Source organism: Natator depressus, chromosome 23 (genome assembly GCF_965152275.1).
Source record: "Natator depressus isolate rNatDep1 chromosome 23, rNatDep2.hap1, whole genome shotgun sequence".
Classification (NCBI taxonomy): Eukaryota; Metazoa; Chordata; order Testudines; family Cheloniidae; genus Natator; species Natator depressus.
In genome coordinates, this window is record NC_134256.1 from 6,093,019 (window position 1) to 6,162,227 (window position 69,209).

The following is a 69,209-nucleotide window of genomic DNA, read 5'->3' on the forward strand; positions in this document are numbered from 1 at the left end:
GAGATTTTATATACACAGAGAACATGAAACAATGGGTGATACCCTACACACTGTAACGAGAGTGATCAGGTAAGGTGAGCTATTACCAGCAGGAGAGCGGGCGGGGGCGGGGGGACCTTTTGTAGTGATAATCAAGATGGGCCATTTTCAGCAGTCTCTCGTTGGAGTCTGCTCACTCGATTATAGACCTAAAAGTGGCCATATTACAAAAAAACTTCAAAAACAGACTCCAACGAGAGACTGCTGAATTGGAATTAATTTGCAAACTGGACACCATTAACTTAGGCTTGAATAAAGACTGGGAGTGGATGGGTCATTACACAAAGTAAAACTATTTCCCCATGTTTATTCCCCCCCCCCCCTCCATTGTTCCCACTGGGAAAAACCAAAGTCAGCACCTGTGATTCTGGGGCATCCAGCCGAGGCGCCCCTCCCCCGGCTCATGCAGCCATCTCTGGACCGCAGCCAGGCAAGACGGGGCTGTTCTCCGAGCCGGCGCGGGCTGAGCCTGGCACACGCCTTCGGCACATGGAAAGGGCACCGGAGCAGCCTCCTGACTTGGCTGGATCTTGGCGAGCCCGAGGTCTCCGTGACGCGGGACAAGCAAAAGCCTTTTGAACAGTCGTGCAGCGGGGCCATATCCCGGCCGAGGGAGGCAGAAGAAGCCATGCCGGGGCTGGGGTGCTGCTAATTGGGGTCACGTCCTGCGCTTGGTTTGTCTAGGATGTGACCCGGGTTAGTCTGGCGGGAGGGGGGCATGGATCTGGGGGTGTCCCCTGCCCGGTTTGTAAAACACAGCAAATAAATCCCAACCCCGCCTTCACCGTGCAGCCAGAAACAAGGAAAGAACATCTCCAAACCCCTTTCCATGTTGTGGGGCAAAGTGCCGGGGGGCCCAGCTGCCTGGCTGGCGGGGCCGGGTGCCTGGAGCTGAGCCACTGTCCTGGGTGCCCACGGGGGGCTGAGCAGAAGGGTCAAGGGGGCAGCCTGTGCTGGCACCTTGGCAGCATGTGCGGGGGGAATACAACCGGGAGCCGGGTAGCTACAACTGCCCGTGCACTGCAGTGGCTGCTAGGGCGGGGTGGGGGGGTCTGCACTGGGCTCGTTGCCTCAGGAGCTCTGTTCTTGGGCCCTCCCAGCCCCGCTTCTCGTGACACCGCTCAGACTGGGCAAAGCTGAGGAGAAACTGCTTTTGTAGTTGGCGAGCCGTTCACAGTCTTTGTTTAATCCTGAGCTGATGGTGTCAAACTTGCAAAAGAACTGAAGCTCAGCAATGGCCCTCTGCTATGTACATCGGCCAAACTGGACAGTCCCTGCGTAAAAGGATAAATGGACACAAGTCAGACATTAGGAATGGCAATGTACAAAAACCTGTAGGAGACCACTTCAACCTCCCTGCACACACGCTAGCAGATGTAAAGGTCGCCATCCTGCAGCCAAAAAACTTCAGGGCCAGACTTCAAAGAGAAACTGCCGAGCTTCCGTTCATTTGCAAATTTGACACCATCAGCTCAGGATTAAACAAAGACTGTGACTGGCTGGCCAACTACACAAGCAGTTTCTCCTCCCTGGTGTTCACACCTCGACTGCTAGAAGAGGCCTCATCCTCCCTGATTGAACGAACCTCCTTATCCCCAGCCTGATTCTTGCTTGCACTTTTATACCTGCCTCAGGAAATTTCCACTCCATGCGTCCGACGAAGTGGGTATTCACCCACGAAAGCTCATGTTCCGATACGTCTGTTAGTCTATGAGGTGCCACAGGATCCTTTGTCACTTCTCCAGATAGTGTGACCCCAGGCAAGAGGCAGGGTCAGAGTCAGGTGGGGGTTGGAGACCAGAGAGGGAGGGGAGGTCTGGAGTCACACCTGGCCAGTGTTCTGTCTCTCACGCTGGCCAGGGCAGGTGCTTCAGAGGGAATGAACAGAACAGGGCAATTATCGAGTGATCAGTCCCAGGTTCTGGCAGTCAGAGGCTTAGGGACACCCAGAGCATGGGGTCGGGTCCCTGCCCATCTTGGTTCCCCTAAGAGCTTGGTCCAACCCCAGCAACATGGAGTGAGGACGCTGAGGGGGGCTGTGTTCCAAAGTCTGCTGCTTCCCTAGAGCTGTAACTCTCCTGTGCTTTTTTGAGAGTCAAGTGTCTGAGGCTCAGAAATCCCTTCGCTGGATGCCCCTTGTTTTCGTGCCACCCCTGACTAGCAACCAGCGCTTCCCCAGCCAGAAAGACACGGGAGGGATATGTCTAAGCAGCGGGGGGCTCAGGTGGTCAGACTTCAGGGTTCTCCTGCTCAAGGAGGGTGTCTGCCTCTGGGAGCCCCTGAGCTAGGGGCAGGGATCGGTCACTGCCTAGATCCAGGGGCTGAGCTGCCAGTGAGATCCACCCAGATTAGACCGGTGCCCATTCAGAGAGCAAGGCTGGGCCAGGGGTGACATTCCCCCTGTCCCTGGCGTCTGCTCCACAAGTCGATGGCTGGCAGTGGGGGAGAGCCCATGGTCAGGGACAGGTAGGTGGTCTTTGCTCATGTGACTAGCCCCAGAGGAGCCCATGTTCCCCTGAGCCAGAGGCCGGGAAGTGTGTGTGGGGCTCCCTGAGACTGCACAGAGCAGGTGATCTCTGCAAAGGGGGTCTTGCTGCTGGCTGCATTGGGGGAGGGGAACGGGCCGGGGCAATCCCAGAAATTTTACACGTGGTACCCGCAGCTGAGCCACTCTCACTTTCTCTTAGCGCGATCCCACTCAGCTTTGGGCCAGCGGCCCCTCGGTCACACTGGAGGGGCTGCCGGGCCAAGTGTCAGTGAGTGGCATCGTGACCCGGCGTGCCAGGCTGCAACCCCACTCGGTCTGGGGGACCCTGTCAAACAGGAGGCCTGGGGCTGGGGCTGCCACCTCAGACAGGCCGGGACGCTCGGGTGTGTGCAGCATCCCGCGCGGTCGCCTTGCCCGTTCTGCCCTTTCCCAGAGCGGGGAGACATCCCGGGCCCTGGGGCCCCCAGCCAGCCGTGCCATCACCTCGGCCCTGACCCTGCCTCTCACTCCCATTGGAGACCCCCCAGGACACCACGACAGCCCAGAGCTGGGCCCGGAGCAGCAGAACGATCTGGGCCCTGGAGACAGAGCGCTGGACTCTGGGGGGCTGGGAAGAGGTTGCAAACATCTGCCAGAGGGGAGGGAGGTGGGATGTTGCAGGGGAAGGGAGTACTGGAACCAGCAGTAAAGGGACGGGATACATGAGACAGGCTTGGGGTGTCAATATCAGAAGTGTCCTGGCTGCTGTTATCACTCGGTGTCTGGCAGCAGGGCTGGGATTGGGGCCCTGGCATGCTGGGTGCTGCATAGACACTTATCACCGGCGTCCGGCCCCAGCGGCTCCCTGCCTCGGGGGCTGCACTGGGGACGTTGCCTTGGGCCCGCAGCATTGACGCCGCGACTCCTGCTGGGAGGGAACTCTGCAAAGCCAATTTGTCGCAGGCAAAACGGCTAGCGGGGATGGGGCAGAGCCGACAGACCTCCCGCCTCCAGGCGCAAGGGGCAGGACGCTCGGAGAGGGCCGAGCCCGCCCTGTGGCCAGCCTCCAAGTGACGAGTTTCACAGGCCTGGCTGGAAACGACAGTGCGCTGGGAAACTGGGGTTGACACCGAACTGAACGTTTTCTTTGGAAAGGAGGAAATTAAAACGAAACTTTTTAAGATGATGGACCCGACCCCCCCACTGCCGCTGATACAAGGACCTGGGGCTGGACCGACACAGACAGCAACCACCCCCAGGACCACCCGGATCTTGCCGGAACTATGGCTGGATCATGCCCCAGATGATTTAAAATTCATTAACTCTGTGCCCCTTCCCCCCGGCCCCCAAGCCGTCCCTGCGCAGGTCACATGCTGTCTCTGAGGTGCTGAGTGCCTGAGTGTTCCCTGGTCGGAGCCTCTCTGCTCCCGACTCCCCTTTCCCTGACACTGGCATGACCCTGGGGACCTGGGTGCAGTCCTGGCTGATTTACACCAGAGCCCAGGGGTGGGGCAGGCCTGCAGGACGCTCGGGTAACACTAACAATAAATGACACTGATTCCCGGTGCCGTGACTCAGGAAGCACCTGCCATCCGGCCCTGCAAAGCCAGAGACTCCAGGCACCCGCCTCTCCCCCTGGCGAGGCATCGATCCAGCAAGCGACAAACAACCCAAGGGCATAGGGGGTCCGGCCAGGCCACCCACTAGAAATAGCCCCTTGGTGAAGAAGGGATTCCCTGGGGTAGGCGCTGGCCTCTGGTGGTGACAGGAGGAACAGCACTTTGATGGCTGAGCATATGGGGCGATGCTGCCCTCCTGGGGTGGCCATGGGAATAGCACCTCGCTTACCTTATTATTAATAATCAATCGTTTATTACAGTGATTCTCAACCCATGTACGTACCGGTGTGGGCCACATATGCCGCTCTCTGTGTGTTATGTGGGCTTCATCCACGCAATATATATACCTGTATGACCCTGAGGATGTCACATGGGCCACAGCTGGGTGCTGATCGGGCCACAGGTTGAGAACCACTGGTTTATTACAATCATGCCTGAGAGTGGGCAAGGGTCAGGGCCCCTCTGTGCAAGGTGCTGTACAAATAGACGGTCCCTGAGCACAAGTGGAGTCTCTGGGAATAACTAATATCAATTAACCCCAGGGAGGTGCGGACCGGCACTTGTGTTAGGCTTCGTGTGAGCTGGGCAAAAATTTTCCAAACAAAATGTTTTGGTTTTGGTAGACGAATGGCCTTTGGGGGGAAGTTCAGGGGGGGTTGGTATGGTTTGTTTTTTAGGGGTTTGTTGCAAAAAGTTCAGTGCCTCTTGAAGGTTTCTTGTTCTAAACTTTTATCAAATCACCCATTTTTAACGCATAGGGACTATTCTGATAATGGGTTTGATTCAAATTTCAAAGTCTAGCAGGGTATAAATGATTGTGAAAAAAATTTCCCCAAAACATGGTCAAGTTGGCTCGCTTTGAAACAGAAATGTGCTCGCTACTTTGCAGCCCTTTCACTTTTTTCACTTTTCAAGCCCTGCTCTACAATTGGTACTAACAAAATGCCATTCCCTTGGGGACCATCATAGGGCAGCGTCTGTCCTTACCTAACCAGCAAGGTGCTCTTCCCACATCCACCCCAAAAGGTCAGCATGCTCAATCCAGGGCTACTCCCCTTCCCCCACACTGTGTGTGTCAGGTCAGCTCTTGGGGTTGGGAAACAGTTTGTGATCTGTGTTTGTACAGCACCTTGCACAAGGGGGCCCTGATCCTGTTTGGCACCTATGAGGCACAATTAATAATAGTGCTAGCTATAAATGACACAGCCGGAGAGATGCAGATGCCTGGTGGTGACAGCGGATCGGCTAATAGAAGGTGCTAGTCCACTCCTGCCATACTGTCTTCTTACCTTAGACCTTAGTCCATCCCGTACTTTGCTGCACATTGGGCTACCCACATTTGCCATCCTTGCCTGTCAACCGCCCTTCTCTCCAAATCTTCCCATTTCATGTGGAGGTGCTTGATGTCGTTCAGAACTGTTCGTTTCCATGTTATTTGCAGTCTTCCTCTCTTTCCTCTTGTGTTTTCTGGCTTCCATTCGAGAGTGGCATTTGGTAAGCATTCTTTTTCCATTCTCCGCACATGTCCCAGCCACTGAGGTCTTCTTTTGTAGATAATTTGTGAGAGGGTGCCTTCATTCATCTTCCTATCTCTAGATGTTATTCCCAATATTCTTCTCGGACATTTGTGATGAAATGCATCCAGCTTTTGCGTCTCTTTCTTGATAAGTTGCCATGTCTCACTGCTATATGTTGTGATGGCGATAACAATTGCTTTGCACACGTTCAGTTTTGTCTCGAGGGAGCTGTTTTTGAGTTGCCAGATGTTTTTGAGTCTTCCAAATGCAGCGTTTGCCTTTCTGATTCTTCTTCTTGGCTGATGGTACTTCCAAGATACGTAAAATTACCCACCTTCTTTCTCTGTTTTCTTTTTTTCTTTCTCTTCTTCAATTTTGATTTCTGTCCCTGTAGTCCCCATTAACAGGACTTTACATTTCTTTGCATTGTATCTCAAACCTATCTTCTCCATTACTTCTTTTACTTGGTTTGTGCATTTTTGTAGCCCGTTGGCATCTTCACTGATAAGAGTGATGTCATCAGCGAAGTCTAGATCAAATAGCCTTGAATTGTTTCAGTGTAGGCCATGTGTATCACTGTCGCATTGTTTTAATCCATAGTCAATGACTAGCATAAACAAAAAAGGAGACAGGACGCACCCCTGTCTTCCACCTGTCTTGATGCTGAATAGCTCACTCTGCCAGTGTCGGTCCCAAGCCTGGATCCAAAAGGAGGAGGGTTGGTCAAAGGGGTGGCTTCCCATCACCATAAAAAAAAAATTCTAGCTACAGAAACTACTTGCATAAGCCAAAACTCATGGCCTGAGGAGGATGGAAAGCGTTCAGATGCGCATACGACAGCGGATGGTCAATCCGTTGGGAAGTCACCCACTCGATGGTCCAAATTCTGATGGCCAAAAAGAGTACATCCTTAGCTACCTGGAATGTGCAAACCCTGAATAGTGCCAGAAAATTAGCACAGGTAATCCAAGAAATGGACAGATATAAAATTGACATCTGAGGACTTTGTGAAGTTAGATGGAAAGATCAAGGCATGATAACATCTGCAGAAAAAACAATGTTATATTCAGGTGGAACCCAGCATGAAAGAGGTGCAGGAATCATCGTGAATAGCACTGCAAAGAAATCACTTATGAACTGTCTTCTTACCAAGATGATATTCCTACCATCCAAGCTGGGGGCCAAAGTCTCCGGGGGGCTGCATCTGCTCTCTCAGACACTCCTAGGGGAGACAGCTGTTATTGACGGAACTGTATCCAGATGCCAATGCCATGGCTGGCCTGGGAAGAGCTAGAAGACATGGAGGGACAGGGCCTTCTGCTCCTGCTACTGGAGAAAAGGGGAAAGACAGCCCTGCAAGCTCATTTACATGAATTCAGATAGGATTTACCCATAATTCCACTGATTTGGGGTTGTGGTTTTGGCTGAGTTTTGTTTCCATTTTGATGTGTGACTGTGATAACTGAGGATTATTTGTGATGTGCTCATGCCAGGACAGATAGATTTGTGCTGGATGTGGCCAGGGTGACGGACACTCCGACTGGACAAGAATCAGACTTGGGCTAGTAACAAATATTGGCAGATGAAGGGTCTTCTCCCAAAAAAACTCTTGTGTGTGTTTTTGAGACAGAATGTTTTGGCTTGTTGCAAAATTTCCTCTCATTTTATTTTGGAAAAGTTCAGAACTGTTTAAAAAGGGTGAAAATCAAAACTAAACGTTTGTCCAACTCAGAAGAGAGATTCGACTTTTCCATTGCCCAGAAATGCCGGCAAGGTTTGGTTTAAATCCAACCTGAACCAATTTTTAAAAATTGTTTTGGAAGTTTCCAAAGAACCAGAAAATCTATTATTTTCCCAGCTCCGGTACCGACGCAATAAAGGGGACACATCTTTGTCCTGACAGTGAGGGGGCTGGTCCAGCCGAAGCCCTGGCTGAAGGCCTGGGTCACGCTGGGTCCTCTGAAGAGTCTAGTCTCTGTGCAAAGGATCCCAGCAGGACTGCCCAGGTCGGGGCAACAGCAGAGGAGAGCTGACGCCATCAGAGCAGCGGTGACCCATTGCACTGCTCATCGGCCCAGCTGGCCCGTGGGCACACAGCTGAACTGGCTGAACTGGAGCAGGTTGCTTGTGGGGGAGGGATCTGGCGGGGTGGGTCTATCCAGTCTGGAGCAGAGCAGAGGAGACTGCCAGAGACTGATGCCCCGTGGGCATAGCCTCGTGGTGAGGCAGGTTTTCTGTCCCTCCAGCCGCCGGACATTCACTATTAAGGTGGGGTGGCTGACCCCACTCCTGGGCTGTGGATCAGGGTGTTTCATTGTTTATTGGCCGAACACTGCAAGGTCCTGCACATAACTCGACAGCATGTGTCTGTAACGCGATCACTGCCGAATGCCACTTCCAGAACTCCGGGGGATGTTGGGAGGCAAAACTCTCCTGATCTGGGGGGAGATCGGAAAACCAGGCGGGGAAAATGGGGAACACATGGCCTGGTTAGCAAACCCTGTAGCTTCAACCCCCTCTATAACTATCTATAGAGCAAAGATGCCTGGAAGCCACCAACAAATTCCAGAAAGGGGAATGACACAAAAATGCGGGAAATGGAAATTAAAAGGTACAGTCCCCAAAGTGAAATGCCTGCAAGCGTATGGAAACTTTTTAAAAACGCCATAATAGAGGCTCAGATTAAATGCATACCTCCAATTAAAAACCATAGTAAGAAAACCAAAAAAGTGCCACTGTGGCTAAATAACAAAGTAAAAGAAGTGATTCGAGGCAAAAAGGCGTCTTTTAAAAGTTAAATCCTACTGAGAAAAATAGAAAGAAGCATAAACGCTGGCAAGTCAAGTGTAAAAGTATAATTAGGCCGGCCAGAAAAGAATTTGAAGGGCAACTAGCCAAAGACTCAAAATGTAACAGCAAAAAAAAAAAATGTAAGTACATCAGAAGCAGGAAGCCTGCTAAGCAATCAGTGGGGCCACTGGCTGATCGAGGTGTTAAAGGAGCACTCGAGGATGATAAGGCCGTTGCGGAGAAACTAAATGAATTCTTTGCATCGGTCTTCACTGCAGAGGAGGTGAGGGAGATTCCCAAACCTGAGCCATTCTTTTTAGATGACAAATCTAAAGAACTGTCCCACATTGAGGTGTCATTAGAGGTTTTGAACAAATTGGTACATTAAACAATGAAAAGTCACCAGGACCAGATGGTTTTTACCCACGAGTTCTGGAGGAACTCAAATATGAAATGGCAGAACTACGAGCTGTGGTATGTAACCTATCGCTTACATCAGCCTCCGTACCAGATGACTGGAGGGGAGCTAATGTGATGCTAAGCTTTTTTAAAAGGCTCCAGAGGCGATCCTGGCTATTACAGGCTCATAAGGTTAACTTCAGCACCAGGCAAATTGGTTGAAACTCTAGTAAAGAACAGAATTATCAGGCACATAGATAAACACAATTTGTTGGGAAAGAGTCAACATGGCTTTTGTAAAGGGAAATCATGCCTCCCCAATCTACTAGAATTCTTTGAGGGGACTCAACAAGCATGTGGACAAAAGTGGATATAGTCTACATGGACTTTCAGAAGGCCTTTGCCAAGGTCCACCCCTAAAGGCACTTAAGCAAAGTAAGCAGTCCTGGGATAAGAGGGAAGGTCTTCTCATGGATCAGTAACTGGTTAAAAGGCAGGAAACAAAGGGTAGGAATAAACGGTCAGTTTTCAAAATGGAGACAGGTAAATAGTGGTGTCTCCCAGGGGTCTGTACTGGGACCAGCCCTATTCAGCATATTCACAAATGATCTGGGAAAAGGGGTAAACAGTGTCGTGGCAAAATGTGCAGATGATACAAAACTACTCTAGATAGTTAAGTCCCAAGCAGACTGTGAAGAGTTACAAAGAGACCTCACTAACCTGGGTGATGGGCAACAAAATGGCAGATGAAATTCAATGGTGATAAGAGCAAAGTAATGCACAATGGAAAAAATTGTCCCAACTATACATACAAAATGATGGGGTCTAAATTGGTTGTTCCCACTCCAGAAAGAGATCTGGGAGTCACTGTGGAGAGGTCTCTGAAAACAGCCACTCAGTGTGCAGCGGCTGTGAAAAACGCCAACAGACTGTTAGGAACCATTAGGAAAAGGGTAAATAACAAGACAGAAAATATCATAACGACACTATATAAATCCATGGTACGCCCACACCTTGAATCCTGCGGGCAGTTCTGGTCGCTCGATCTAAATATATATATATATATTGGAATTGAAAAAGGTTCAGAGAAGGAAACAAAAGTGATTAGGGGGATGGAACAGCTTCCAGATGAGGAGAGATGAATAAAACTGGGACCTTTCAGCTTGGAAGAGACGACTGAGGGGGAATGTGATGGGGTCTATAAAATCGTGACTGGTGTGGAGAAAGTAAAGAAGGAAGCGTTATTTACTCCTTCTCATAACACACGAACTAGGGGTCACCCAATGAAATTAATAAGCAGCCGGCTTAAAACAAAGAAAAGGAAATATTTCTTCACACAACGCACTGTCAACCTGTGGAACTTGCTGCCAAGGGATGTTGTGAAGGCCAAGACTATAAGTGGGTTCAAAAAAGAACTAGATAAGTTCGTGGAAGATAGGTCCATCAACGGCTATTAGCCAGCATGGGCAGGGCTGGACCCCGTGCACTGGGTGTCCCTACACCTCTGACTGCCAGAAGCTGGGAATGGGTGACAGGGGCTGGATCACTCGATAATTGCCCTGTTCTGTTCGTTTGACGTAGCTGCCGTCCCCTGTGGTTCTGAATAGCACTGAAGCCACAGGCTGGGCAAAAGTGCAAGCCCCCTCCTGGCTCCCTGGTGCTGGGGGAGCTGAACTCCATGGCTGGATGGCTGCAGAGAGCCCGCGCCCCTCTGGTACCTGCCTCCATCCAGGCGACTCAGAGCAACGACAAGGGTTCTGGATCCTCTCCAGTGCTTTGTGCAGCTGGGACGTGGGCTGGAAAAGGAACCGACTTGGTAACAGGAGTGGAACTCCAGGGGATGGACCTTCTCTCTGTTATGCTTTCGACTTTGCTGAAAGTCTCCCATTTCTGTGCTGCCAAGCCCTGTTCTACGCTGTGTTCCTTCAGCTACTAAACCTTCCATTTTACACGCTGGCTGAGAGTCACAGCTGCCTGTGGAGTGGGGGTGCAGGGCCCTCTGGTTTCCCCAGGGATCCCGTCCAGGTGGACCTGCCGCGGGAAGCGCACGGTGAGAACAGGGGTGCTGAATGCTCCGAGGTCAGACCCAGGAAGGCCACAGCCGAGGAGGCTCCTTGTCCTGGACAACGTGCCCCGAGGGGAGTCACGCTCCCCAGAGTCCTGGCTGGCTTCATACGGAGCAGTGCCAGAGCATCTGAGACACCCCACTCCGCGAATGTTCAAATGTAACAAATGACTGAAGGCTGGTACTTCATGATGTCAATAGCCTGAGGTGAGCGCCCGTATCAGCCACTTAGGGTGAACTACCTGATGGGGATGTGCTAATTGTCCCAGAACCGTGCGTCCAAAACCCAAAACTTTCTGAGCTCCCGTCCAACGCAAAAGAAATCCCAGCGTGTTGACATCTAGAAATGCACAGCTGGAGCGATACTGCTGGGGGAGAGGGAACGAAATACCTGACGAGCTTTAGCTGAAGTGGTCCCAGAGACACTGAATTGCCGGAATCAGCGGGTTTTGCATTGCATCAGCTGGGGTGAGTCAAGGTTCTTGCCAAAGGAGACGCTTTCCGTTATGCATAAAGGGGAACTGACCATTAACCCTTAATGCCAAAGTATTTACTACAGCTTGTACACCAGATGTCAGGCAGTTTGGGCGAGCAGGTTCTGCAGCAGGGCGGAGTTAAGGTTGTTGGGAATCCAGCCTGTGCATTCCCAGGATGTATCGGGACTTTTTAAATTTCACCTTAATTGTAAAGTTTGTGGTTGTGGCTCTGGGCTAATTGCAACCTCCTAGCAACGGGTGCAGTTCTTGTCTAGGAATCGATATTCCTGGGCGTCTGGCAGTGTCTGTATTTAATTGCCCCCAAACTTTGTGAATGTTGCCTTGAGCTGTCTCAGAAGCTGCAATGATGAATCGAGACAGTCCTTTAAGGACCCAGACAGCAAGGTGACACCCCCCCACCCTCCTGTCCCCTGCTCTGCCCCAACTGCAGCTGTTTAACCCTCTTCACTCTGTGCAGGGCAGTGCAAAGCCCAGGGGGAAACTGAGGCATACGTAGGCATCTTAAACACATTACCAAAATTCTCCCTTTGTCCGGCTTTGCCTCGTCAGGGCCTCTGGCAGCCTCTCCCAGCACCGTTCCTGCTCCTGCTCCTCAGTGACACCCTGTTCTTTACACCTGTCCCCTTCTCAGTCATGTCTGATTAATGAGCAGGGTCGCTGGGCCCAAGAAACTGGTCCTTAAAGGGCCGGACGCCCTTTACCCATCCCTCCAATGTCAAGCCTTGGGCCTTTACCCCACCTGGGCTGGGATCCTTCAGTTCTCCTGAGCTCAGGAGGTGCACCCCATTTACTGACCATGCTGACCCAGCAAGTCCAATGGGGCTGGACCCCTGCTGTTCCTGTCATTGGGGGTCAGCTACCTGGCTGCCTGCTCCCACCAAAGGGGCTGTTATTTTGCAGTAGGAACCAAGGACTTACAGGAAATGAATTTTAAACAGTTTGTATGTATGGGGAGGGGGATGCCCTGCTATAGGGGATGGGAGGAGAGGGGATGGGTGCACTGCAAAAGGGTGAGGAGGGCAGATGCATGCCATACTACAGGGGAGTGGCGGGATGGATGCCATGCTATAAGGTGAGGGGAATGGGTACCGGGGGGGGGGGGTAGCTCAGGGTGCAGGTGGGGTGGATTTCATGCTGAATGGCATGGGTGCCCTGAGATAGATAGATAGATAGATAGATAGATAGATAGATAGATAGATAGATAGATAGAGGGGGTGTATGGGGATGGATAGAGAGATAAAGTGGGAGGGGTGTATGGGGATAGATACTGTGGCAGGAAGGACAGATAGTGAGACGCTGTGGATAGAGGGACAGACACTGTCCAGGGAGACGGGGGAATCTCCTCCTGGTGCAGCAGCTCCCTCTCCAAACCCCCACCCCCGTCCCTGCTCCCAGTGAATGCAATGGCTGTGGCAGGCCCCCCCCAGCTGGCATCTGCACACCAGCCTGTCCGCCACTGGCCTGGCACGCCCTGCCTGCCTGCCATGGACTCTGTGCGCCCCACCAGGCTGGGGCATGCAATGGATCTAAGCCCCCGACCCCATGGGGGTCCCAGGGAGACAAAGGTGACCTTCAGGGGCCGGGGGGCAGTGGGATCACAACAGAAGGGCTCAGGCTCTGTACTGAGGGTGGGCACCCTGATCCTCCCCAACCCCCCCTCAGTTCCCCCATCTCCTCAGGGGCTGAAGGGGGTGGAGGGGGCTGAGCAGAGAGGCTGAGTGTTCAGGGGGGCTGACGGGGAAAAGGCTGAGGGGTGCTGAGGGGTGCAGGGGACTGAGGGGGCGCAGGGTGACTGAGAGGGAGGGGCTGAAGGGGGCATGAGGATGCGGAGAGGGGAGAGGCTGAGGAGGAGGAAGGGCTGAGCGGGAGGGGATGAAGGGGACGGGGGGCTGAGGGGGACTAGGGTGAGGGGTGTGCAGGGGGCTGAGGGGGAGGGGATGAAGGGGGCATGGGGATGCTGAAAGGGTCTGACAGGAATGCAGGGGGATGAGGGGGATGCAGGGGGCACGGGGGGCTGAGGGGAGTGCAGGGGGTGCAGGGGGCTGAGGGCAGGGGCTGATGGGGGCTCAGGGGATGGGGGAAGGGGATGAAGGGCGCACGGGGGTCTGAGGGGGGCTAGGGTGAGGGGTGTACAGGGGGTTGAGGGGGATGCAGGGGACACGGGGGGCTGAGGGGAGTGCAGGGGGTGCGGGGGGCTGAGGGCAGGGGCTGACGGGGGCTCAGGGGATGGGGGGAAGGGGATGAAGTGGGCATGGGGGGGCTAAGAAGGGCTGAGGGGGAGGGGATGCAGGGGGGCTGAGGAGGAAGGGGTGGAGGGGGGCTGAGGGGAAGGGGATGCAGGGGGGCTGAGGGGGGAAGGGGCGGAGGGGGGTTGAGGGGGAGGGAATGCAGGGGGGCTGAAGGGGGAAGGGGTGGAGGGGGGCTGAGGGGGAGGGGACGCAGGGGGGCTGAGGGGGGAAGGGGCGGAGGGGGACGGAGGGGGGCTGAGGGGGAATGGGGACCAAGCCCAGCAAGGGAATCGGAGAGAGAAAAGGCGTCAGAAAATGGGCAACACCTGACATGCCCCTGCTGACTCCCCAATCAGCCCCCCCAGCTAGCGCCCCACTGGCCCCTGCCCCCTGGTTCTCAGTGAGTCTGGAGGGCGGGATCCTCCAATCAGCATCTGATCTGCCCCCCGCCCCCCAGCTCTAAGGTCTGTCCGTCCGTCCCGCGGGGGCAGCCCGGGATGGGGAGGCGGGGTAGCTCGGGGAGAGGGGAGGGGGAGAGCTGAGTGGGGAGCCGCCCTGGGGCCTCTGGCGGGGCTGACAGGGGCGTGGGGGGGCGGGGGTGCAGTGGGGGGTCAGGGCGGGAAGGGGCCGTGGGGGGCTAAGGGCGGGTGAGAGGGTGGGGAGGGGCCACAGTGGGGGGGCGGGGCTGAGAGGGCGGGCCGCATGCGGGTTGAGAGGGGCAGCAAGGGGGCGGAGGCCGAAGGGGGGCTGAGGGCGTGGGGGGGGGCAGAATGGGGGGCTGAGGATGCGGGGCGCACTTCAGGGGGGCGGGGCGAGAGAGGGGGCGGGGCGCCCCTTGCAGGCAGAGATGATGCAGGAGACAGGCGGTTGCCATGGGAACGGGAGGCAGGGAGGGACCGGCGGGCAGGGAGGGAGGGAGGCGCGGGGCGGGGGGCAGCGGCCGGCGGGGCCGGGCCGGGCCGGGTGCGGGCATGGCCGAGCGGGCTCCGGGCTGCGCTGGCCCCTACGACACGGCCACGCTGCTCCAGTTCTGCCACGGTGAGTGAGCGCGATCCGGGCCCTGCTGCCAGCCCGCTGCCCCCAGCCGTGCCCGGGGCTGGCACCCAGAGCCCCCCACCAGCCGTGCCCGGGGCTGGCACCCAGAGCCCCCACCAGCCGTGCCCGGGGCTGGCACCCAGAGCCCCCCACCAGCCGTGCCCGGGGCTGGCACCCAGAGCCCCCACCAGCCGTGCCCGGGGCTGGCACCCAGAACCCCCCAGCCATGCCCGGGGCTGGCACCCAGAGCCCCCACCAGCCGTGCCCGGGGCTGGCACCCAGAACCCCCCAGCCATGCCCGGGGCTGGCACCCAGCACCCCCCAGCCATGCCCGGGGCTGGCACACTGCACCCCTTCCAGCCGTGATCAGGGCTGGCACCAAGCACCCTGCTCCAGCTGTGCCCTGGGCTGTCACTCAGCAGTCACACCCAGCCGTGCTGGGGCTGGCACCGAGCTACCCCCCAGCCATGCCTGGGCTAGCACCCAGCACTGCCCAGCCAGGCCCAGGGCTGGCACCCACCACCCTACCTCCAGCCGTGCTGGGGCTGGCACCCTCTACCCCTCCCCCCACAGTGCCCAGGGCTGGCACCCTTCTGCCCGGCTATGGGTGCTAGTCACGGAGCACAGATCCATCCGCCCGGTGCTGTGAGTCCCCCCCGTCACCCCACAGGTGCTCCGGGGGGCCAGTGTTGCCCCGCACATGGGGGTCGTGCTGGGTCACAGAGGAGGCAGGTTTATGGGGACGAAGTGGCAGAATGGCATTTGGGCAGGATTCGCTCTCGGGCAGCACCAGAGCTGATTGCAGTGTTGGGCAGAGAGCCACAGAGAAAGGGGCTTCTCTGCCAGTGGGTGCCCCTCAATCCTGACCCCCCAGCCCCCTGCTATCCCACCCCTGGGCTCCCTCCAAGCCTCCCGCGCACAGCTGTGCTGATGCCCCTCCCTCCCGACCCGCAACCCCACTGCTGTTGCAGCCTGGGCCCTCTCCTGCTCTGATCTTACATTGCCGATCCTGTCCGGATGCTGGATTGCTTTTGCTTTGATGGCCATGCAGAGCAGAATAAATGTCCTGTGGGGGCTCATCTGAGACCCACCAAATTCGCTGCATGTGTGACCTCTCGCCAGGACTCTGCGGATTGCAGCAACCCCTTTCCCTTGCAGCAGGACTCGGGGCCCATGTCCAAGCAGCTTGGACATTCCATCTGGCCCTGGCGCGATGGCCCATGGCCCTCAGCGCCACCCCACAGGGTGCAGGGGGGACTCATCTGGGCAGGGCCAGCCATCCACTAGGTTCCTTCGCATCCTGCTGAGGACAATGTAACCTGGTTCCCCCAGAGCCTGTTGCAGGGGTCTCGGGGATCCCGCCCCTGTTTCTACTCCAAGTGGCGGAGCTAGTGCTGCCTGGCACTGCCCCAGACTCCACTGTGAGTAGAATATTGCAATACCGCCCCGTTCTGTGGCTTTTCTCAGCTTACACCATTTCTAAGCCCTTTACAGGCTGCAGAGTCTCTACAGGGATCCTTCACCTGGCATTGAGATGCAACCACCTCTGGGGTGGGGAATGGGGCTGTTTATACAGGGGTCTCTTGGCCGGTGTTGAGATGCAGCCTCCTCTGGGGTGTGGCGTGGGGGCTATTTATACAGGGGTCTCTTGACTGGTGTTGACATGCAACCACCTCTGGGGTGGGGCATGGGGCTGTTTATACAGGGGTCTCTTGACCGGTGTTGAGATGCAGCCTCCTCTGGGGTGTGGCACGGGGGCTATTTATACAGGGGTCTCTTGACCGGTGTTGAGATGCAGCCTCCTCTGGGGTGTGGCACGGGGGCTATTTATACAGGGATCTCTTGACCGGTGTTGAGATGCAGCCTCTTCTGGAGTGTGGCGTGGGGGCTGTTTATACAGGGGTCCTTTGCCAGACACTGAGATGCAGCTGCCTATGGGGAGGGGAGGGGCACAGTGACCATGTACACAGGGATTCCTCGCCTGTTGCTGGGTGGTCACTGTTTCTGGGGTGGGGCGCACAAGCCGTTTAACAGCCCCCCTGCCCAACAGGATGGGGCAGGAAGTGTAGAAGGGCCCCGTATCTAGCCGAAACTGCAGGGCCAGGGGGGCACAGGGAGCTGGAATTTGATGAGGATCCTGGGGCTAAATCCTTAATGACCTGTCCGGGCATCTTCAGACACCTCGAGCATCCAGACCCTCCTCTGGACTTGTCCTACGGAAGAAGGCGTCTCTTGTAGCACGGCACCCCCTGGGGCCACCCTGCGGTGATGCTCCAGGGACAAGAGAAAAGGGGAGGAGTGTGAGGATGGGGCAAAAGAGGAGAGGGGTGAGGCAGGGGTATTTCCCCTGTGCTAGCTCTGGGGCTCTGTCTGCTCTCTGCCCTGCAGAGGGCTCTTCTGACCCCCTTTAGCTTTAACACCCCCCCATCCCCTGGCTGCAGTGGGGCTGGCTATGGTGCCCCTGTGTGTTTGCATGGGGCACAGGGGGAATTCTGGGGCACTGAACTCCCACAATTCATAGAGGTAGAGCCCCTGGTGGGGCCTTGACACCTTGGCTTAAACCCCATGGCAACAAACCCAAAGGAGGGTCTACAGCAGGCCCTGGAGTAGGGGGTGGTCCCGGTCACTATATGACCCCCCAATCCCAGTGTCTATAGGGCCAGTCCTGGACCCGACAGGGAATACCCCCACCCCCACTCCTGGCTCGCAGGGTGGCCAGTCCCCAGGATGCCAGTGCCCTCCCAGTGCTTGCTCTAGGGGAAGCCATTAGCCTGGCACTATCAAGCTACCCCACCCCCGAGGCGGTGATGCAGCCCTTGGGGGTGACCAGTGCATGGCTCCCCAGGGCTGGGGATCCAGGTCTGGAGCCAGGATCAATGGGGCAAGGGCTCTGCCAGGTCCTGCTTCATTAGACTCTGGCGCTGCCCATCTCCTTGGAGCGCTGCCAGCCCCAGTAGTGGGGAGAGCAGGGGAGGGAGGGGGGCTATGGGGCTGGCTGAGGGGGCACCTTGGGGCTGCTCTATCCTTTACATGTTCCTTTATCGCGCTTGTCCCCACAGCATCTGCTCTGTGCAGGCCGCTCAGCGAAGGGCCCCGGCACCGGGTGGTGGGAGGGCTGGGGTGGTCCTTAGCTCCTGGGGGAGTTCGTTCCACCTCCTAGGACAGGCCCCCAAGGCCGCTCTGCTCCTGCACAGGTGAGGGTGGGTCCCTCTGGACCAGAGGGGCTGGAGCTTTGGGCTCTTGTAGATCCCCAGGCACAGGCCCCGGGGATCGGGACCGAGCCCTCGGCCTCGTCTCTGGCCTGCGGGCAGCCAGCGTAGGGAGGCAGGGCAGGGCGATGGGCTCGTGGCAGCCCGGGTCACCAAGGAGACGTTGCCACGTTCTCGACTAGCTGGGGGGCTGATGGCTCCGTGCCCAGGCCTAGAGCATTGCTGTGCCCAGCCGAGAGGGGAGGGAGTGCCCCTCGCCCATGCTGCTCTCTGGGAGCCCGGCCTCAGCCTGCTGAACTACAAAGCAAACTGGCCGGGTGTGGGGGCACCTTCCCTCAGAGGAGACGGTTCTGGGGCTGCCACCTCCTGGCTGGCACTCATGGGCCCCCCACCCTCTAGGCAGCAGGGAGGGCAAGCCCTGGCCCGGTTCCAGCGCCCGGCTCTCAGAGCTATTGATCAGCTGGTGCAGCTCTGCCCCTTCCCACTGCCAGGAACCAGACACGCCCTCCTGGCGCCTGGAGTGCCTGGCACTCCCCTCCCCGATGCCAGGGCCACCAGTTCCCTGTCCTGGCCCCCCAGTGCCGGCCCACTCAGTGCCCCCACTCCCCATCCTCTCTCATACCAGCCTTTCCCTGTGCCCTGGGCTGCCTGGACCCCAGCCCCCAGTGCCAGGCCCCCTCCTCAGCCCCCCTGCAGCTGATTCCCTGCAGGGCAGGGCTAAGGTGGAGCCCAGCGGTGCCCAACTCAGGTGCTTTGGCTGCAGCGGGCGGGCAGCGCTGCCCCCAGCCCAGCCCCAGCTGTTCCCACGGGAGCTGTGCCAGCCGGAGAGGAGCGGGCGGCTGCCATTGGGCCGGCGGCCGGGATGCTGCAGGGAGGGCGGGCCAAGGCGTGAAATACGATTGCAGAGGAGAGAGCAGGCAGAGACGGAGGAGCCACCACTGCAGAGCTGGGAGCAGGGCTGGGGGGGCAGCGCAGGCAGGGCATGGGGCCCCCGGGGGGCTCCCAGCACAACAGGTGGGTACCAGCCCCTGTGCCCTTCCCGGTGCCCGGGCTGTGGCTGGCTTTGCAGAGAGCTGCAGCATGTCCAGGGGGCTCCCGGGGATGTGGGGCCCTGGGAAGTCAGCATCTCCAGGGGATGGGGGGATGCCAGGTCCAGCGGGCTCTGCCCAGCGGGTGGCAGTGGGGAGGGGGCGCTGCAGGGGGCAGGGGTTGGTTCCGGCTCTCATGGGGACCTGTAAAGTTCTTCAGAGCCTGACCTTGCAGAGAGATGAACTGGTCTCCAGCCAGGCTGGGAAGTACCAGAAACCCCCACCCTGCCCCATGGCCCCCGCGGACTCCAGGACCCAGACCTATCCCCACTCAGGCAGGAAGGAAATCCCCCCCCCACCCTCGACCATCCACCACTGCTGGGGCGGCCGTGGGGCGGGACAGGAAGGGGCTAGCTGGGCCCATTGGTCTGACCCTGCCTGTCACCCATCTGCTCCCCTCGCATGCTCTGGGGGTGTCACCACCTGGGGGCCAAACTCACTGCAGGGGGTGTCATGAGGACCTGGCTGCCCCGGCCTGGGGAGGGGTCAGAATCTGATTTAGCTGATCTCAGCTGCCCAGCCAGGCCAGCAGCCCCTGCAAGAGGCAGATTCCCACCCCGGGGGCAGGATGAGCCTGGCTCATAGTCCCCTTATGTGAAATGGGCACAGCGAGTCATGGGGCGGTAGCTTGAGGATGGTCACGGCCAGTTGGTGGGGCACTCGGAGATGGGTACAGCCAGTCCAGGAGTGGGGGCATGTGGGAGTGGGAATGGTTTGTGCGGAGGGGGGGGTGTCAATGACAGGCATGGCTGGTCGGGGGGGGGTTGCTTGGGGACAGGCATGACCGGTTTCGGGGGGGGTGTAGTTTGCGTGAGGACAGGCATGAATGGTCGGGGGAGGGCATTTCTTGGGGACAGGCATGGTGGGTTGTGGGGGAGGCGCTCAGGGACAGGCATGGCTGGTTGGGGGGGACATTTCACAGGGACAGGCACAGCTGGTTGTGGGGGGGTGTTGGGGACAGGCAAGGCTTGCTCAGATGGGTGCTCCCATCTAGGCTGGGCATGGCCCATGGGTGCTCCCCAGCTGAGTGTCTCAGGAAATCTCCCAGAGGGTTTCTGTGTCTGTCTGTCTCAGGGTGACAGATCTTGCAGGACAGTTTCAGCTTTGTGCCCCCCCTCCCCACCCGCCCGCAGCATCTGGCCTCTCCTGACATGAAGGTCCCAGGTGCAGGGAGGCCACTCTCTGCCCAGTCTGTGGGCCCTAGGGCTGGGGTCCCCATGCAGGGTGGGCAATGGGTGTGGGGCCAGAGCAGCCTCGGCACTTCCCACTGAGCAGCAGAATTCTGGCAGGGGAAGGGCAGGGGTCATGGTTATTTCTTGTCCCACAAGGCCAAACCCCTCCCCACAGGCCCATGGAGATGCTCCAGGAGCAGGGGTGACTACAGCTGCTTTCCCTTTAAGGGTTGCGGGGGCAACCTGGCTGCAAAAGGCAGGCTCCTGGTACACGTGGGTGAGGGAGTCAGTGGATGACCCTGGCCCAGCTCAGCTGGGGTGGGGGGTGTTTAGAAAGAGAAACCTATGCTGAATATCAGGCAAAACCGAAATAGCTCCTGGGGATTGGATGGGGGCCCCATCACTCCCTGATGTGGGGATGGATCTGACCTGGAATTGCCCCCATAGAAGGTGCCAGGCCGGCCAGGGAGGGTACAGTCGGGGCTTTCCGTTCCCAGGGCAGGGTTGGGATCCATGGGCCAGCAGGGAGTTACAGTTGGGGGCGGGGAGGCGACTCCTCTCTCTCTTTTCATTTTGGGCCAGGTGGAGGGGACTTAAAACTTTGAGAAGGGGAGGAGAGGAATTTCTCATCCGACCCCCAGCAAGATCGGCCTGTAGCCGGCAGTTGCCTCCCCTCCATTTGCCAGTGCCTCCTGCACTGACAAACTAACCCTCTAGACTGGCGCGTCTGCAGTGAAATCGCTACCAGCGATCATGTGTCATCAGCAGGTTTCAGAGTTAACGCCCAATTGAACTGAATGGGGACAGCTCGCCTGCTCAGAGCTGTCATTCCAGGCTGTGTGCAGAGCAGGGAGAGGCTGCTGCAGGGGTCGCATCCCCTTTGTAGCCACAGGAAGAGCAGACAGAATCATAGAAATGTGGGGCTGGAAGGGCCCTCCAGAGGTCACCAACTCAGTGCGACCTGGTCTTAAAAACCTCCAGTGACAGGGATCCCCCCACCTCCCTCAGGGTCCGTCCCAGAGCTGAATTCCCCTGAGCATTAGAGAGTTTGTGCTACTCTCTGCCCCCTTGCTGCAGCATAAGCCCACTGCTGCTTGCCCTACCTTCGGTGGCCACGGAGAACTTTCGATCCTCGTCCGCTCTATAACAACCCTAAAGGGCAGCGCCCAGAGCTGGGCCTGGCCCTCCAGCTGAGCCCTCCCCAGGGACAATTATGGAAAGTCCTCGGACTTATGACACAATTGGTTCCTTACAATTGCATCATAAGTCATGGATTCACCAAGGGCAAGTCATGCCTGACCAACCTGATTGCCTTCTATGATGAGATAACTGGCTCTGTGGATATGGGGAAAGTGGTGGTCGTGATATATCTTGACTTTAGCAAAGCTTTTGATATGGTCACCCACAGTATTCTTGCCAGCAAGTTAAAAAAGTACAGATTGGATGAATGGACTATAAGGTGGATAGAAAGCTGGCTAGATTGTCAGGCTCAACGGGTAGGGATCAACAGTTCAATGTCTAGTTGGCAGCCGGTATCAAGCGGAGTGCCCCAGGGGTCGGTCCTGGGGCCAGTTTTGTTCAACATCTTTATTAATGATATGGATGATGGAATGGTTTGCACCCTCAGCAAGTTTGCAGATGACACTATGCTGGGGGGAGAGGTAGATATGCTGGAGGGTAGGGATAGGGTCCAGAGTGACCTAGACAAATTGGAGGATTGGGCCAGAAGAAATCTGATGAGGTTCAACAAGGACAAGTGCAGAGTCCTGCACTTAGGACGGAAGAATCCCAGGCACTGCTACAGCCTGGGGACCGACTGGCTAAGCAGCAGTTCTGCAGAAAAGGACCTGGGGATTACAATGGACGAGAAGCTGGATATGAGTAGCAGTGTGCCCTCGTTGCCAAGAAGGCCAAAAGCATATTGGGCTGCATTAGTAGGAGCATTGCCAGCAGATCGAGGGAAGTGATTATTCCCCTCTATTTGGCACTGGTGAGGCCACACCTGGGGTACTGTGTCCAGTTTTGGTCCCCCCACTACAGAAGGGATGTGGACAAATTGGAGAGAGTCCAGCGGAGGGCAATAAAAATGATTTGGGGGCTGGGGCACATGTCGCATGACGAGAGGCTGTGGGAACTGGGGTTATTTAGTCTACAGAAGAGAAGAATGAAGGGGGATTTGATAGCAGCCTTCAACTACCTGAAGGGGGGTTCTAAAGAGGATGGATCTAGACTGTTCTCAGTGGTGGCAGATGACAGAACAAGGAGCAATGGTCTCAAGTTGCAGTCGGGGAGGTCCAGGTTGGATATTAGGAAACACTATTTCACTAGGAGGGTGGTGAAACACTGGAATGGGTTACCTAGGGAGGTGGTGGAATCTCCATCCTTCGAGGTTTTTAAGGTCAGGCTTGATAAAGCCCTGGCTGGGATGATCTAGTTGGGGTTGGTCCTGCTTTGAGCAGGGGGTTGGACTAGATACCTCCTGAGGTCTCTTCCAACCCTGATATTCTATGATTCTATAAGTCGGAACGTCGGAACTCAGAGCTGTAATCTACTCCATTGTGGGACCAAGTGTCATAAACTCGAAACTTATAGTCGTAAGTCGAATCAGGGTGTCAATGTAGAAGCATCGTAAGTGCCGTTTGTCATAATTCGAACATCATAAAGTTGAGGACTGCCCGTACCTCCCGCGTCTTACCTGCACACCTAGCAACACACCAGAATGATACTGGCCCTTTCTGCAGCTGCATCCCACTGTTGGCTCATATTTACTTTGTGATCCACTAGAATCCGGATCCTGTCCAGCAGCTCTGCCACCTAGCCGCCAGGCCCCACTTTGTACTTGGGCGTTGGGTTTTTCCTTCCTAAGTGACGTACTTGGCACTTGTCTGTATTGAATTTCATCTTGTTCATGTCAGACCGGTTCACCCCTTCCACCACCACTGCCCCAGGGGCCCTGGCAGGAGTACTCCCTCCACTCCCCCTGGGGCAGGACCATCCCCTGCATCCCCCAGTGCAGGAGCAACCCTTCCCCTCCCCCTGCGGCAGAATTGCCCCCTCCACACACACCCCAGGCAGGATCGCCCCTTCCACCACCCCCCAAGGCAGAATCACCCCCTCCATCCCCAAAGGGCCAAGCAGGATCACCCCCCCCATCCCCTGGGGCAGGATCACCCCCTCCATGACCCCCCAGGGCAGGATTGCCCCCTCCATCCCCGTGGGGCAGAATCGCCTCCTCCATCCCCGTGGGGCAGGATCAGCCCCTCCAGTCCGATCCCCAGGACTCTGCCCTCTCTGATTGTCAGGACTCCCCCTGGGATCTCTGCCTGACTCTGGGAGGGGTGTGGGGTCTAGTGGTTAGAGACAGCACAGCCAAGTGTAACAATGCCCATCTGGATTATCTGCAGGGGGTTGGACATGGGCTCTCCGTACCTAAAAGCCTGAGCGTCTGCCCCTCCCGCTAGGACAATGCCCGTTAGCACGGAGGCTGGAGCAGTCTCAGGCACCGTGTTAGCAGGGGTTACACCGGCACAGCTTTGCACGGTCTCTTCTGCAAGGCAAAGCAGCTGAGACTTTGGCCTGTTGAATTCGGTGTCTGTCTCCAGCTGTGCCTGAGGCGACCCTGGCTATCCTCTCGCTTACCTTGGCTGTGCGGGAGGGATCATAGAATCATAGAATCATAGAATATCAGGGTTGGAAGGGACCCCAGAAGGTCATCTAGTCCAACCCCCTGCTCGAAGCAGGACCAATTCCCAGTTAAATCATCCCAGCCAGGGCTTTGTCAAGCCTGACCTTAAAAACCTCTAAGGAAGGAGATTCTACCACCTCCCTAGGTAACGCATTCCAGTGTTTCACCACCCTCTTAGTGAAAAAGTTTTTCCTAATATCCAATCTAAACCTCCCCATTGCAACTTGAGACCATTACTCCTCGTTCTGTCATCTGCTACCATTGAGAACAGTCTAGAGCCATCCTCTTTGGAACCCCCTTTCAGGTAGTTGAAAGCAGCTATCAAATCCCCCCTCATTCTTCTCTTCCGCAGACTAAACAATCCCAGCTCCCTCAGCCTCTCTTCATAAGTCATGTGCTCTAGACCCCTAATCATTTTTGTTGCCCTTCGCTGGACTCTCTCCAATTTATCCACATCCTTCTTGTAGTGTGGGGCCCAAAACTGGACTGGATCGCTCCCTGCACTGAGGCCGTGGGGGGATGCAGGGGCCAGGGGGCTCCATTAATCAGGGTGGGGTGTGCAGAGAATCTGAACCGCTGGCATCAGAGACCCCAGGCTGCCAGCTGGTAGCTCAGTGCCCCTCCCCGGGCCGCAGTGCTCCCTTGTGTCTGGCCTGTGTCATGTTTTACCAGGCCCGTGCGACAGGCTGGGGTACAGATACTAATGTGGCTTGGGCTCCTGGGTCCCACCTCTAAGCCGGCAGCTCCTCCCCCCAGCTCCCCTTCCAGGGCACTGATGAGGATGTTATGCTGTGGGTGGGGATCCCAGGGGGGGCATTTCTGTTGGGGGGAGCAGGAGGGGCCCAGATCCCAGGGCAGCGGCTCATCGGTTCCTCCGCTTGCTCCCCCCCAGATGATAACCTGTCGGGCACCAGCGGGATGGAGGTGGATGACCGCATCTCGTACCTGGAGCAGCGGCTGCAGCTGCAGGAGGACGAGATCCAGGTGCTCAAGGCGGCGCTGGCTGACGTGCTGCGGCGCCTGAGTGCCTGTGAAGAGAACGGACTCAGCCTGCAGAGGAAGGGACCACAAAAGGTACTGGGCTCCTCCCTCCGGGCGGCTCAGCCCACTCCCTGGGTGCTCTCTTCCCAGAGAGACCCTCTCGCTTCCCTGGATCCGGTCACCTGCTTTGCCAAGCCTGTTCCAAGCAGGATCAGTGCCCTCACCCCCACTTGAAGCTATCCCTGCCGTGGGGAACATCCGGCAGCCCCTGCCCCACGTGTTTGGCTCAGACTGAGAGCCCCGAGGGGGCTGGGTCAGGCCAGGCGAGCCACCTGCCCGCACAGCACTGCAGCCCCAGGGCTCACCCTGCGACCTATGCAGCGCCCCCCCCATAGAATCATAGACTATCAGGATTGGAAGGGACCTCAGGAGGTCATCTAGTCCAACCCCCTGGTCAAAGCAGGACCAATCCCCAATTTTGCCCCCGATCCCTAAATGGCCCCCTCAAGGATTGAACTCACAAGCCTGGGTTTAGCAGGCCAATGCTCGAACCACTGAGCTATCCCTCCGTCAGCAGCTCTGAAAGGAGCTGTCCTCGATTCCAGGGCAGAGCCAGGAGGGCTGGGTGGTTACCCCAGTGCCTGGAGGGAGGGGCCGAGCGCCACCTTGAGGAGTGGGGGGAAGGGCTGAGCCCCATGGAGCCCTCTGGGGCCTGGACAAAGGTGCGTTTCCCCCCACTCCCACCTCTGAGATCCACGGCCAGAGCAGGGGGCAGCTCTGACAGCCCCACAGCTGGTGGTAGCCCTCCAGCTCCCGGGGTCCCAAGGCCCAGCCTGGACCCCTCCTGCTCTAGAAGGAAGTAAGGGGTTTCCGTGCTGCCCTCGCTCCCCACCATGGGACTGAGGTCATGCCGGGGGCGGGGGGGGGGGGGAGCTGCTGGGCGAGCCCAGCAAGCGTTTCCATCACAGCCTGTGGGGCTGAGCCGGCAGGGAGGTGCCAGTCCCCAGGGAGCCCTGGGGGAGAAGCAGGGCCAGCTCCTGGGGGTCCCTTCCCCCCACCCACATACTGGGAACAACGAAGGCTGTGGGAAGAGCTCCCCAGCAGTCAGGGGGCTGGTGGGGGCTGAGGCTCTAAGCAGTGACCCCCCGCTCTGTCTCCCCACCCCGCAGTGTGCCAGCTGCTCAAGGGGCTGCCCTCCAAGCCCATCCTCAGCAACGGGATCCTGCCGCAGAAGAGATCTGGGGGTTACTCCACCTCCCCGTCGTCCCCCAAGAGAGAGCCGGCCCACGGTGCCACGAGGAGGTAGGCGCTGGACCCAGCCCACCCTGCCCTGGAGGGTGGGGGGTCTGAGATGCAGGGTGGCTGCTGGGGGAGGGGAGTGTCACCCTCCCCTCCTGACTGGGAGGCCCCTTGGGACCTGGGGGGCAAGGAACCTTCTGCATCAGGGCCCTGGGGGAGGGGCAGCTGCAGTACAGCCCAGAGATAGGGGCTGGTGGTTGCAGTACGGCCTGGGGGACAGGGCTAGGGGCTGCAGTATGGACCAATGGGCAGGGCTACAGGGCTGCAGTACAATATGGGCAGGGTTAAGGGGCTGCAGCGCGGCCCAGTGGGCGGGGCTGGGGGCTGCAGCACGGCCCAGTGGGCGGGGCTGGGGGCTGCAGCGTGGCCCAGTGGGTGGGACTAGGGGGCTGCAGCACGGCCCAGTGGGCGGGGCTCGGGGGCTGCAGCGTGGCCCAGTGGGCGGGGCTCGGGGGCTGCAGCGCGGCCCAGTGGGCGGGGCTCGGGGGCTGCAGCGTGGCCCAGTGGGCGGGGCTCGGGGGCTGCAGCGCGGCCCAGTGGGCGGGGCTCGGGGGGCTGCAGCGCGGCCCAGTGGGCGGGGCTCGGGGGCTGCAGCACGGCCCAGTGGGCGGGGCTCGGGGGCTGCAGCGCGGCCAGTGGGCGGGGCTCGGGGGCTGCAGCGCGGCCCAGTGGGCGGGGCTCGGGGGGCTGCAGCGTGGCCCAGTGGGCGGGGCTCGGGGGCTGTAGCGTGGCCCAGTGGGCGGGGCTGGGGGCTGCAGCACGGCCCAGTGGGCGGGGCTCGGGGGCTGCAGCGCGGCCCAGTGGGCGGGGCTGGGGGCTGCAGCGCGGCCCAGTGGGCGGGGCTGGGGGCTGCAGCGCGGCCCAGTGGGCGGGGCTTGGGCTGCAGCGCGGCCCAGTGGGCGGGGCTGGGGGCTGCAGCGCGGCCCAGTGGGCGGGGCTCGGGGGCTGCAGCGCGGTCCAGTGGGCGGGGCTGGGGGCTCAGCGCGGCCCAGTGGGCGGGGCTCGGGAGCTGCAGCGCGGCCCAGTGGGCGGGGCTCGGGGCTGCAGCGCGGCCCAGTGGGCGGGGCTCGGGGGCTGCAGCGCGGCCCAGTGGGCGGGGCTCGGGGGCTGCAGCGCGGCCCAGTGGGCGGGGCTCGGGGGCTCAGCGCGGCCCAGTGGGCGGGGCTCGGGGGCTGCAGCGTGGCCCAGTGGGCGGGGCTCGGGGGCTGCAGCGTGGCCCAGTGGGCGGGGCTGGGGCTGCAGCGCGGCCCAGTGGGCGGGGCTGGGGGCTCAGCGCGGCCCAGTGGGCGGGGCTCGGGGGCTGCAGCGTGGCCCAGTGGGCGGGGCTGGGGGCTGCAGCGTGGCCCAGTGGGCGGGGCTCGGGGGCTGCAGCGTGGCCCAGTGGGCGGGCTCGGGGGCTGCAGCGCGGCCCAGTGGGCGGGGCTGGGGGCTGCAGCGCGGCCCAGTGGGCGGGGCTGGGGGCTGCAGCGCGGCCCAGTGGGCGGGGCTGGGGGCTGCAGCGCGGCCCAGTGGGCGGGCTCGGGGGCTGCAGCACGGCCCAGTGGGCGGGGCTGGGGGCTGCAGCGCGGCCCAGTGGGCGGGGCTGGGGGCTGCAGCGCGGCCCAGTGGGCGGGGCTGGGGGCTGCAGCGCGGCCCAGTGGGCGGGGCTCGGGGGCTGCAGCACGGCCCAGTGGGCGGGGCTGGGGGCTGCAGCGTGGCCCAGTGGGCGGGGCTGGGGGCTGCAGCGCGGCCCAGTGGGCGGGGCTGGGGGCTGCAGCGTAGCTGCTGGGGTTTGGCTGGGCAGACGAAGGCTCAGACCTTGGGAGCACCCACCAGCTGTGGTGGGAAGGTGCCGTTGGCAGGTCTCCCCGTCTCTCCAGACCCATCCTGCGTTGCTCCCCTGGGAGCGGCAGCAGCAGGGCTGGGCCAGCTGCTGATGGGCCTAGAACCGACCGAGCAGCTCCAGGCACCCAGGCCCGTGAGCGGTGCCGCAGCCAGCAGGGGGCGACAAAACCCCAGCTGGCATCCTGTCCTGCTCCCATTGGGGCAAGCAGCGCCGACCCCCCCCAGCGTTGGTGGGGGCAGGATTGGGCCCCAAATGCCCCATAGCAACAGCTGCTTCTGCCTTTGCCTGCCCCCGCTGCTCTCTCCCAGCACAGCCGGCATGCGAGTCCCTGGGGGGCTAACAGCCCGGGGGTGCGGGGGGGATGCCGGGGGCTGCGATAGAGCTAGAGAGAGATGGAGGAAGGTGAGAAGTAAGGGCCGGATCCTGTGTGATCGTGGCTGGGCCTGCGTGTCCAGCCAGGCCCTCCCCTTCATCTGCTCTCCCTCTCAGCCCCCGGCTCCAGGCCCCAGCCCCAGCCTGGAGGGAAATTTAAGGTTTTATCAGCTTCCCCATCCCCGCTATCCAGTGCCCGGTACTCCAGGGGTTAATGCTGCCTGGCGCCAGCTGCCTGGTTGGGGGTTTGGGGCTTGCCGAGCAGGGGTGCACGTGTTGGACGCTGGGTGTAGCTGGGACCCAGGCGGGTGCAGGGGGGGGTCTGTATATGTACAGTGCATGGGGGGCTGTAGCAGCTCTGGAGGGTCTGTATCTCTGCAGTGTGTGTCTGGGGACTTGGGCGGGGGGTTGTCTGTGTGTCCGTGTGTTGGGGGGGCAGGTTGTTGTGTGGGCTCCAGGGCCGTGTGTAGCGGGGAGGGGGCGTCTCCATCTGTCAGCGCTGACGTGCCCAGGCCCCCATTGCAGTGGCACGGCTTCCGTCGCACTCTCCCACCCCCGGGGCCAGCAGCCTCGGGCTCACGTCCTGCCTCGTGCCTCCTGCTCTCCTGCTGCACCCAGGACCCACGTCCTGCCTCGGCCGGTCACTCCTGGGGGGGTGGGGAGGATCTCACCATGGACCCCGCTGCCTGGTCACACAGAGACAGGGCGCCACATTCACAGATGTCGTGGGGGAGGAGTGCACTGGGAAATTAAATGCCCAGGCAAACCCAGCCTGACCCTCTGTGCAGCCCCCCAGCCATGACACGGAGCTCTGGCCCCATCCTGGTACTCAGCCCCTGCAGCCCACCCCTCACTCACCCCCCCCGTGCCTCTTGCACGCTCATGTCCTGTGCCCCTGCTATCATGCTGGCTGCCCCCCACCCCCTGGCTGGCCCCCTTCCGGCTGGCTGATGCTCTCTCTCCTGCAGCGGGCACAGGTGCCCCTCCCTGGAGCGGCCGGCCGCGCTCAGGACGCGACTGTTTCAGAGAGCAGAGGAGCCGCACCACCTCGTCCAGCAGCTCCTGCAGCGGGCAGCGCGAAGGGTACGTGTCTCAGACCCCACCCTTCCTCCTGCACCCCCCTGCCCCAGGCTGCACCCCTCTCTGCCAGGCTCCTACCCGTGCTCTGAACCCTGCGTCCTCCTTGCTATCGGCGGCAGTGCCAGCTGGGCTTCCTCCTCGCCGCGCTAGGCTGTGCCACGGTGCGATGGCCCTGCGCCCAAGGAACCGCCGGCGCTGCTGGACCACCTGCGGCGGGGACCAAACCTGCGACCTCAGGATCTGACGGCTCGAGGCTCTGCCGCTGGAGCTAGAGAATCGGGCCCCAGAGCGGCCAGACACGGATTGCAGCCACTAGAGGGCGCCAAGCCACACTGCACTAGCCCGGATGCCCAGAGAGGACCCTTTGGGGACAGGCCCCCACTCCTGCTGCAGGGCCCCCTGCCCCTTCCTAGGCCCCCCCCTCAGAGGGCACTAGCCTGTCCCTGGAAGGGGTTCAGTGGCAAGTTGGTGGCTCAGTTGGGCCGGCAGTGCCCCTGGGAGCTGTCTCCCAGTGGGGCTGGGATGGGGTGCTGGGCTGGCCAGGCTGCACTGGGGCAGGCTCCAGTGTGGGGCAGGCAGCCAGGCCGTCATCAAGTGGCACCCAGGCCGTCCAGCAGTGCTGTGAGTGGTCAGAGAGGAAGAGCCCCAGGCCAGGCCCACGGCTGGAGCCAGGCTGTAGGGTGGAATTGGGGTTGGGAGCCAGGCCCCACCCAAGCTCAGGGATGCTGGGGTGGCCAGGCTCAGAGGGACGAGCCCTGGGGCAACCCAGCCAGACGGGGTGGAGAGAAATCGCTCCCGGGACTCTGTGAAGCCCCCAGGGCTGGGGCAGTCCAGGGGTGAGGCTGGGGTGGGTCAGGAGGCGGGGACTCAATGCCAGGTTGGCTCTGGTGTTCGTGTTTGGGGCCTGTTTGGGGGGCATACTGTGCGGGTGGGGTACCGGCCCCAGCACCTTGCTGGGGGAGCTCAGCAGTGAGGTGGCTCTGGGGAGGGTCAGGATGCTGGGTGTTTTGGGGTTCGGGCCCCAGTGTGACTCTCAGGGAGTTGGAGGCATGGTGCCAAAGGCCCTTTGCGGGGTATGGAAGGGGCTTGGGGTGCTCAGTGGGTTGGGGGCCCAGCCCTTGAGTGACTTAAGACTGAGGGGAGCTGGGGGCCCTGGGGGATTGGGGTGGTCCAGCACCGGAGGTGTCTAGGAGGGATATCTGGAGGTGCTGGGGACCTGGTATTGGAGGGTTTCTGGGAAGGGTGATTCAGGGATAGCGGGGCTTGGTGCTGGAGGGGGGCTGATGGTGACCCAGGAAGACTTGGCACTGGAGGGCTGGCCCTAGGGATGTCTGAGGGCCTGGGGGTGACTCATGGGTGTGGGGGGCCTGACACTGGGTAGCTGAGGGTCTGGGCACCTGGCACTACAGGAGGGACAGGGAGGTGGGGCCCAGCACTTGGGGGCTGCTGCTAGGAGTGTCTGGAGAGGTAGGGGGGTCTGGGGGTGACTGGTAGTGTGGGCGGGCCAGCACGTAGGGAGGGACGGGGTGCATGTCTGGGAGGGGCTTGGGGAGCAGAGTCCCTGGCACTAGAGGGCTAGCACTGGGGGTGTCTGGGGTGACTCAGGCCAGCACTGGGGGGCTGGCACTGGGGGTGACCTGGAGCATGGGGATCGGGCACTGGGGTGGCTGGGGTGACACAGGAAGCAGGGGGTCTGAAACCTGGGGGTGATTCAGGATATGGGGGTCCAGCCATGGAGGGCTGGCACTGGAGGCTGGGGGTGATTCATGTGGGGGGGTCTGGCACTGAGGGTGACTCAGAGTCCAGGCATGGGGGTCCAAGACTGGTGGTGAGTCAGAGTCTGAGCACTGGGGTTGTGAGGGGCCAGGTGCTGTGGGGCTGGGGGTGACTTGGAGTGCAGGGGTCCAGGTGCTGGAGGTGCAGGGGTCTGGGCGGTGGGGGGAACCAGGGGGTAGGGGGGACTGGGAGGCTGGATGCTGGAGAGCCCCGTGTGCTGGCAGGGGGACTGGGAGGCCGGATGCTGGGGGAACTCGGGTTCAGGGCGCTGAGGGGCTGGGGTTGTCAGGGACTGGGGGTGATTCTGGATCTGGGCGCTGGCAGTGACTCGGGGTCCAGGTGCTGGGAGGGACTCGGTGTCTTGATGTTGGGGGGACCCGGGTGCTGGGGGGGATTGGGAGACCAGGCATTGGGGGGGATCTGGGGGCACTGGGCGGGACCTGGGGGCAGGGAGGGGGGACTGAGAGGCTGGGCACTAGGAGACACTGGGTGGCCAGGGGGGGTGGACTCGGGGGCTGGGAGGCCAGGCAATAGGGGTGATGCGGGATCCAGATGTTGTGGGGCGGGGGGACTCAGAGTCTGGCACTGGGGTGACCAAGGGGCTGGGGGTGCCTCAGAATCCAGGTGCTGGAGGTGACTGGTGGACTCCCAGGGGTGGGTGGGGGGACTCAGGGTGCAGGGGTTCAGGTGCTGGGGGGCAGGGGTCCAGGCGCTGGGGGGGGAGACCCAGGGGGTGGAGGGGAATGGGAGGCCGGGTGCTGGGGAGACCCAGGAGGTCAGGGGGAATGGGAGGCCGGGCGCTGGCGGACACAGGGTCAGGGGATTGGGTTGTGAGGGGCTGGAGCCGATTCTGAATCTGGGCGCTGGAAGTGTTGGGGGTTTGGGTGCTGGTGGTCACTCAGGGTCCGGGCACTGGGGAAAACCCAGGGGCTGGATGGACTTGGGTCCCGGCACTGGGGGGGCAGACCCGGGTGCTGGGGGAATTCGGGGTATGGGGGCTGGGAGGGGACCCGGGTGCTGGGGAAATCGGGGTCCGGGCGCTGGGGGGGACTCGGGGTCCCAGGTGCTGGGGGGGACCCGGGTGCTGGGGGGGAGGGGTACCCGCGTGCCGGGGAACTCGGGGTCCGGGCGCTGGGGGGGGGGGGGCGGGGGGACCCGGTGCTGGGGGAACTCGGGGTCCGGGCGGGTCTCGTTCCGCCCTGCAGCCGGGCCGGGGGAGGGACCGCGCCGAGGCTCCCTTCCAGCCTCCCGGGGGTGGAGCCGGACCTCGGCCCGTCCGGGAAGCGCCCGGCCCGGGCCCTAGCCCGCAGCTCCGCCCCCGCCAGCCGGGGACCCCAGCGCAGCCGGCACCATGCGAAAGGCAGCGGCAGGAGCCGGGGCCAGCCCAGGTAACCCCCCGCGCACCCCCACTTTCCCCCCACCTGCCCGCCAGCCCTTCCTTGGTGGGCCCGGGCCCGCCCCTTTCCCTGCCCCGGGCGGGGTCACAGGCCCCCTACCCGGGGGTGCCGCTGCAGCCTGTAAGGAGCCACATCTCCCCATCGTTGGAGCTCAGGCTCCTGGCCCCCACCCCCCCGATCGGGGTGCAGCGCGGTCGGGCCCCATTGCGCCTTTCCAGAGACTGCCGGGGTCGGGGGTGGTGCAGGGTGCCATGGGGAAGTGGGGCAGGTGGGGGGAAGGGGGTCCTGGCTGAGAGAGCAGGGCAAGTTGGTGCAGCAGGGAAGGGCAGGTGGGGGCTGTGGGGCAGGCTGGTGCAATGGGGATCAGTGGAGGGACAGGCTGATGGGATAGACCTTGTGGGTGGGGGGTCGTGGGGCAGGCTGGTGCAGGGGGGAAGTTGATGTGGGGCGGGTGGGTGCAGCGGGGGAGGGGCTATGGGGCTGGCTGATGTAGTGAGGGTCTTGGGGCAGGCTGGTTGGGCAGAAGAGGGCAATGACACAGGCTACTGTAATGGGGATGGGGCAGGTGGTGCAGCAGGATGGGGGAGGAGCAGTGGGGCTGGAAGGTGCTGGGAGAAGGGTGGGGGAAGGGGCTGGCTGGGGAAGGGGGGCAGGCTGGTGCAGTGGGAGAAGAGTTGTGGGGCTGGCTGGGGAAGGGGGGAGGGGCTGGTTGGAGAAGGGAAGAGTGTGAGGCGGGCTGGGGGAGGGGCAGGCTGGCGCAGTGGGGGAAGAGTTGGGCGGGCTGGGGGAGGGGCTGGCTGGCACAGTGGGGAAGAGTTGTGGGGCTGGCTGGAAATGGGGGTAGAGTTGTGGGGCAGGCTGGGGAAGGGGGGAGGGGCAGGCTGGCACAGTGGGGGGAAAGGAGTTGTGGGGCAGGCTAGGGAAGGGGGGAGGGGCAGGCTGGCACAGTGGGGAAGAGTTGTGGGGGGGGCTGGGGAAGGGGGGAGGGGAAGAGTTGGGCTGGCTGCGGGAGGGGCTGGCTGGCACAGTGGGGGAAGAGTTGTGGGGCAGGCTGGGGAAAGGGGGAGGCAGGCTGGCGCAGTGGTGGAAGAGTTGTGGGGCGGGCTGGGGAAGGGGGAGGGGCAGGGCTGGCGCAGTGGGGGAAGAGTTGTGGGGCGGGCTGGGGAGGGGGAGGGCAGGCTGGCGCAGTGGGGAGGGGAAGAGTTGTGGGGCGGGCTGCGCAGTGGGGTGGGCTGGGGAAGTGGGGAGGGGCAGGCTGGCGCAGTGGGGGAAGAGTTGTGGGGCAGGCTGGGGGAGGGGCAGGCTGGCACAGTGGGGTGGGCTGGGGAAGTGGGGAGGGGAGGAGTTGTGAGGCGGGCTGGGGAAGTGGGGTGGGGCCGCTTGCAACAGGGAGATAAAAGGCCAAAGCCGCAGCAGATGGGCAGGGAGCTGGAGCCGCCCTGTGCTTGGAGCCTTAACCCCTTCTCTGCTGGGAGTTTCCATCCTGGCCACAGGGGGGATGGGCGTGTGACTGTGTGGGGGGCAGGGGTCTGTGGGGTGGGGGAGGATCTCTGGGACAGGCTAGCTGAGCCCTGTAGGAAGAGAGCCCCCCACACACGCTTGCATTGGCCACCAGAGGCCTGAGGGAGGTGGCCAGGGGTGTTTTGGGGGGTCCTGATCCCCAGCTCAGCTGGTCCCGAGTGCAGGGGACATGGCCCACGCCGGGGTGGGGACGCTGCTCCCTGCTGGTGGGGGGGGGGGGTGTGATGGGGTGCCAGTCAGGATCCCTGGTTGTAATCTCTCCGGTTTCTCACCTGCAGCAAACCCAAGGAGGCCACTTTCAGCGCTGGTGAGTGGGTGCGCCGTGCACACTGGGAAAGGGCTGGACAGGGTGAGGCGGGGCGGGGGGAGTTATGGGGCAGCTGGGAGGGGGCAGGATGGGGAAGCCACCGATGGACAGGTGTGAGGAGGAGAACCCTGGATTGTGTGGGATGGTGGGGAGCGGTGCGCGAGGGGCTGGCTGCAGGGCGTGGGGGGAGGGTAGATCTGAGCTGTGGGGTGTGGGGGCAGTGGCTCCCGCCCCCCATGAGCCCCGTCCTTACGCAGAGGATGGCTATGTGAAGATGTTCCTGCGGGGCCGTCCCATCCCCATGTACATCCCCGATGCCCTCGTCGCCACCTACAGCCTGGACACCAAGCTGGAGCTGCCACCCAAGAAGCTGAAGCTGGACTGGGTGTATCCGCCGCTCACGACAGTGCCCCCCCACCCCCGTCCCCCACTACAGATGGGTGGATTGAGCCCCATGGTTGGCTCCACGGGGGTGGGCGGGAGGAACAGCCACAAGTTTGAAATGAAAATTTTTTAAGCAAAACTTTTTTGATCCCTAGAGCCCAGTTTACCCAGAGACGTTTGACCATTTACACCGGTATAAGCTGGGGCCACGCGCTGCCGGATAGCCCGGGGTGGCAAACAGAGCTTAACAACTGGCCAGGACTCCTGGGTTCTATCCCAGCTCGGGGTGGGGGGGGGAGGGGAGAGGAAGGGAAGTGGTGTCTAGTGGTTAGAGCAGGGGGCTGGGAGTCGGGACTCCTGGTTCTATCCCTAGCTCTGGGAGGGGAGTGGGATCTAGTGGTTAGAGCAGGGGGGCTAGGAGTCAGGACTCCTGGGTGACGGGGAAGGGGCGGGTGACATCACTTGGTGCCTCAGTTTCCGCCTCTCCTGGAGTTGAGGGGGCTGCAGGGTTATTGGCTCCAGAGCGAAGATCCCTCAGGCGGGCAGAGGGGAAGGGGAGCCGCCTTGCCCTCTTTTCCTTGACCCGTCGCCCCAGCTACGGGTACCGGGGCCGCGACTGCCGGGCCAACCTCTTCCTGCTGCCCACGGGGGAGATCGTCTATTTCGTGGCAGCCGTGGCCGTGCTGTACAGCGTGGAGGAGCAGCGCCAGCGCCACTACCTGGGCCACAACGACGACATCAAGTGGTGAGGGGGGGCCCCACGGCGAGCCTTAGGGGGCCCCAGCGCCCGGGCGGGTGGATGTGCCGCAGCACCTGGGTCTGTCCTGGATCAGCGCCCCCCGAGAGGGGAAAGGCCCGAGTCCCCTCCTCAACCTGCCCCCTGCCCTGCAGCTGGATGGGAGCCAGCGCCCCCCGAGAGGGGAAAGGCCCGAGTCCCCTCCTCAACCTGCCCCCTGCCCTGCAGCTGGATGGGAGCCAGCGCCCCCCGAGAGGGGAAAGGCCCGAGTCCCCTCCTTAACCTGCCCCCTGCCCTGCAGCTGGATGGGAGCCAGCGCCCCCCGAGAGGGGAAAGGCCCGAGTCCCCTCCTCAACCTGCCCCCTGCCCTGCAGCTGGATGGGAGCCAGCGCCCCCCGAGAGGGGAAAGGCCCGAGTCCCCTCCTCAACCTGCCCCCTGCCCTGCAGCTGGATGGGAGCCAGCGCCCCCCGAGAGGGGAAAGGCCCGAGTCCCCTCCTCAACCTGCCCCCTGCCCTGCAGCTGGATGGGAGCCAGGGCCCCCCGAGAGGGGAAAGGCCCGAGTCCCCTCCTCAACCTGCCCCCTGCCCTGCAGCTGGATGGCAGCCAGCGCCCCTCGAGAGGGGAAAGGCCCGAGTCCCCTCCTCAACCTGCCCCCTGCCCTGCAGCTGGATGGGAGCCAGCGCCCCCCGAGAGGGGAAAGGCCCGAGTCCCCTTCTCAACCTGCCCCCTGCCCTGCAGCTGGATGGGAGCCAGCGCCCCCCGAGAGGGGAAAGGCCCGAGTCCCCTCCTCAACCTGCCCCCTGCCCTGCAGCTGGATGGGAGCCAGCGCCCCCCGAGAGGGGAAAGGCCCGAGTCCCCTCCTCAACCTGCCCCCTGCCCTGCAGCTGGATGGCAGCCAGCGCCCCCCGAGAGGGGAAAGGCCCGAGTCCCCTCCTCAACCTGCCCCCTGCCCTGCAGCTGGATGGGAGCCAGCGCCCCTCGAGAGGGGAAAGGCCCGAGTCCCCTCCTCAACCTGCCCCCTGCCCTGCAGCTGGATGGGAGCCAGCGCCCCCCGAGAGGGGAAAGGCCCGAGTCCCCTCCTCAACCTGCCCCCTGCCCTGCAGCTGGATGGGAGCCAGCGCCCCCCGAGAGGGGAAAGGCCCGAGTCCCCTCCTCAACCTGCCCCCTGCCCTGCAGCTGGATGGCAGCCAGCGCCCCCCGAGAGGGGAAAGGCCCGAGTCCCCTCCTTAACCTGCCCCCTGCCCTGCAGCTGGATGGGAGCCAGCGCCCCCCGAGAGGGGAAAGGCCCGAGTCCCCTCCTCAACCTGCCCCCTGCCCTGCAGCTGGATGGGAGCCAGCGCCCCCCGAGAGGGGAAAGGCCCGAGTCCCCTCCTCAACCTGCCCCCTGCCCTGCAGCTGGATGGGAGCCAGCGCCCCCCGAGAGGGGAAAGGCCCGAGTCCCCTCCTCAACCTGCCCCCTGCCCTGCAGCTGGATGGGAGCCAGCGCCCCCCGAGAGGGGAAAGGCCCGAGTCCCCTCCTCAACCTGCCCCCTGCCCTGCAGCTGGATGGCAGCCAGCGCCCCCCGAGAGGGGAAAGGCCCGAGTCCCCTCCTCAACCTGCCCCCTGCCCTGCAGCTGGATGGGAGCCAGCGCCCCCCGAGAGGGGAAAGGCCCGAGTCCCCTTCTCAACCTGCCCCCTGCCCTGCAGCTGGATGGCAGCCAGCGCCCCCCGAGAGGGGAAAGGCCCGAGTCCCCTCCTTAACCTGCCCCCTGCCCTGCAGCTGGATGGGAGCCAGCGCCCCCCGAGAGGGGAAAGGCCCGAGTCCCCTCCTCAACCTGCCCCCTGCCCTGCAGCTGGATGGGAGCCAGCGCCCCCCGAGAGGGGAAAGGCCCGAGTCCCCTCCTCAACCTGCCCCCTGCCCTGCAGCTGGATGGGAGCCAGCGCCCCCCGAGAGGGGAAAGGCCCGAGTCCCCTCCTCAACCTGCCCCCTGCCCTGCAGCTGGATGGGAGCCAGCGCCCCCCGAGAGGGGAAAGGCCCGAGTCCCCTCCTCAACCTGCCCCCTGCCCTGCAGCTGGATGGGAGCCAGCGCCCCTCGAGAGGGGAAAGGCCCGAGTCCCCTCCTCAACCTGCCCCCTGCCCTGCAGCTGGATGGGAGCCAGGGCCCCCCGAGAGGGGAAAGGCCCGAGTCCCCTCCTCAACCTGCCCCCTGCCCTGCAGCTGGATGGGAGCCAGGGCCCCCCGAGAGGGGAAAGGCCCGAGTCCCCTCCTCAACCTGCCCCCTGCCCTGCAGCTGGATGGGAGCCAGCGCCCCCCAAGAGGGGAAAGGCCCCGAGTCCCACCCACACCCCCAATGAAGGGGAAGGGGAGAACAGAACTTCAGTCCCTGCCCCCCATACCCCCCCGGCCGTCTTGCCCCAAAGAGGGTTGGATGGCAGGGGGGAGGGAGAGCTGCTGAGACCCAGCAGTTCATGTCTCTTGTGGGGCCTGAACTTGCTCCTCTCTCTCCTAGCCTGGCCGTGCACCCCGACATGGTAACCATAGCAACCGGGCAGGTGGCCGGGACATCTAAGGATGGCAAGGTGAGGAGATGGGGGGCACCGTGTGTCACGGAGTCCCCGGGCGATGCTCTGGAACTGCTCCCCATGAAGCCAGTCAGGACTCTGGGGAAGTCTCCTCTCTGTGAGCAGACTGTCTGCAGGACACACAGCTCACACGGCTTCCACCTTCCTGGGTCTGACCTCGGAGCATTCAGCCTCCTCTGCCCCTCCATGCGCTTCCCACAGCGGTCCGCCCAGGCGGGGTCCTGGGGAACCAGAGGGTCCTGCCCCCCAACTCCGCAGTCAGATGTGACTCTCAGCCAGCCAGCAAAACAGCGGTTTATTTGACGACAGGAACATGGTCTAAACCAGAGCTTGCAGGTGCAGAGAACAGGACCCCTCAGCCAGGTCCATTTTGGGGGGGCAGTGAGCCAGACAACCACGTCTGCCCTTCACTCCATGTCCCCAGCCAGCCCCAAACTGAAACTCCCTCCAGCCCCTCCTCCCCTGGGCTTTGTTCCTTTCCGGGGCCAGGAGGTCACCTGATTCCTTTGTTCTCCAACCCTTTAGCTCTCACCTTGCAGGGGGGAAGGGCCAGGCCATCAGTTGCCAGGAAACAGGGAGTCGGCCATTCTCTGTGTCCAGACCCCTGCACGCACCTGCCCTCTAGGGCTCTGCAAGGATCATACACCCTCATCCCACCACCTAGAGACTTAAGAACTGCCTAGGGGAAACTGAGGCACCCCCACACTATTCAGAGGAACCATTAAGAACAGTCCCACTTCGTCACACCGTGGGTCTGCAGTGAGGACAGGGCAGATGCCTATGGGGCGGGAAATGCCAATCCCTGGGTGTGGGGTTATGGAGGTGGCAATAGCAAAGGGGGAGACCCCAGGCTGTCTGGGCTGTGGGGGAGGGGCTGGATGGGGGAGGGGTCTGCTGCGGGGGGGGCGTATCCCCAGGGGATTTGATCCCGCCCCCAATGAGCAGTTCGGGGGCTGGGCCAGACTGATGGTCTCCCCCGCCACCGGCTTCTCTTGCAGCCCCTACTGCCCCACGTGCGGGTCTGGGACTCGGTCAGCCTGAACACGCTGCACGTGCTGGGCCTGGGGGCCTTCGACCGAGCCGTGAGCTGCGTGGGATTCTCAAAGTCCGTAAGTGACCCCCCCTTCGCCGGGTTCCTGGCTCCACCCCCTCACCTATTATCTGCCCCTACACTGCCCCCTCACCTGCCCTGACCCTTCCCTTTGGCCCCTTCACCACTCCCCCCTTCCTTGCAGACCCCTCCCCATGGCCTGCCCCATCAGATGGTCCCTTTTCCTCTGCCCCCTGTCTTGGGGTGCAAGGGACTGCATTGCACTAGGGGATTTGCGGTACAGGGGGTGCATGGGCCTACGGGTTCTGGGGGTGCAGGAGGAGTCTGTTGGGCTGGGGGGTTCTGGGGTGCAAGGAGTGGCGAGCTGGGGGGCTCCCTTCTGTCTCTCAGTCCTGGGGGGGGCAGCTGGCACTCGGCTGGGTGAATCTCCTGGTTGCAGGGTCCTGGGGGGACACAAGGGGCAACCGCCTTGCACTAGAGAGGAGGATCCCCCCGCCCCACTGAGCCAGCCCTTCCCCTCTTCAAAAGGGAGCCAATGATCCAACTGTACTCCCTGCCCCCCCATACCCCTGGCAGGGAAGCGGGGCTGGGGCTGAAGTGCTGGGAGTGACAGGGACAGGACAATGGGGGAGAGCTGGTGAGCGGGGGGGCAGCATTGAGGGGGTCAGAGGGTGCAGTGGGGGGTCAGAGGGCATGGGGGGGCTAGGTGCACAGTGGGGAGAGTCAGCAGGCAGGGGGCATCTGTAAAGTGGGGGGTGACCCCCATCTGAGCACCCCACCTCTCCGCAGAACGGCGGGGGCCTGCTGTGCGCTGTCGATGACTCCAACGAGCACGTGCTGTCAGTGTGGGACTGGCAGAAGGAGCAGAAAATCGCTGACGTCAAGGTAACCCCCCCCCCGATATTCCCCCCACATCTCCCTCTCCCCCGGCACCCGCCCCCCCTCACGCTTTCCTTCCCCTGCAGTGCTCAAACGAATCGGTCCTGGCCGCCACCTTCCACCCCACGGAGCCAACGCTGCTCATCACCTGCGGGAAGTCACATATCTACTTCTGGAGCCTGGACAAGGGAAGCCTGAGCAAACGTCAGGGCATCTTTGAGGTGAGGGGGGCCCGGGGAGCTGAGCCAGGGGTCAGAAATTGGGGGGGGGCCACTAGGGCTGCACCAGAAGGAGTCGGGAGGCCTTTGCCCTCGTGAGGGGTTCGGGGGGTTCAGTTTCTGTGCCTTCAAGGTTGGAGGTCGGGGGTACTGAGGCCTGTGCCCCAGTAATGGGTTTTTTTGGTGGGGGGGGTCAAGTCCCTGATAATGGGGATTTGGGGGTCCTGGCCTGGGGGGCAGGTCCCTGGTCCCAGGCTGGGGGGTGTTTGTCCCGAGCTGGGCGAGGCAGGTCCCTGCGAAGAAGCAGGGTTTAAGATATGTTCATCATGTCCTATGGTCTTCCCATCTTCTAATGCTCACGCCTGGCGCCTGAAATTCTGGAGTGAAAATCATTTGTCGGCAGGCTGTCGGGTGTGCGGCACGTTCGCTCCCCAGGCCACGAGGGGGAGACAGAACACACGGCAGGCTCTTGTGTTACAAGAGCCCTCGGTCGCTAAAGCGTTGAGACCCGATAGCTCTAAGGGATCTGAGGCTAAGAATAGGAGACTGGAATTGGCTCTGGCCATGTCCGGACCCAAGAAACCCTCCGGATCAGAAACAGGAGCTTGGCTCCGGTGCCAGGCTGCAGTTCCAGCTCATTCGCAGATCTGGCTTTAACCTCGGAACATTCCCTGCTGGCCCAGGTCTGGACAAGCGATCGATGGATCCCCCGAGCGTCTCAGGAGCATCTCCCTCTGTTCCCCAGAAGAGTTCCCCAGTCTGCAGCCTGTCTCCAGCAGCTCCTCGGATCACTCGCGTTTCACAGATCCGAAGTCTGAAGACTCAGGAGAGATTTTCAGATCTGGTTGGACAAAGCCAACGATACAGGTTATGGCTTAAATTCATCTGGCTCCTCACCCCTCTTCAGATCCGATCGGATTGTATTTCCTGCTGGGCAAAAGACCGAGGCGAGGGGTGCCGAGAGAGAGGTCTCTGGGGTTATTACCGCCACTGCCTCGAACCCTTCCTGGGCCGCCGGAAGAGACCTTTTCTCCACTGTTCTGTGGTTAGGATCCCTACATCGCAGCGCTCACCCATGCTATCAGCTTCAGAATTGGATCCGCTGTCAGATGGGGAACGAGATTGCGTGCTTATGCCGAAGAGACGGTCTTTCCCCAAACGCAGGTTTCGTGCATGAGGTAATACCGGATTGCCGGTTTGTCCTGCTGGGGAAGTTGGCAGGACTGGCCTGTGCCTCCTTGGATGGCCTGGGCGTACTGGCCAACTCCTCTCTCTCCCCTTACCAGACTCTCCAGTGCCAGAAAGAAGTCTGTGGATCTGGGCCGTTCGGATCAGAGAGTTACAGACCACTTGTCACGGACTCACAGCCCTGGGCTCTCTCGGCTCCGTATGAGAGGAACCCCCTTCAGTGTGACAGCCCTTCTTGAGGGGCCCACTCTCAGGGGTTAAGCCCTGGGCTCTGCCGCCTCCTGGAACAGCCCTCAGCACGCCTGTCTCTGCCGTGGGCCCCTCCGAGAGTCCACTTGCTCTGGACCCCGGGGCCTCCACACCCAGAGGGAATAATGCCCCCCGATCTCTGCCTGCAGTGACTCTCAGCCAGCATAAAACAGGAGGGTTTATTGAACGACTGAACCCAGAACAGGAAGTTCTCAGGGCCTAGCAACCCTCACCACAGTCTAACTGGGTCTGTCTCCATCCCCATGGGCTCCGGTTGTTCTCTCTGTTCCCAGTCCAGAAGCCCACTCCTTCCAGCCGAGCATCCTATATCACCTCCCCCAACAGCCTTTGTCTTCGGCCCCAGGTAAACAGACTGCCTGGGCCTCCTCTTCCATCTTTTGTTCCCCCATTGGCTGAAACGGGCCACCGGGTTTTTCTCTTCTCAGCTGATTGTCCTTCCACTGGCCAAAACCAGCTGATTTCCAAGCTGGGCTGGGCCTCCCAGTCACCAGGTCACCAGTTGTTGGGGTCCCCAATCTCCAGGCCATTGTCTGGGGTCCTGGCTGCTAGGCAAGGTCACACCTGGTCCTCTGCAACTACAAACCTTCTCCCACCACCTCGTTAAACATGCAGCAGATGGGGGGGGAATGAGACACACACAGTATTCATGCAAAACATTAAGAAAATTCCCCACTTTGTCACAGCTCCCCCCCAAAGACCAGGAGGTATTCTCGGAAGAGGATTCCCGGGTGGGATCTCCACAGGGTGACCCTGAATGCGACGTCAAACTCCAGACTCAGCTGATGACGACGACGGAGTAGCAACAGCATCGTCTCCTCTGAAGATGCAATTCAGCTTTATGAATCGGTTGGTAGGATGGCATCAGTAGCATTCGAGGAGACCTCCCATCGAGTGTTCAGTCTTCTGGGTCCTACTGTCATGGACTCACAGGCCTCGTGCTCTCTCTCGGCTCTGTACGGTCCCTGGGAGGAACCCCCTTCAGTGTGACAGCCCTTCTCAGGGGTCCACTCTCCCTCGGGGGTTAAGCCCCTCTAGCTCCTGGAACCTCACCTCTCTGAGACCTCAGCACACCTGTCTCTCGCCGTGGGCCCCCTCAGGGAGTCCACTCGCTCTGGACCCCCAGGGCCTCCACTCCCAGAGGGAACAATGCAACTCTGTTCTCTAGACCGGAGCGACTCTCAGCCAGCATAAAACAGGAGGGTTTATTGAGCATCTGAACACAGCACAGGAACCTCTCAGGGCCTGAGGCCTGGCCTCCCTCAGCACAGGACATCTAGGTCTGTCCAGCCTCCAGGTGGGCTCGGGCTGCTCTCTCCAATCCAGAACCCCCCTCCTTCCAGCTGGGCATCTGATATCACCGTCCCCCAAGTCCCGCCTCTGTCCTTTGTCTTCTGTCCCAGGTAAACAGGCTGCCTGGGCCTCCGCTCCTCTCAGCCTCTCCTGTCATCTGTCCTTTGTTTCCCCTGTGGCTGGAACCGGCTGGTCACGTCACTGGGGTCCTCTCTCCACAGCCCATTGTCCTCCCCCTAGATCTCAAATCATACATCTAACAGCCAAGGTGATAGGACTTTGAGGGACCTAGAAAAGTTACGTTCTGTTGAGGGCCAGCAAATTCTCATTAGTGCTGGGAAACCCTCTACTAGGAGAAGTTATGACTTTAAATGGGAAAGATTCATTATACAGGCAGCTAATAGAAATGTGGACCCAGTTTCAACCCCTGTTCAACTGATCATAGAATATCTGTTGTGCTTAGACTCCCTCTTTTACCTTTCTCCTGTTAAAGTACATCTAACAGTTTTTGCATCCGTCCGTACTCCTCTTCAGGGTAAATCCATGTTCTCACACAAGCTAGTGAGGGAGGCTGTAGACGGTTTATTGAATCTTTATCCTCCAGTTCCTACATGGCAGCTGAATTGAGTATTAACTCGGCTCACGTCTTTCCCGTTTGAGCCGTTACGGTTGTTCCCCGTTTCATCTTTCTGCCAAGACAGCCTTTATACGAGCAATTGCTTCCACCAGGAGAATCAGCGAGCTGCATAGAATCATAGAAGATTAGGGTTGGAAGGGACCTCAGGAGGTCACCTAATCCAACCCCCTGCTCAAAGCAAGACGAATCCCCAACTAAATCATCCCAGCCAGGGCTTTGTCAAGCCAGGCCTTAAAAACCTCGAAGGATGGAGATTCCACCACCTCCCTAGGTAACCCATTCCAGTGCTTCACCACCCTCCTAGTGAAAAAGTTTTTCCTAATATCCAACCTGAACCTCCGCCACTGCAACTTGAGACCATTGCTCCTTGTTCTGCATGCACCGATGGTGCACTCCCCAGAGAACGTGGTTCTTCGACCACATCCTACATCCCTTCTGAAGGTAGCTTTGGATTCCCGGGTTAATCAAAGTGTAACCTTACCTGGGTTTTCTCCTAAACCTCATAGCAGTGAAGGGGATTCTAGATCACGCTGTGTGGATGTGGAAAGAGCGCTCTTCGTATTCTCGAGGTAGAACTCAGGTCATTTCATATACGGGTGATGTTTCTTTCTAGCACAGTCCCTAGCTAGAAGGGTCAGGCTTTGCATCAGTGTTCTCGGGCAGCTTGGTGTTCCTCTCCGAGCTCACTGGCTAGAGGGATCTGCTACACTGGCAGCATAGTCCCCTTATTGCTGCTCTGTGGGGTACGGTTCCCACTAGACAAGACGTGGTGCATCAGGGCTGGGTTTGGCAGCCTGGCAGCTGGGTTTGGCAGAGCAGCCCACCCACTGCTGGTCGGTTCCGACTCGGTCCCAAGCCTGCAGAGGCCGGTTACAGGTGGGTCACCTGCGTTTTCCTCCCCCTCCAGAAACACGAGAAGCCCAAGTACGTGCTGTGCGTGGCCTTCACCGAGAACGGGGACGTGGTCACCGGGGACTCTGGGGGCAACCTCTACATCTGGGGCAAAGGTCAGTGCGGGAGGGGGGGCAGTGGGAACGGCCCAAGGAGAGGGCACCAGTGTTGGGGAGGGGACTGGCTGGGGGAGGGAGAATTCCAGGTGGGAGGAGCTACCAGAAAGAGCATCTGGATTTGGAGGGGGAGGGTGGAGTCATAGCAGCACCTCTGACCCTGTAACCACCTCTTGGGGACCCTAAATTACAGCTGCCTCCCCTCAACAAGGGTGGGGGAGGGAGGGCGTTGGGTTGGGGAGGGGGGCATGGGTCTCACTGGAGGGGTCCTGCAGGGGTGGGGGCATGGTGGGTCCCCTTTGGAGTGTCCCAGCGGGGGGGGGGAGGGGAGGGGAAGAGGTCCTGAGGGGGTGGGTCCCAGCAGGGAGGGGGGCCCTGAGGGGTGGGGGGCATGGTGGGTCCCAGCTGGGGGTCTTTCTGCTGACTGTGCCCTTGCCGGCAGGGGGGAACCGGATCAGCCAGGCGGTACCGGGGGCCCATGAGGGTGGCATCTTTGGGCTCTGCGTGCTGCACAATGGCACCATCGTCTCGGGTGGCGGCAAGGACCGCCGGGTCGTGCTCTGGGGGCGCGACTACCAGAAGCTGCAGGAGAATGAGGTGAGGGGGTCAGAAGGGGGGAGCTGCTTCTGTGTCGCCTTCTCCCCCCCCACCAGGGTCCCCATTGGGTGCAGTGTTCCTGCCGCCACGCAGGCACCACGGGGCAGGAGGGAGGGTGGACAGAATCCCAGGAGCCAGGACTCCTGGGTTCTCTCCCCAGCTCTGGGAGGGGAGTGGGGGCTAGTGGGTTAGAGGGGGGGTGGGGGTGGGGGTGGGGGGGCAGGGCTGGGAGCCAGGACACCTGGGTTCTAGCCCCAGCTATGCCCATGGTTCAGTGCTCTCCTCTCCCCCAGGTCCCAGAGAGCTTTGGGCCGGTGCGCACCATCGCAGAAGGCAAAGATGACACCCTCTTCGTGGGAACGACCCGCAACTCGGTGCTGCAGGGCTCGCTGGCCACTGGCTTCTCCTCCCTGGTTCAGGTACCCCTCCCCCCTCTCCCATGCAGGTTCCCCTCCCCCCCATGCAGGTACCTCCCGCCCCCCCCCCATGTAAATACTCATCGTTACAGGGCTTTGGCCCCAGCTTTGGAACAGTCTCTGGACTGTTCAGTCCGCCGGACCCCCTGGGGGTCTCATGCTTCCTCCAGGGCAGGCCCCACGGCTTCATCGCCTCTCTAGGCTGGACCCCTGGGCCGCCAGCCCCCTGCATCCCACTGTGAGCTCTGCCCAGCGAGACCCACTGAGGCAGACCGTGAGGGAGACTTGTACAGACTTGGGGAGCAACAGCCCCTCTGCCAGCACCTGCAGGGACGCTCAGAGCGCGGGCACAGGCAGGGTTATTAGGCAACTGGCCCCAGCACAGAAAGTCCTTGGTCAGCAGAGAGAAGAAAGTTACAGCCTGGCCCATCTGGGTCAGTCCCAAGTCCAGCCAAGCAGTGCAACCCCCTTTGTGTGTCATCTTTGTTCACATTCCCAGGCATCCCACCTGTCTTCTCAGTCTTTTGTTCCCAGCTGCTCAAAGCGGGCTGGGGTCCTGCAGTGGGCGACCTCCATGGTCGTTAGGTGCTAGGTAGCAAATGTCCCACTCATTGGATTAGCCATTGTCTTTGGGGACTCTCCATTGACCAGGGCCCCCAAACCCCAGACAGCCCGGCACCATTCACACCTGCATCTCTAGGCCTCCACCGAGAGTAACCAGCCCTTTCCCACCCCCTCGGTAACAATGCAGGGGGGAAATTGAGGCACACACAGTATTCATAGCAAATGTTTGCAGAAAATTCCTACTTGGTCACATCTCTTCCCGCTTTGAGCCCGAACTGATTGGGATCGCTTCAGCCAGTGACCTGAGGCAGTTCAGCCTCACCTTTCCCAGCCCCTGCCCTGCCAGGACCTTTTGGGTTTGAAACTGGCCTGGGGTCCTGCCACTCCCTGGCCCCCTCATCTGCCAGGGAGCAAGGAGGGCAGTGACCCCTATTCTGCCTTGCGGCAGCCTGGGATGGCACTCCTTGCCCCAGCTGTATATTTGGGGTTCTGGTGTTCCAGGGGCTGGTGAGGCCAGGATGCAGGGGGCTCCCCAACAGGGGCCACCTCCCTTTGGAGCTGTGCCCTCGCCCCCAGGGCAGAGTCCTCTCGTCTCCCCCTCCCCCCCATCCCCCGCTTCTGGAGGGCTAGGATTCCTATGGCCACGCCAGCCACAGCCTTCCAGCTGCTTCCCCCTTCCCCGGGGCTTCTCTCCCCCTTGCACAAGGCAAACCAGTTTGGCTGCCCCCTGCCCCACCTGTGTGTGCCCAGGCTCAGCTGGGGTCTCCTGGGAGCTGTGTGACTCACATCTGCGGTGTGGAGCTGGGCGGGGACTGGATCCCGGTGTCTGGTTACAGACCCGCAGATGTCCTGAGCCAGGTGGAAAATCCCCCCCTCCCTGCCAGCCCAGCTGTTTGCCGTTCACGGATAGCTGCATTCTCACCTGGCTGGCGCGACTCAGAGCTTTGGCGGTTACAGAAGCTGGGCCTGGATCCTGTCTTGGAGCGATACATTCCCTCAAGGGCATCAAACCTGATATCCTGGAGAGCCCCAAGGACCAGCCCCCCTGATCCTTCCTGACCCACAGGGATCTGAGCCATCAGCAGGGTGAACGGCTTCACGGTTGGATCCTTGACCCCAGCCCTTCAGCATTGGGTGGGGTTGCACCGCACAGGGTTTGAGCAGGGTTCTCAGTCCCAGCATCTCTCCCCACCCCATGAATGTCTTCCCCCGACCACCACCGTCCGTGCCCACTCAGTTGTGTCTGAGACCGGGGGAGGGCAGCAGGACCCGTGTCCTGGTGGCTGCAGTGGAAGCCTGTCTGTGCCCCCGGGGCTGGCTGGGTCACTGCTTCCTCTCAGTCACAGAGTTCATTCACTGTGGGGGCCTGGCTGCAGGCTGCCTGCCTGGGCTGGCCGAGTGCGACCCAGCCTCTGTCCTGGCCAAACCAGCTGTGGGCATTTGGCCCACTTACGCCCTGTCCGCCTGCAGGTATTACCCCTTAGGTCTGTGAGGTCCCTTGGAGGAGGTCTGACCTCCCCCAACTGTGGCTTTCCCCGAGTCCCCCTCCTGGGATGCTGGCATTGGTTCCCCTTCCCCAGACCCTTGCTCAGGCCAGTCTCCTTTGGGTCTCTTTCCATACCTGGCCCTGCTGCCCACCCACTCCTCTGCCAGCCAACCAGCACTGGGGAGATCCTTTGGCTCCCTGTCTGCTAGCCACGGTTTAAGCTCTTGGGGACAGATCTCACGGCGCGGCTCTACCCCAGCCAGGTTGTCCGGCTCCTCCAGCCTGGGGGCCCCTGCACCCTGATCCGAGGTGCGGAGAGGTTCTCCCAGCTTCTCTGTGGGTGTCTTTGCATGCCCCGAAACCACCTCCTCCACGCCACAGTGTCCATCCCAGTGGAGCCTGTTTGAACTGTCCATAGTCCCCAGTCTCCACCCCATCCATCTGGCCATGCCCCTCTATGGCTCTGGGGCTGAGGGAGGGGTGAGACAGCCGAGCCGCAGGACCAGCCTGGTTCAGATCAAAGGCAGGGAGGTGAGCGTCTATAGCTATACCCCCGCCCCATTAAACCGGGGCAACAATGTGGTATCTAGGCTCCCTGTGGAGTTGCCTTTCCTCACTTGCCCCTCAGGGGGTCCTCTCGCCCCTTGCTCCTGCTCTTCCAGGTCCTACAGCTCCTTCCCTCTCAGCTCCAGCTCCCACCACTTCAGAGCTGTCAGTGGGAAGGAGCTGTAGGACCCGGAAGAGCAGGAGCAAGGGGCGAGAGGTCATGAAGACCCAGACGGGGAACCGGGTCTTGAGGACGTCCTGTTGCTTACTCAGCCACTGTGTGTGTCACTGCCCGGCTGCTGCCTCCCCTCTCGGACCTGCTTCGTGGACCCATCGTCCTTCTCCAGCCGTGTAATCAGCTGCTCCTTGTTGAGCATCCCGACGCCTAACCCCATCTCCCTGCCTGGGTTGCAATGTCCTTAGGGAGATTTCCTTTGACTGCCCTTGTTTTACTGCTGCACGTCACTTATTGCAAACAGCTTCTTGTGTATTCAGCATCCCACTGCTGCCACCACCAGTCACGGATCGACAGGGTTGGTGCTCTGGCCCCAGATTTGGAAAGGCGCCCTTCAGTGTGCCAGACACCCTGGGGGTCTCACTCTTCCTCCAGAGCAGGCCCCGCAGCTTCACCACCTCCCTAGGCTGGACCCCTGGGCTGCCAGCCCCTGTGCTTCCCACTGTGAGCTCCAGTCAGCGAGACCCACTGAGGCAGACCCTGAGGGACAGTTGTACAAACTTAGGGAGCAAGGCATCTCACTCAGCATCCGCAGGGATGCTCAGCCAGCGTTGTCTAAACAGTCAGCTGTATTAGTCGACCGGACCCCAGCATAGAAAGTGTTTGGTCAGCCAAGAGAAGAAAGTTACAGCCTGGCCCATTGTGGTCAGTCCAGAGCCCAGCCGAGCGGTGTGACCCCCTTCGCTCCTGCCCTGTCCCTCCGAGTCATCTTTGTTCAAGTTCCCAAGCCCGTCCCACCTGGCCCCTCCTGTTCCCAGCTGCACAAACCTGGTTGACTTTCTGCAGGGGGTGGCGGTTCCATGGTCATTAGTTGCTAAGTACCAAGTGTCCAGCTGATTGGATTGGCCATTGTCTTTGGGGACTCTCCATTGACCTGGGCCCCCAAACCCAAGACAACCAGGCACCATTCACACCCACATCTCTAGGCCTCCACTGAGAGAAACCAGCCCTTTCCCAACCCCTTGGTGACAATGCAGCGTAGAGGGGAAACTGAGGTACATACAGTATTCATACTAAATGTTTACAGAAAGTTCCCACTTCAACACACCTGTCCCTTCCCCCTCTCTCCCTTGCAGGTATCCATCCCCTCTCCTCCATCCCCTCCACCCCTGCAGGTACCCATCCCCTCTCCTTTCCCCCTCCCCCAGGTACCCATCCCCTCCACCTCTCTCCCCCTTGCAGGTACCCATCCCCTCACACCCCCCCCCAACCACCCTCAGGTATCCATCCCCACCCCGCACCCTTGCAGGTATCTATCCCCTCTCCCTCCCACAGGTACCCATCCCCTCACCCCCCACAACCACCGGCAGGTATTCATCCCCACCGCACACCCCCACAGGTATCCATATCCGCCCCCCATGCAGGATGCCCTGCCATGGCCTGGAGTAGGAGTCCGGCGGGACAAACGATGCTGAGACTGGCTTCCCTGACAGCCAATAGAAGAGCTCTGTGCTGGCTCAGCCCCTCCCTCTGCCTTCTTGGTTGGTGGGGTGTGGGTGGGGCTCTCTGCGCTTTGGGGTCTGAATACTTGGGGTCACATGCCTGGTTCTTGGGGGCATCAGGCTGTGGGGAGCGAACGCAGGTAGGGCATGCCTAGAATACTCCCTGATCTGACTGAAGAGATTAGCGATTATCTTCGAAACCTCATGGAAGACAGGAGAGATTCCAGAGAACCGGAAAAGGGCAGATATGGCGCCCCTCTGTAGAAAGGGGAATGAAGACACCCCGGGGAATTCCAGACCAGTCACCTTAACTTCCATACCCAGAAAGAGAATGGAGCAAATAATCCATCAATCAGTTTGCAAACACCTAGAAGATAATCAGGTGATACGTGACCGTCAGCATGGATTTGTCAGGAACAAATTGGGTCCAACCACCTGGACAGCTTTCTTTGACAGGGTGACCAACCTTGTGGATGGGGGTGGGGAGAGCTATGGTATATCTTGCCTGCAGTAAGGCTTTCGATACTGTCTTGCATGACCTTCTCCTAAACAGGCTAGGGAAATACAACCAAGCCCTGGTCTACACGACGAGTTTAGGTCGAATTTAGCAGCGTTAGATCGATTTAACTAGGGAATTACAACCTAGGTGAAGCGACTATAAGGTGGGGGTCTAACTGGTTGGAAAACCGTTCCCAGAGAGTAATTATGAGCAGTTCACAGTCATGCTGGAAGGGCAAAACGAGTGGGGTCCCCTGGGGATCGATTCTCGGTCTGGTTCTGTTCAATATCTTCAGCAGTGATTTAGATAATGGCAGAGAGAGTCCACTTATAAAGTGTGCGGACGATACCAAGCTGGGAGGGGTTGCAAGTGCTTTGGAGGAGCGGATTAAAATGTGAAATGATCTGGACAAACTGGAGAAATGGTCCGAAGTAAACAGAATGAAATTCAATAAGGACAAATACAAAGTGCTGGACTTGGGAAGGAACAATCAGTTGCCCAAATACAAACTGGGAAATGACTGCCTAGGAAGGAGTACTGCGGAAAGGGATCTGGGGTCATAGTGGACCACAAGCTAAATATGAGTCAACAGTGTAACGGTGTTGCAAAAAAAGCGAACATCATTCTGGGATGTATTCGCAGGAGTGTTGTAAGCAAGACAGGAGAAGTAATTCTTCCACTTTACTCCACACTGATTAGGCCTCAGCTGGAGTATTGTGTCCAGTTCTGGGCGCCACGTTTCAGGAAAGATGTGGACAAATTGGAGAAAGTCCAGAGAAGAGCAACAAAAAGATGAAAGGTCTAGAAAACATGACCTAAGAGGGAAGATTGAAAAAATTGGGTTTGTTTAGTCTGGAGAAGAGAAGACTGAGAGGGGACATGATAACAGTTTTCAAGTACACAAAAGGCAGTCACAAGGAGGAGGGAGAAAAATTGTTCTCATTAACCTCTGAAGACAGGACAAGAAGCAATGGGTTAAACTGCAGCCAGGGCAGTTTAGGTCGGACATTAGCAACAAGTTCCTGTCAGGGTGGTTAAGCCCTGGAACAAATCACCCAGGGAGGGTTGGAATCGCCGTCCCTGGAGGTTTTTAAGAGCAGGTTGGACGAAGAGCTGACAGGGGTGGGCGAGTTATTACGTGGTCCTGCTGTGAGTGCAGGGGGCTGGGCTAGTTGTCCTCTCGAGGTCCCTTCCTGTCCTACACTTCTGTGATTCTGTGGTCACCTGGGAGGAGGGGAGGGCTCATGAGGGCCTTGGATGTGGGGGTGAGCGCTTGGGATGGGGGGCTATGTGGGGGTCGCAGCCATAGTGACGTACACAAGACATAGAAAACCTTTGCAACCTGGTTTGGGGGTCAGGAGTCAGGACACTGGGTTCTATGCCCAGCTCTGGGAGAGGAGTGGGGTCTAGTGCTCAGGGCAGGGAGGGGGCCAGGACTCCTGGGTTCTGTCCCCATCGCTGAGGGGGATTATGCCGACCTTGCTGAGGCACGGGGGGGCCCTGGGTGGGAAGGGCTGGGCATAGCCGGGCTGGGAATGCTGGGCACTCAGCAGGCCCATTTCTCCCCAGGGTCACACGGAGGAGCTCTGGGGCCTGGCCACCCACCCCAGCCTAGACCAGTTCCTGACCTGCGGCCAGGACAGGCAGGTTCATCTGTGGAGCGTGGCCACCCACCGGCCGCTGTGGAGCAAAGCCATCGAGGTGAGCAGTTTGGGGGGCCCACTGGCTGGGAGGGTCCCGTGGGGTGGGGGTGGGGCATTTGCAGCAGTTGTCCTAGGCCTGGAGTGAACCTGTCTCTCTCTGCCCCCCAGGACGCGGCCCGCTCAGCTGGCTTCCATCCCAACGGCTCCGTGCTGGCGGTGGGGACGGTGACGGGAAGGTATGGGGGTGGGGAGTGGAAGGGGCTGGCCCTGTGGGGGTGCTGCAGCCCTACGGGGAGCCCAGGGCCTGGTGGGGAGTGGAGCACGGAGCCTCATTCCTGTGGGGTGAGGGAGGGCGCAGGGTCCGTGCCGCTGCCCCCGAGCTGGCAGCCCCTTGACGGTGGTGGCGCCCTGCGTAGCCCCAGTGCCTGGCAGAGCCGGGTGTGGATGGCGGAGCTCAGGCCTGGCCTGGGAGCCGGTGCTGTAATGACCCCCCACCCCCAACCCGTGTCTGAGCAGCTGTGTCTGGGCACCGCCAGGGTGGGGGTTCGCCAGCCGGCTCCAGCCATGCTGCCTGTGGGCAGGACACGCTGCTCCAGTTTGGGGGTCTGCACCCTGAACACCCCCCCCCCGAGGGCCAGACCCCAAGATGGAGGATTATTGGAGGGGGGGTACCAGGCCCTGCCCCCTCTGGGTAGCTGTCACCCATCACACAGATGCTGGGCGGGTCCCTGGACCATAGTCCCGTTCTCCCCGCCAGGTGGCTGGTGCTGGACACGGAGACGCGGGACCTGGTCACAATCCACACGGACGGCAGCGAGCCCATCTCCGTCGTCAGCTTCTCGCCAGGTAGGGGACCCCCAGCGCACTGGGCTGGCAGGGGCTGCGGGTCAGGAGTGAGGGGCACCAGGAGATCTGGAGGAGGGGAGCCCAGGGCTGGGCTGGCAGGGGGCTGCGGGTCGGGAGGGAGGGGCTCCGGCAGAGCTGGGGGAGCACGGGGCTGGGCTGGCAGGGGGCTGCGGGTCGGGAGTGAGGGGCACCGGCAGAGCTGGGGGGAGTACGGGGCTGGGCTGGCAGGGGGCTGCGGGTCAGGAGTGAGGGGCACCGGCAGAGCTGGGGGGAGCACGGGGCTGGGCTGGCATGGGGCTGCGGGTCAGGAGTGAGGGGCACTGGGAGATGCAGGGGAGGGGAGCCGACCCTGTCACGCCTGCCTTGACCCCGCATCCCCAGCCCTTCCCGTCCCCGATTCCAGTAGCTCCTCGGCTCCCATGGGGGGGCATCCCTCTGCCCACCCCTGGGCCGGGCCCTGCTCCGCAGCCCGTGTGGCTCGGCCCAGCTCCCCCTCTCTGTGCCCCCAGATGGCAGCTACCTGGCCGTGGGCTCCCACGATAACTTCGTCTACGTGTACGGCGTCTCCGAGGGCGGCAGGAAGTACAGCCGCGTCGGCAAGTGTTCGGTAGGTGGGGGCCAGGCGGGGAACGCGGGGCCCTGGGTGGGGGGCGGCAATGGGGCTAGCGGAGCCACTCGCCCTGCGGCGCAGGGGGCGGCCAGCGGGAGGCGCTGCCGAGTGTCTGTCCCTCGAGGCTCACCCCGGGGCTGCCCTGGCCGGGGACGGGGAGCCAGCCAGGGGCCTCTCGGGGCCCCTCTGGAACCAGATGCTCGTTCTCTCTGTAGCACGGGCACCCCCAGGTCAATCCTCCCCCTGGGGTCGGTCACACCCTCTGCTAGCCCCGGTCGCACCCCCCGCTGGCCCCCTGCCCTGCCCCCCAGGGTCAGTCAACTTCCCTCCCCCCGTTAACCCCCTCCCTGACCCTCCCCCCCAGGGTCATTCCAGTTTCATCACTCACCTGGACTGGGCAGCCGACAGCAGCTGTTTCGTCACCAACTCTGGGGACTACGAGATCCTGTACTGTGAGTGTGGCCTGGGGTGTGGCTGGGTGCTGTGCCAGGCTCTGGGCATCGGGCTGGGGAGCTGGGCCCTGCTGGGCACCGTGCTAGGCTCTGGGCATCAGGCTGGGGGGGTCGGACCCTGCTGGGCACCGTGCCAGGAGCTGGAGTCATGCTGGGCACCACCCCTTTAAAGGCTGGGATGCTTTGGCCCCAAGGTGTCAGGGACAAATCAAACTAGGGGCAGGTGTGTTCTTCCCCCCTGGGAAGAGAGAAATTGTCCCATGTCCCCAGTGGGGCATCTCTGCAGTGGGGCCCAGAGACACACACATCCTCAGCCTGGGGAGTAAACGGTTAATGCAGGAAGGTCCTTGCGGGGCCCAAGTGCAGCCAGCTCAGGGCTGACCTGGAGGGGGCAGGGGGCCAGGACTCCTGGGTTCTGCTCCTGGCGCTGGCCAGGGACAGAACTGCACCCTGGTCCCCCCCATAATGGGGGGATTATGGGACTGCCCCCCCCGGGGCGGCACAGGGAGACCCCCGCGGCCAGGGGAGTATCCTGGCTGTTGGGGTCGGGAGCTCTGGGGCTGCTCTGTGGGGCGTCTCCCTGCCCCTCCCACATTGGGCGGTGCAGGGTCCCCTGCTCATCCGGCCCCCTTGTCTCCAGGGGACCCCACCACCTGCCGGCAGATCCCCAACACCGGGGCCGTTCGCAACCTGGAGTGGGCCACGGCCAGCTGCGTGCTGGGCTTCGGGGTCTTTGGTGAGTGCCGGGGCAGCAGGGAGCTGGGGTCCAGCCCCACTCAGGACATCCTGCGCTGGGGGGCTGTTTGCGGGACAGGGCTGGGGGGGGTTGCAGGTGAGTGAAAGGTTGGGGAGCAGATTGGGGGACTGGTCAGGAAGCAGGGTGGGGTGGGTGGTGATTGGGGAGTGGTGCTGGGGCATGGGTGGGGCTGGGGAGACTGGTCGGGAGAGTGGCTAGGGTGGGGCTGGGGTCACTGCTTGAGGAGCAGGGCTGGGTAGGGAGCAGGACGGGGGAGTGGATGTGGCTCAGTCAGAGAGCAGGGCTGGGAGTCTGGTTGGGGGGTGGATTGTGCTGGGAGGCAGGTTGGGGAGCGGTGCAGGGGACTGGGGGTGCGTGGCAGAAGGTCAGGGAGCGGGGCTCGGGTGGCTGGTTGGGTGGTGGATTGTGCTGTGGGGAAGTCGGGGAGTGGGCCGCTGGTTGGGGAGTGGTGTAGGGAGCTGTGGTGGAAGGTCGGAGAGTGGGGCTGGGGTGTGGGTGAGGCTGGGGGGGCTGGTCGGGGAGCAGGATTGGGTGGGGAGCAGGGCTGGGGCTGGTCGGGGAGCAGGGCTGGGGTGTTGATGGGGCTCAGTCAGGGAGCAGGGTTCAGGGGCTGGTTGAGGAGTGGGGCTGGGCTGTGGGTGAGGCTGGGGGGGCTGGTCGGGGAGCAGGATTGGTTGGGGAGCGGGGCTCGGGGGCTGGTTGGGGAGCAGGGCTAGGGGCTGGTCAGGGAGTGGGGCTTGGGGGATGGATGGGGCTCAGTCAGGGAGCGGGAGTGGGGGCTCTGGGGTGGCCCCGTGCTCAGGCCTGGCCTGCCCTGCCCTGGCAGGGATCTGGCCGGAGGGCGCGGACGGGACAGACATCAACGCTGCGTGTCGCTCCCACGACGGCAAACTCCTGGCCTCCGCCGACGACTTCGGCAAAGTGCACTTGTTCTCCTACCCCTGCTGCCAGCCGCGGGTGAGTGCCAGCCCCATGCCCCACCCCCTGGTGCCCCACGCCAGCCCAAGCCCCACTCTCCCGGTGCCCCACGCCCGCTGTGGGTGAGTGGCATCCACATCTCCAAGTGCCCTGGGCCCCCCAGTGCCAGCCGTGTCCCCCGCTGCCCCAACATTGCCCCCCCACACTGCCCCTAGCTGTGGGGGGCCCCTTCTCCAGGCTGAGTCTCCTCTGGGTTGTTCCCTGCCCCTCCCTGGCTTGTGACCCCTGCCCCGCCCCCACAACCCAGCCCCTCTGGCACCTCATCCCTGGGGAGCGCCCAGCCATGGCCCCAGCTGCCACAGGCCCTCGGGGTTTGGGGGCACCCTGTCCCCCGGTTCCCGGCCCTGACCCCGCCTGTCTCCTTGGCAGGCCCCGAGCCACGCGGCCGGCGGGCACAGCAGCCACGTGACCAACGTTGCCTTCCTGCCCGACGACAGCCTGCTGCTCTCCACCGGCGGCACCGACACCAGCGTCCTGCAGTGGCGCCTGGTCTAGGGGGCGGGGTGGGGGCCGTGGGGTGGGGGCTGTATTTTCCAGAGATCTATGTATGTATTGAGTCTATATCCAGAGCTATATTGAAAGGCTGGAGGTTGCACAGGCTGGGGCAGGATGGGGCCCGGGGGGCAGACCCAGATCGGGGAGGGAGGGGCACTTTGTCAGGGAGGGTGCCTGGCTCCCCCCCAAGGGGAATAGTAGAGGGATCAAGGGTCACACGTGCCCCTCCCTGGGGGTGGGGATGGGAGGGGGACCCAGAATCTACCCCCAGCCAGGAGTGGGGCTGGCTCTGCCCTTCCCCACCCCCACTAGGCGGCTGAGTATGGGGGTCACCCCCCCCCTTCCCAGCCAGGGGGATTTGCACTGGACCCAGGGATGGTCCTGGCGTCCCTGGCGGGGGGGGCCAAGGGCAGGGGCCAAAGCATGAACCTGTATTTCCAAAGAGCGGGCGCGGGGCTGCGGGCATCGAGCTCTTCTGCGCCCAGCCCAGCCAGTAAAGGCAAGTGACTGAACCGGTCTGGCTCTGTGTGTGTGAGGGAACCGCCCTGGGGGTGTATATGAACCACTCAGGGGCCGGCTGGGTGTGTGTGTTGTGGGGGACACACTCAAGGGCCAGCCGTGTGTGTGTGTGTGTGTGTGTGTGTGTGTGTGTGTGTTGGGGCATGTCATGGACTCCCTGTGCGATTCTCTGGAACTGCTCCCTATGAAGTCAGTCAGGACTCTGGGGAAGTCTCCTTTCTGGGAGCAGCCTGTCTGCAGGACACACAGCTCACACAGCTTCCACCTTCCTGGGTCTGACCTCGGAGCATTCAGCATCCTCTGCCCCTCCCTGCGCTTCCCACAGCGAGTCCGCCCAGGCGGGTCCTGGGAAAGCCAGAGGGTCCTGCCCCACAACTCCGCAGTCAGACGTAACTCTCAGCCAGCCAGTAAAACAGAAGGTTTATTAGACGACAGGAACATGGTCTAAACCAGAGCTTGTAGGTGCAGACAACAGGACCCCTCAGCTGGGTCCATTTTGGGGGGCAGTGAGCCAGACAACCACGTCTGCCCTTCACTCCATGTCCCCAGCCAGCCCCAAACTGAAACTCCCTCCAGCCCCTCCTCCTCTGGGCTTTGTCCCTTTCCAGGCCAGGAGGTCACCCGATTCCTTTGTTCTCCATCCCTTTAGCTCTCACCTTGGGGGGGGGGGGGGGAGGGCCAGGCCATCAGTTGCCAGGAAACAGGGTGTCGGCCATTCTCTGTGTCCAGACCCCTGCACACACCTGCCCTCTAGGGCTCTGCAATGATCATACACCCTTACCCCACCACTTAGAGACTTAAGAACTGCATGGGGGAAACTGAGGCACCCCCACAATATTCAGAGAAAACGTTAAGAACAGTCCCACTTCGTCACAGGGTGGATGTGCTCAGGGGCTGGGTGGGTGGGTGTGTGTGTGTGTTGGGGGGGACGCACTCAGGGGTCGGCTGTGTGTGTGTGTTGAGGGGGGACGCACTCAGGGGTCGGGGGTGTGTGTGTGTGTTGAGGGGGGACGCACTCAGGGGTCGGGGGTGTGTGTGTGTGTGTGTTGAGGGGGACATGCACTCAGGGACCGGCTGTGTGTGTGTGTTGCGGGGGACATGCACTCAGGGGTTCATGCATGGGGGGGAGGTGGAATTGCCAGTGTGTATCCCCCATGTTACCCTGAGCCAAGCAGTGACATCCCAGCCGCAGCCCCTAGGTGGTGCCATTGAGCTGTACGACTCCCCTCTGAGATAAGAAAAACCGGGGGCCGTTTCCCCACCCCACCCCACCCCACCCCTCAGGCTGTGGGGTGAGGGGCTGGGCAGGGTTGGCGGCAGAGCACTCGCCTGCACCCCCTGGGGGAGGGACACAAGCTGTCAGCCTTGGGGCTGCCATGAGGGAGCCTCTTCCCACAGTCCCCACACTGGGGTCTCAGTCGCCCCCTCCCCCTCTCACAAGCCCCTGGGGGCTGCCTCGTGGGGATTGCCAGCCGCTCGAGGGGGGTACCCTGGTGACAGGAAACGGGGTGATTCCCCATAGCAGCAGGATTGAGGGGGCAGAACTCCTGCAGCGGCCGCGGGTGATGCCCTCGCTGGTGGAGACCCAGGGGCTGCACCTACGGAGGCCTCCAGGCCTGGGGGGAGTGAGGAGATTACCTCCCCCAACCCCCCCACCCCCGATCCTGTACTTGAATCCAGGCCCCTTGTTACCAGGGAGACCCTGAGCACCTAGGGGAGCAACTCAGGGATGGGAGGCGGGGGGCATCTGTCCTGATGGGTAGGGTTGTCAACTTTCTGATTGCAGAAAACTGAACACCCTTGCCCTGCCCCTTCTGAGGCCCCGCCCCCTGCTCACTCCATCCCCCCTCCGTCGCTCGCCCTCGCCCCACCCTCACTCGCTCATTTTCACTGGGCTGGGGCAGGGGATTAGGATGTGGAGGGGGTGCAGGAGGGGGCTCAGAGCTGGGGCAGGGAGTTGGAGCACGGGAGGGGGCTCAGGGCTGGGGTAGGGGGTTGGGGTGCAGGGTGCGGGCAGGGCTGTCTCTAGCGGGGTGCATGGCCTGGGACCTAGGCACCAAGTTTCTAATCAGCCAAGGGGTGCTCTGCCCAGGCCCCGCCCCCCTCCACTCCTTGCCCCATGGCCCTACTTCTGCCCCACCTCTTCCCACCCCGCCCTCTCCCCACTCAGTTCGGCCCCCTCTCCTGAGTGCGCTGCACCCTTGCGCCTCTCCCCTCCCTCCCAGCGCCTCCTGACATCGCGAAACACCTGATCCGGAGGAGGCGCTGGGAGGGAGAGGGAGGCGCTGATCAGCGAGACCCGCCGGCGGGCAGGAGGCATTGGGGGGAGGGGGATCCTCCTCTCCCCCCCGCCCCGCTCGCCTCCCCACTTGCCTCCTCAACCTGCTCACTCCCCCGCCCACCTCACCTCCCTGCCCGCCTCCTCGTGCGGGGCCCCCCAGAGTGCGGGGCTCGGGGCAGTTCCCCGATTCACAGTACCCAAGGGACGGCTCTGGGCTTCGCACGGCGCTTACTTCAGGCGGCTCCTGGGAAGCGGCCGGCAGGTTTCTCTGGTGGCCAGGTGGCTCCGCATGCTGCCCCTGCCTGGAGGCACCTTCCCCGCAGCTCTCATTGGCTGCGGTTCCCGGCCAGTGGGAGCTGCGAAGCCGGTGCTTGGGGCGGGGGCAGTGCGCGGAGCCCCCAGGGCTGCCCCTCCCCCTAGGAGCTGGACAGGTCACTGCTTCCAGGAACCGCGCGGAGCCGCTCAGGGAGCCTGCCTTAGCCCCCCTGCACCGCCGACCGGCCTTTTAATGGCCTGGTCAACGGTGCCAGCCAGAGCCCCCAGGGTATCTTTCCACTGGGCGTTCCCGCTGAAAACCGGGTGCCCGGCAACCCTACCGATGGGCCAAGAGACGACGCGGGGGGGGGTTGTGCAGAGGCTGGGAAGGGGAAGCATCAGTGTAATGATCTGCAGGAGGTGAATGGAGTCAGCTGGAAGCCCTGGGGCTCCCCAACAGGCTCGAGTCTAGCTGGGAATCGTCCCGTCCCGTTCCGCCCCCCGCTCCGGGGACTGGCTGGAGCTAAATAACCAGCAAAGGGCCTGGCCCAGCCCCGAGGGACAGACAGGCCAGACAAGCACGTTTGCTGCAGTCTGAGATTATCAACTGGGGCTCAGCAAGCCCCACGGCCCCTGGAGAATGGCCCCAAGCCAGGCACCAGAGAGCCCTGGCCGCCTCATCGTGGGCAGGTATGCGGCCAGATCAGCAGGGGAGGGACGGAGCTGGGGACATGAGCTGGTGAGAGCCTGGAGCCAGTGGGTGGCACTGGATGCCCAGCAGGGCTTGCACGGGGGCACTGATCTCCCAGGACTAGTGCACGGGGCGATTTGATGGGCGCCCAGGGCAGCAAACGGGGCGCCCACCTCTTCCCCCAAAGCCCTCGGTGGTGCTGTGGTGGAGTCCGATGCCCCTCCTGTCCCTGAGCAACTGGGCCCCCCTTGGGACCAGGCCCCTCCGGAACGTGAGGTGATTTCGAGGAGCGGGAGCAGGGACCAACAGCTGAGTGACGGTGCCACCCCCTCCTGTAGGGGTTTACGGCATTGCAGCCCCCAGGGCCTGCCAGGCCTGTGAGACACAAACCAGCAGGGTGGTGGAAAATGGCTCCTGGCTGGTGCTGCCCAGAGACCCTGGTGATGGGCCCCGGCATGAGCCCCGGGGACCCAGAGAAGATCCTGGCTCCGAGCGCTGGAGAGGAAATGGTCCAAATGGTTTCGAGGCACAAGATCTTGGGACGGTGGCGATTTACTGTCTGCGCTGTCAGCCGGCTTCCAGCTCGCCCTGCCAGGGCCCTTCAGCGCATGGAGCAAGCGCCGTGTCCCCCTCTGCCCCCCAGGGAACATCTGCACCAGCTGCCCCCGCCCTTAGCAGTGCCACGGGCATTGGGCATGCAGAAGGGTGCAAGGGGCGCCGTGTAGCCCCATCCAGCCCGGCTCTCGCCGTCCCCACCAGGGATCCACGAAGGGAACGGGGGAGCTCGGCTGGTGCAGCGCCGGCAGGGCTCCCCGTTCCCCCATGCTGGCAGTGCGGTGGCATGAATCGCCGCTTGCCCCCAGGCTCGGGCGGGGGAACCCCCAGCGGGAGACCACAGGGCAGCCCGGCCCACGGCTGGGACTCGGGCAGCTTCCTCTCGCCGGCCCCTCCGAGAGGAGCCCCAGTGCCGCCGGGGGAGAGCTCCAACGTACACGCACCCAGCTGGCCCTGGCACAGGGGCGTTCGTTCAAGGGTCCCTGCCTGTTCCCCTGGGCCACCATCGTCCCCCCCAGGAGCAGGGCAGCCCCTCAGCCTGCTGGGAGGGGGAGGAGCCCCAGGAGTTAGAGCTGGGGCTGCAGGGCAGAAGCCTTTGCTGGGCAAGGGGGCAGGCAGCTGTGGAGGTGATGAGGGACCCCCGACATTCAGACCAGTGTCCGATCTCCGCGGCCTCAAGCTGTGCACTCGCCCGCCCTGCCCCGAGGGGCCACACGCCTGGAGCCCAGCTCGCCTGTGGGGGGCGGGCAGCTCTAGCCCCCCTCGGCCACCGCGTGAGCCCGGGCCCGGCTGTGCTCCGGAGGGGCAGCTGGCAGAGCCGGGCCGTGGCTGGCAGAGGTGCCGACATGCGGCTGGGGCATTGACATTGGCAATATTTCTACTGTGCCCCGATGGGCCGGTGACGCGCTGAGCTCGGGGGCAGCAAGGGCGCCCCCCCCTCGTTCTGCATCAAAAGAGTGAATATTTTCAAATCAGCTGCGGGGCGTGACATGCCGCGGGGCTGTGTCTGGGGAAGCCTTGCCCCAAGTGACCCCTCTGGCACCAGCTGCTGCGACCTGACCGACCCGCTTGCAAGCCCGGCTACCGAGGCCACTGGCTTTGAGAGCACGGGGGCGGCTAACGCCAGCTCACCGGAGGGGGCTGGGTCCCAGGAGCTCCTTGAGCAACTGCCATAAAATTTGCTCCGCCCTGGGGTGACCAACCAATTTTCAAGCCCATTCCCCGCAGCGTGGGAATTTTTGAGCGCTCCACAAGTTAAAGTGTCTGGGGCAGCCTGTGCACGAGGAAGCCTTTCACCAAATCCGCCCCCCCTGCCCCCAAATTACTGACACACTCACCCTGCCCTGACAAGGCCCACCCATTGTCACATCAGTGGGGGGAGTTTAGAGCAACTTTCTGAGCTTGTCACTGACCCACCCCCCTCGTCCCCCAGTCGCTGCTGACAGTCACCTGCGAGGGCGGGACCCGAACTCGCAGCCCTGGGGTGGCGTTTGTGTGCAAGGGCTACGGGCCGGCCACTTGCACCAGGACGTGCCAGCCGGCTGCGCTCACCCCCAGTGGGTCTCTGCAGCGCATGCCCCGGGCTGGAGGCCCGTCAGGGCAGCGCCCAGGTCTCTGCGGCCAGACTGAACAGCCGTGAAAGCCTTAGCTGTTAGTCACCCTGCCGGGGAGTCCCTGGAGTGAGGCCTGTTCCCTGCCCGCCCTCCACCCCCTGAAGGGCCTGGGCAGAGGGCCTCAGACATTTCATCTCACGATCGCCCCATTCCATCACAGGGCTTTGTTGCTGAGATGCAACCACTTCTGGAGTGGGGCTGTTTATATAGGAACCCTGCACCACAATGCAGCCACCTCTGGGGTGGGGCACGGGGGCCGTTTATACAGGGTCCCTGCACCTAGATGCAGCCACCTTTGGGACAGGGCGCATGGGGTGTTTATACAGGGCCCCTCGCCCAGCACCAAGATGCAGCAGAACTGGAAGGGACAAGCCCGTATTCACCCGAAGTGGGTCCCATGGGGCAGCAGGAGGTTCCTGGCAGGGCATCCTCCCAGGGACACCCATGATTTGTGGCCCATTGTTCCCAACCAGGAAGCGACTCGGGCTCCTACTTTCCGGCTCAGAGGGGCTGGACGCTGCCTGGAGCAGGATGCTGACCTGGCTCTTGGCTGCCTCCTGGATCCTCCCTGCCCCATACTCTGCCTCCTGCAACACCCGGCTGCCTCAGGCACCACCCCTAGGGTCCCCCCTCCCGCAGGCTCCACCCCCGCAGGGTCCCCCCCTCCCCCAAGCTCTGCCCCTGCGGGTCCCCCCTGCCCCAGGTTTTACCTCCACAGGGTCCCCCCTGCCCCAGACTCCACCCCTGTGGCCAGGCTCCACCCCCTCAGGGTCCCACCTGCCCCAAGCTCCCTCTGACGTGGGGGGAGCCCGGCTCAGCCTCAGGAGGAGTCTGGGATCTAAGTTCTCACTTAGAGCCGGGGCCCAGCGTGTGGGATTTAGGGGCTTTGCTCTGGAAGTCACTGGGGCATTGGGGTTCCTGGGGTGGGGCCTTTCTAAGATCACTCGGAGGGGGGTGGGGGGGCTGCCAGTATGAGAGGCACAGAGCTCATGCAGGGAGTGCACTGGGGGTGCTGGTACCATGAATCAGGGAGGTGCAGAGCGGGGTGTCACGGAGTCCCTGGGCGATGCTCTGGAAGTGCTCCCTACGAAGCCAGGCAGGACTCTGGGGAAGTCTCCTTTCTGTGAGCAGCCTGTCTGCAGGACACACAGCTCACACAGCTTCCACCTTCCTGGGTCTGACCTTGGAGCATTCAGCATCCTCTGCCCCTCCGTGCGCTTCCCACAGCGGGTCCGCCCAGGTGGGGTCCTGGGGGGCCAGAGGGTCCTGATTCCTTTGTTCTCCAACCCTTTACCTCTCACCTTGCAGGGGGGAAGGGCCCAGGCCATCCGTTGCCAGGAAAAAGGGTGTCGGCCATTCTCTGTGTCCAGACCCCTGCACACACCTGCCCTCTAGGGCTCTGCAAGGATCATACACCCTTATCCCACCACCTAGAGACTTAAGAACTGCATAGGGGAAACTGAGGCACCCCCACACTATTCAGAGGAAACATTAAGAACAGTCCCACTTCATCACATCTCTCCCCCCTTCGAGATCAAACTGAGTGGGGTCACTTTAGCCAGTGACCTGGGGAAGTTCGAAGCCACCAACGTTCCCATGGATGCCCCAGCATCTCTCCCATTCCTTGGTAGGAGTTACACCAGGCCCTTCCAGTTTCACGCCCTCCCTTAGGTCGGAGGTGGTCGATAGCACTCACAGGCCGCATGTGGGAAGGTTTATGTGTCCTGTGCCCTTTGGCCACTCCCAAAACCCCAGGGAGTCAAACTGGTATTGGGTCTTCTCCCCAACAAGCTGGCCAAACACAGCCGCTTGGTTATAAGACTGTTTAACTTTCTTAACAGCTTTCACTCCATCTGAGACCTTCTCAAAGCTATCCACACTGGATCCTTCAACAGGACAGTCAGTGGATCCATTCACAACAGAAAATTTCTGACTGTTAGGAACTGCAACTTTCTTGATTAAATCACTTTCACACTCTTCAGTTGCAGTAAACTGCTTGCAAAGACTCCATGAGGATTCGTTTCCCGAGGGCTTTTCTATGCAACAATTCACCCCTCACAGAAATTCTGCTCTTACCCTCTTTACCTAGGGCTTGCTTTAGAGGAACACTTTCCTGAGCAACAACAGATTCTTTCTGGGTCTCCCTTACATCCAGAATCACCTCTGGCCCATCAGGTGGATTCCTACACAATCCCCTTTCAGGCAAACTTACAGACTTCCTAGATAAAAGGTCAGAAGCATTCTCCTTCCCTTTGCCACACACAAGTTCAGGAATCTTTTCTTTCTTGCTACAGGTTTCCCACCCTCAGTAGGTAACACAATCACATCACCTTCATGCTCTGCTTCTGCCCTGGCTAGGATCTCACCCTGATTAGACAGAGTTCCGACACCCTTTCCCAGCCACACACTAGCAACAGGCAAAATACAAGCACCAGAATTGTCTGGTCTCAGGGATTTTACATAGACACTAACTGGATGTGACCTAGTTACAGGGACATTCTCCCGAGCAGACGCAAACTTAGGACCCTTCCCTTCCTGGGCTTTAGCTGAATCCAGAACCAACTCTGAGACAACTGCACTACCCTCAACCAGCACAGGCTGAAAGGCCCCTTCTGTCTGCTCCACAGACAAAGAAGAGCCGGACACACTTTCTCCTTTCCCAGACACACAGCTTGGGATCTCATTCCTCTTGTCCCAGCATACAAGGCTGTTCACAGACAACTGCTTGGAGACCGGGGCAGCTCCCTCCACAGGCAAGTCAATACCCCTGACAGAGACAGGCACATTTCCTTCACTGTCCCAATTCTCCACCCAGCTAACAGGTAAGGTCCAGGGACTCTCATCTTCCACGCTCCTCGCCTTCCCACCCTGCTGACTAGACAAAGCCATCAGCTCACAAGGCTGCCTAGGCTCATCCAAACTTTCCTTACCAAGCACCTTGTCACTCCCAACAGATCCCCTGCCCTGCCTGTGTCTCCCCCCACCCCTGTGCTGGGGTCTCCGCTCCCACTGTGCTCAGCGCTGCCCTTGCTGTCCCAGTGGGGGTAGGCAGCAAGCTCGCTGCTTTCCTCACTGCATCAGAGCCAGCGTGAGCCCCCTGAGCCCCCCTCTCCGGTGTGCAAGGGGGCGGGGAGCATCTCTCTGTCCCACCCAGCCCCAGGGGTCTGCTTACAGGCCGGCAGGTAGCCTGAGCCTAGCAGCTCCTCCCTGCTGCCAGCCAGGTCATCTGCATTTTCACTGACCATTTCCCTCTCCACCGATTGGTTCCCTGGATTCACATTCAAACCCTTGGGAGTTACAGGAGCAAGGCCTGGATCCTGTCCCAAAGAGACACAGTCACCCCACAACAGGGTCTCGCAGCTGGTGTCCTGGAGAACCCCAACGACCAGCCAGCCCCACCCCTCCTGGGTCTGCACAGGGATCTGGGCCATAGGCAGGGCGAGGGGCTTCATCCCTAGGACCCTCACACAGCCCCTCGGTATCTGAGGCTGCACCACCCAGGGCCTGACAACAGTTCTCTCTGTCCCCGGATCTCGCCACCCCAGGAATGTCTCCCCATTGACCACCACCTTCTCCTCCCACTGGAGGTCCGAGGGGCCTGGCCCCAGGAAACTCCACACAGACATATAGGTTGGGGTCAGGAGTGGGAGCCTGTCCACCTCCCCACCCATCTGGCTGATGGAGTCTACGGCCTTGGGACCCAGCAAGGGAGCTAGACACCAGGGCTTTTCCGCAGGGTCCCCCTGGTTCAAATCGCCAGCCTGATCAAAGGCAGTGAGGTGGGCATCCACATCCCCCCGCTCCTTAACCAGGGGCAGCAATTTACTCTCGAGGTTCCCTGCGGAACTGGCCCCCCGGGGTCTATCCCCACTCACCCCTGGGAGGTCCCCCAGGCCTCTCCACTCCCCCACCGCCAGTTCATGCTGCTGCTGCTTCTGCAGCTCTTTCTCGGGCTCTCGCTGTCTCTCACAGTCCTCTTGCTCTCTTGGATTCAGCTCCAATCCCGTCCATCTCCGATCCCTGGATGGGGAACCCGATCGTGAAGACCTCCGTCTGGTCAGGGACAGGAGTCTTGGGGATGCCTGGCTACTACTCCAGCTGCTCCCAGATCCTGCTATAGCCCCATTTGGGGTCAGGAATCTGTTCCTTAGAGCGGTCATCCTCCTCCAGCTGCACGATTAACTGTGCTTTGGTGAACTTTCCAATGCTCAACCCTCTCTTTCTGCACAGGGTTACAATGTCCTTCTTAAGGAGACGGTGACAGGCCATCACTCCGCTCTTCCCAAGTTGTTGTGGACTCACAGGCCTGTGTGCTCTCAGCTCCCCACGGTTTCCAGGGAGAACCCCTAGTGTGCCAGCCCTTCTCGAGGTCACCACCTCTTTGCTAGGGTTGAGCGGCAGACTCCTCCGCCCCTGGGACCGCTCGCTGCAATCCCCCAGGGGACCCTGTTACTGCATAGTCCTTCTCTCTGGTCACACACTCCCAAGGGTTAACCGCCCCCTGAAACCGTCTCTCTCTGAATCTTCAGCACGCCTGGTCCCCGTCAATCCCCCTTCGTTTTACTGCTCCCCAGTCACTTACGGCAGGAAGTGCCATCCACAGGGTGCAGTAGATCCCACCTCTGCCACCAGTTGTCACGGAGTCCCCGGGCGATGCTCTGGAACTGCTCCCTACGAAGCCAGGCAGGACTCTGGGGAAGTCTCCTTTCTGTGAGCAGCCTGTCTGCAGGACACACAGCTCCCACAGCTTCCACCTTCCTGGGTCTGACCTGGGAGCATTCAGCATCCTCTGCCCCTCCGTGCGCTTTCCACAGCGAATCCACTCAGGTGGGGCTCGTGGGGAAGCCAGAGGGTCCTGCCTCCCAACTCCGCAGTCAGACGTGACTCTCAGCCAGCCAGTAAAGCCGTGTGAGCTGTGTGTCCTACAGACAGGCTGCTCACAGAAAGGAGACTTCCCCAGAGTCCTGCCTGGCTTCATGGGGAGCAGTTCCAGAGCATCGCCCGGGGACTCCGTGACAACTGCTGGCAGCGGTGGGATGTACTGCACCCTGTGGACGGCGCTTCCTGCCGTAAGTGACTGGGGAGCAGTAAAATGAAGAGGGATTGACAGGGACCAGGTGCGCTGAAGATTCAGAGAGAGATGGTTTCAGGGGGCAGTTAACCCCTGGGAGTGTGTGACCAGCGAGAAGGACTATGCAGTAATGGAGTCCCCCTGGGGACTGCGGTGAGCAGTCTCAGGGGCAGAGGAGCCTGCGGCTTGGCCATTAGAGAGAGAAGGAGTTCTGCAGAAACAGGGTTCCCCTGGGGATTGCAGCGAGCGGTCCAAGGGGCGGAGGAGTCTGCAGCTCAACCCTGGCAAAGAGGTGGTGACCTCGAGAAGGGCTGGCACACTAGGGGTTCTCCCTGGAGACCGTGGGGAGCTGAGAGCACACAGGCCTGTGAGTCCACAACAACTTGGGAAGAGCGGAGTGATGGCCTGTCACTGTCTCTGGAAGAAGAACATTGTAACCCTGTGCAAAAAGAGAGGGTTGAGCATTGGAAAGTTCACCAAGGCACAGTTAATCGTGCAGCTGGAGGAGGATGACCGCTCTAAGGAACAGATTCCTGACCCCAAATGGGGCTATAGCAGGATCTGGGAGCAGCTGGAGTGGTAGCCAGGCATCCCCAAGACTCCAAGGAATTGCTGCCCCTGGTTAAGGACGGGGGGGGGGGATGTGGATGCCCACCTCACTGCCTTTGAGCAGGCTGGAGATTTGAACCAGGGGGACCCTGCGGAAAAGCCCCGGTGTCTAGCTCCCTTGCTGGGTCCCAAGGCCGTAGACTCCATCAGCCAGATGGGTGGGGAGGTGGACAGGCTCCCACTCCTGACCCCAACCTATATGTCTGTGTGGAGTTTCCTGGGGTCGGGCTCGTCAGACCTCCAGTGGGAGCAGAAGGTGATGGTCAATGGGGAGACATTCCTGGGGCGGCGAGATCCGGGGACAGAGAGAACTGTTGTCAGGCCCTGGGTGGTGCAGCCTCAGAGGTTGAGGGGCTGTGTGAGCTGGGTGAGGGTCCCAGGGATGAAGCCCCTCGCCCTGCCTATGGCCCAGATCCCTGTGCAGACCCAGGAGGGGTGGGGCTGGCTGGTCGTTGGGGTGCTCCAGGATACCAGCTGCGAGACCCTGTTGTGGGGCAACTGTCTCTCTTTGGGACAGGATCCAGGCCTTGCTCCTGTAACTCCCAAGGGTTTGAATTTGAATCCAGGGAACCAATCGGCGGAGAGGGAAATGGTCAGTGAAAACGCAGATGACCTGGCTGGCAGGGGGGAGGAGCCGCTAGGCTCAGGCTACCTGCCGGCCTGTAACCAGACCCCCTGGGGCTGGGTGGGACAGAGAGATGCTCCCTGCCCCCTTGAACACTGGAGAGGGGGCTCACGCTGGCTCTGATGCAGTGAGGAAAGCAGCGAGCTTGCTGCCTACCCCCACTGGGACAGCAAGGGCAGCACTGAGCACAGTGGGAGCGGAGACCCCAGCAGAGGGGTGGGGGGAGACACAGGCAGGGCAGGGGATCTGTGGGGAGTGGCAAGGGGCTTGGTAAGGAAAGTCTGGATGAGCCTAGGCAGCCTTGTGAGCTGATGGCTTTGTCTAGTCAGCAGGGTGGGAAGGCGAGGAGAGTGGAAGATGAGTGTCCCTGGACCTTACCTGTTAGCTGGGTGGAGAATTGGGACAGTGAAGGAAACGTGCCTGTGTCTGTCAGGGGCATTGACTTGCCTGTGGAGGGAGCTACCCCGGTCTCCAAGCAGTTGTCTGTGAACAGCCCTGTGTGCTGGGACAAGAGGAATGAGATCCCAAGCTGTGTTTCTGGGAAAGGAGAAAGTGTGTCCGGCTCTTCTTTGTCTGTGGAGCAGACAGAAGGGGCCTTTCAGCCTGTGCTGGTTGAGGATGATGCAGTTGTCTCAGAGTTGGTTCTGGATTCAGCTAAAGCCCAGGAAGGGAAGGGTCCTAAGTTTGTGTCTGCTCGGGAGAATGGCCCTGTAACTATGTCACATCCAGTTAGTGTCTATGTAAAATCCCAGAGACCAGACAATTCTGGTGCTTGTATTTTGCCTGTTGCTAGTGTGTTGTTGGGAAAGGGTGTCGCAACTCTGTCTAATCA

The 69,209-nt window shown here is 61.2% G+C and overlaps 1 protein-coding gene across 1 annotated transcript; it reads left to right on the plus strand.

Annotated features, from left to right (window-relative positions):
* The first annotated feature begins 14,559 nt into the window (after positions 1–14,559).
* EML2 (EMAP like 2) lies at positions 14,560–56,158 on the plus strand. Its single transcript, XM_074937178.1, is given in 23 exon segments — positions 14,560–14,659; positions 24,703–24,891; positions 25,961–26,093; positions 29,256–29,298; positions 29,300–29,370; positions 34,340–34,368; positions 34,626–34,755; positions 35,348–35,497; positions 37,980–38,049; positions 39,051–39,161; positions 39,893–39,988; positions 40,069–40,203; positions 44,493–44,592; positions 45,035–45,189; positions 45,483–45,608; positions 51,947–52,078; positions 52,189–52,256; positions 52,778–52,866; positions 53,376–53,473; positions 53,841–53,928; positions 54,569–54,664; positions 55,512–55,642; positions 56,033–56,158. Coding segments are annotated over 23 exon segments (2,433 nt in total). The 5' UTR covers positions 14,560–14,592.
* The last annotated feature ends 13,051 nt before the right edge of the window (positions 56,159–69,209 follow it).